This window comes from Heliconius melpomene, chromosome 21, assembly GCF_056956725.1.
Source record: "Heliconius melpomene rosina isolate 202511_hmr_F chromosome 21, ASM5695672v1, whole genome shotgun sequence".
NCBI classification, from domain to species: Eukaryota; Metazoa; Arthropoda; class Insecta; order Lepidoptera; family Nymphalidae; genus Heliconius; species Heliconius melpomene.
The window spans coordinates 14,572,051-14,624,636 of NC_140409.1; the positions used below are offsets into that span (position 1 = coordinate 14,572,051).

A 52,586-nucleotide genomic window follows, 5' to 3' on the forward strand; every position below is an offset into this window, starting at 1 on the left:
GTGTTTTATTCTTTAATTATATAGAAATATATTATTAGTAATTATATTGAAACGATGACATTATTTTGCACTCGTTGAGATCCGCCACTCAATATGCAATGCTCAGGTTCCCTCTGCCCACCCCGCTATGTGCGTTATACAGCGTGAATCAAAAAAAGATTACGATTGCTAAAATATGTTACGTCATAGATGTCCACAAAATAATTATATTGAAGTATAATTTATTTACTCTCGCATATTATCTTCATGTAATCTGAATATGCAAAAAAATTTTTAACACAGTTAAAAAAAAACAAAATAAATAAATGTCAATCCTTCACCATATGGTAACAAAAAAGCCAACGGCACGTTGTGTTCCCAGGCGGTCACCCATCCAAGTACTGACCGCGCCCGACGTTGTTTAACAACGGTGATCGGACGTTGGCGACCATTGAAAAATATTATTGCTAGCATTAGTGCATACTAATGTTTGCTACTATGATAATGGGAGAGTATACATATACTCTCCCAGTCTGCTCGACGGCCGCAAGCCGAGGTTCGATTCCCGCAGGGGGCGCCTTTAATATTCTTCGCACTTCACATTCATAGAAATAACTTAAAATATGTTAATTAATAATCTATATAGATTACATGAATTCTGTGTTATATACCAGGTTATATACATAATAAAACACACACATATGACAATAAATTTATTCAGAGATCTACCACATTCAATTAACATTAATCAAAACATTATCTTAATAGTCCTATAATATAAGGCACATACAGATTTTGAAATACTTCAACTTCATATATTCATTAAACTTATTGATAAAAAATAATGTTTTATTCCATCTGAAACAAAAATAATTTCGATTAAAATTCATTTTATAATAATATAAATAATGAGATGTAGTGCGGGGGAGTGTGATAAGATCTGATAATATTTACATTTCAGATTTTGTTACCTTCAGAACTCATGGACTCTGAAGCATTGGGTATTGATGAGCGGAGCATAAAGCAATTGGTGAAGGAGCGTTTTTTTGATCGCCTGAAAAAAGTGCTTGGCAGCATCTGGTGGCAACAAGGTTTGGCTAGGCTTTTAACGTTTGAGTTATGGCGCTGTTAGCCTAGGTACTTTTGGCATTGTAAGATGGACACAGACTGACTCAGACTCTGTAAATCGCCAAATACGTAAATTGTTGACGATATACCGAGTCCACCATCCGCGTTCGTCTGTAATGAGACTGTATATCCCGCGTAAGTGTGGAGGTCGGGGCTTTTTGAATGTCAAAAACCTCTATAACCACGAGGCATGTAGTCTTATAGAATATTTTCTCAAGATTGACGTGGATATGCACAAGGATGTGGTAACAGTTGACAAAGGATTCCATAGAGCCCTAGTGACCCAGGACGTGGATACAATTTCATCATTATCTTGGTTACAGTTCGGAGATCTTTTCGGGGAAACTGAAGGTTTTGTTTGTGCAATTATGGACGAAGTTATCAAGACACGGAACTACCTGAGACATATTATGAAAGATGGCACTATCGACATCTGTCATCTACCTGGGAAGTCCCTCAGACATATTGTCTCTGTTTGTTCTCATCTTACTAATGGTGAGTATTTGCATAGACACAATCAAGTAGCTAAGATAATACACCAGCAACTTGCTCTTCGATATGGCCTTGTAGAATTGGAGGTGCCTTACTACAGGTACAATCCCATGTCTGTTCTTGAAAATAGCTGTGCTTTGCTCTACTGGGATCGGTCTATTATTACTGACGGGTATATTGTTGCCAGGCCGAAAAAGAAAAACTATCTAAATATTTGGATGTAGCCCATGAGATTAACGCCATGTGGGTTGTCAGTGCGACTGTCATTGTGCCGATAGTGGTTTAGGTTGACGGTTTAATAGTGCAAAGCCTCGACCAACATCTTAAGATGCTATCGCTTAGCTGTTGGATCAAGAACCGGATGCAGAAGGCAGTTTTACTTGAGATGGCGCCTATTATGCGGAGGTTCCTCTCTCTGGAGTCCTAGCCACCGATGGCTTGGACCCTTGTCCCGCCCTCGGAAGAGTGGTTTTTATATTTTTAAATGTATTTTTTTATAATAATTTATATTTAAAAATGTAAAATTTTCTGTTATATAATAAAAGTATACATCATAAATAATGTAAAAACATGTCACTGTTGTTTATACCTTCATTAGGTTATTTTTAACGACACCATTTGCAGCAACTTATGGAAAAAACCAACTTTTCTTTTTCTTTATTACATATGTAGAATAACGGGGATCTTTACAAATTAAAAATTAATTAAGTAATACTAAAATATAACCTAAAAAACTTCCAATAACTAATTAAATAAGATATCTAAGACGAAAGAAAACTGCTTACTAAAATGATAGTTCTGCAAACTAACAAAAATGAACTTTCAAATAAATACTGTAATTCTACATAATTTAAAAGTGTAATGTTGGGTTGGCAACTAAGTAATTGGGGATATTTTTTTTTGAAAATCAAAGACAATTTTTTCATGGAACTAAATAACTTTATTCTGTAATGTATTGCCTATTTTTATTAATGATCTTTTGCATCTTTCAGGCAGCATCATAATTCCATGTTCATAACTTCTGGTTTTTACTAACAAATAACTGAATCAGGTACGATTTCACATCATCATTGTTGTAATTTTTACCATTCAAGGTGTTTTGTAAAGATCGAAACAAAAAGTAATGAGATGGTGCCAGGTCAAGACTATATTGTGGATGTGTTGCCGAGTGGCCAAAGATGTATGTGGTCATGATGGAATACAATACGATCTTTTCCGCTTGATATTGTTGTAAACAACCCATTTTTTATCGCCAGTTATCAATTGTCTTAAAAATGAATGATTTTCATTACGTTTCTTTAGCAAATCGCAGCTGTTAATCGTTGCGTTAAATGTGTTTCTGTCGGTTCACGTGGAAGCCATGTATGGAGTGTTTGAATATTGCCAAGTTGTTTTAAGTGATTTTCAATGCATGTATGTGATACATGAAACAATCTCACGTGTCCTACGGTTTTCCCTTTATAATACGGCATCGAAAAAATATATAATTATACAAAATAAAAATATGTAGTTTTAAATGTAAGAGCATAGTTCGCAGTTTGAAAGTTTTACAATATCTTTAATTTATTGATATATATATATATCAATAGAATGAAGGTAATATTACCTTCATCATCATCATCATCAGCCTGTCCTCGTCCACTGCTGGACATAGGCCTCTACAATGGCACGCCACTGAGCTCGATCTTCAGGTCCTCGCATCCAGCCGTTGCCCGCGCATGGGGTGGCGAATATCGTCACCCCATCTAGCTGGAGGACGTCCTACATTACGCTCTGAAGGATCGAATTCAAAATGAAGTTGTCCGACAGAAAACCAATGCTATCGACAGCCCAAAGGATTAGCAGGCTGAAGTATTACCTTATAAAACTGTAATAAAATCCGTATGGATTGTATTACAGTTTTATATATTCTTTGTTATTACTAAATGGAATATTAATAACATTCATTACAAACGATTCATAAATTAAACAAAAAATTTAATCAAAAAAGAATATGTGTAATGATGAATTTTATAAACTATCCCTACAGTATAATGAAATAACAAATATTAAAACAATCGAGACCACTTTATATTTCGCAACATCCATTCCATATTGAAATATGTTGTTAGCACAATAAAGTTATAAGTTTACATGGGCATGCATACCACGACCATACATACATACATACATGCATACATACATATGTAATAACAATGGTAAAGCCTAATCTTCTATTTAATAAACTTTGTGAAAATCTTGAACTTTTATTGAGAGCAATTTTCCTTTGTAGTTCTTCTAGTTCCTGCGATGTTTGAAAACTGGACATTTTCATATTATTTAGACTTATTTTAGTAATATTCGAGGATATGTAAAATAGAAGGCTTACCATCTGTCGAAATATGAGGATCGTGGCGTTGTATTTTGAGAATGATCTGTACTGGAAGGCTGGAATGTAAAGAAAAAAAATGTTAGTAAGATTAATATTACAAAGGGAAAGCCGAAAGGAAAAGAACGGCTTCATTGCAAACTTTTTTTTATCTTCACACTGTCGCTTACGGCTTAAATTTTCGAAACATTGCTCGTCGAGTTGGCGGACCTCCACACCACGCTTTGTCTACCAGAGCAGAGTAATAAAGTATTGTAAATATAATCAAGGGTCTGTATCGAACCCCCGGTACACAGACAGACAGACACTCTCACACGCCACGAAACGAGACATCCTAAAATTATAATATACTAATACTACAATGTTATAAATATAAGTTTGTGAGGATGGCTTGATGTTTATTCCACATTGACGTAAAAACAACTAAACAGATTTAGATGATACTTTAACACAACTTACACATCAAGATAACAAGTAAGCTACAATTAACGTTTCTAATTTCACATAATTTAGCATACATCATAAATAAAACTCACAGTATCAGAGGGCACATGTCTATTCATGCACACCTCCAGCTGACACCTGCAGGAACCCCCACATCTCTTCTCTGACTTTACGCAGCCGCACTTTTTAGTGGAACAATTGCCTCTACAGGTGCAATATTGTGAGGTGTTTACGGCTGATCTGTCTGATGTGAATTTCCTTTTGAGACGGGATCTTTGCGCCTGGAACAATTGTTTCATTATATTTTGTATTGCTGTTGAACATTAGAATTTAATAAATTGTAACATCCTTATGAAAAATTGTCTCTGTGTGTACATAAAAATAAATGTAGAAGAATATTTGATTTAATCCAAATTAACCACCCCAATTAATATGTAATAAAAACTCACAATTGTTACAAGAATATTAATTGAAATGTTTTTATCTGTATAATTTGTCTTTGACATAACCAAGACAGGCAGATACTATCCCTTTGCGCCTTGAAGAGCTCACCTGAATACGTTTAAACAACGGCGTAGCGCACCAGTCGGGGTCTTTCTGCAGGTCCTCGAACTCATCGTCCTCATCAGTAGGAGATATTATGTACTCCACTCTTTTTAAATCATCAATAGTGGAAACCTTATTGGATCGTTTTTTAGCTTTTTTCCCTGCATTTCGAAGTTCTTCGAGCTCGTCTGCTAACTTTTTCTGTAATATAAATATGCAAATTATACGAGTGTGACAATTAAAATTAAATATACAATTTTTATTGTATCCCATATGGAAAAATAAAACTAACTTTGCGATTGTTTCATTTAAGTTCATATACTTGCTATAGTTTTATTAAATTCTAATCTATATACAGGGTGGAATTGTCAGCACCACTTTAAATGAAACCGCAGTTTTAACTACTCTATACAAGCCTAATATAATTCGGAAAAAAAATAATTCCCAAAAATAAAAAAGTTATTTTTTCAAACAAAATAAATAGTAAAATTATCGTTTTAAAATAAAACGCCATTTGTAAAGTATAACATAAGCACGCACACACTTACCTGTCAAATCGGAAACGTCGCACACGTATGTGTGCGTCACACGAAATACAGGTATGGATAAAAATCGTGAAATGAAAAAAAAACTCCTACATCAAAACTGTTGAGGTACCTTGATTAATTTCTTAGGTGTGGGTTTAAAATATATTACCCTATATGCAGTTTCAATAAAAGAAGCGCTGCCTCTTCCACCCCTCCGCGTTGTAGCGCTAGCAGGGCGCTTAGCTGTTCACGTAAGTTTAGTTTTAATGAACAACAAAAAATAATAATGAAATGTAATTTTTGATGTTATAAATGCAAGAGGTTATCAAAAGATTGCCCTTACATTGTGTCTAATAATGAATAGAAAACAAGGAATAAAGTGACTTTTAAGAGAAACCTCTTTTCTATACTATTTTTATTCAATAGTGCAGCAGATGTGTATGTATTTTAGGATGTGTCTTAGGATTGGATTGATAATTCCACATTTAATAATCTAACTATAAGCAGCTAGCTAGAAAAAAATAATAAGTATAAAAAGAACATCTGTCTAATCGAAAAAATCATACCTCCTGTTCCTTTTGCAACTTAACAGACGCTAACTGCTGTTCAAGCTCAGTGTTGCTGTTCTCAAATTCCACCATTAGTCTGTCATACGATTCCTTCACCTCTTCATATCTTGCCTGGAAGACTTTTTCGCTTTGGTTTTGTAATTCTCGTTTGGCGTCTACTAGTAGCTCGAATAGACATTTGAGTGCAACTTTCGCTTCTTCCATGGATTGAATGTTGTCCCATTGGATGCAGGATTTGTTTTCTGGAATAATATGAGTTAAATTTAATATTTTTGTTTATATCTATTCTTCTTCACTTTCACTTCACGCTGTATCTCGAATTACTGAGTTGGTGTAGATGGAATCTAGTATTGACACTGCTCCACACTTGACGCCGAATGTCTGAGGCCTATTTGAGTGGCAGGACTCAACGCCGCGAGTAGGCAAACCTAGCGAGGAAATAAAAATAATAAATATTTCATTTCTCCGTGTGGGAATCGAACCCACAACTAAAGTCGCATGCATGTGCGTACTAATTTTCGTTTATTTGAATATAGCAAGCGGGTGCCAATATGGAATATGAAGAGCCAAGCCAAGAGAAGATACACTACTCATGAAGTCGACTGAGGTTGGGCGAGGCGAGGAGTGTGGACACACACTTTGATTTAACTCAGATGACACAACAACAACTAGTCGTTGTCAGTTTTTGTACCCGTGCCTTCGGGACTTCGTGAAATATGAATGAACTATCCGCGATGTTGCAAGAGGGTGTGACTTCGCATTGCAATTAATGTAGTAAGTAGTGTAATCACGAAGGCTTGGATGGGTTTTAAGAGGCGCGGATTCAAATCCCGCCACATCCGTTTTTTTTACATATTCTATAAAATAATATTATTCACCCTGATCAGCAGTTTATATTTTTTGTTGTAAATCAGATATTTGCGCTTTACGAAGCGCAAGGTCGTCTTCTAATTCAGCTATCTTTTTCCTATCTGTGCTGGTCTCATTGTCTGTACTGTCGCGCAGAGTTTCTATTTGTTCTGTTATCCAGGCTCTGTGAATATTAAAATAAATATCTTAAAGTATAAATACATTATTTTTTATGAAAAACTAATAATCTAACAGGGAAAAAATTTTTATAATGTTCCACAGAAGTTAAAACAGTTTGTTTCCCATTTTTAAAAAAAATTTCGACATATTGTTTGTTGAGTTGCGGAACTAAACGCCGTGCTGCGTCTACCAGAGCCGGGGAATTGTTCGAATATAATCATTCTCCTCACTTATCATTCTCTGCACTATTTATTTCGTTCTAAAAATTAATAGTATTTTAAGTGGGAACCGAACCGATCACTAGCGAAAATTTCTGGCATACCAAATGTGTCCAAACTTTCTAAATCTAATATTTTACAAATAGGTATGTATTAAAATTAGAAAACATATAGGTTTTACCTGTACTCCATCAATTCCTCCAGAGACTTCTCAGCTTCCACAATACTGAGATGCACCTCCAATTCCTGATCAATGTACTGTTGCACCATGTCCGTTTTCACGCTGTCTTTGGCGTTGCGCTTCATTGCGGTTTGCTTTTGTCTGTCTAAGGCTTCCTGAATATAAAAAGGAAATTGTTTTTATAAATATAATAATTTTGTAATGTATACAATATTTTAGAAACTAACAAAACCACATATAACATAAAATATGGAAAATGGCTTAAGTACACACATTCACAATTAAACTTTCTACTAATATTCTAATTCTAATTATATTATAAATCTGAATACTTGTAAGGATGTACCTATACCTATTCCACTACACACACACTACCATTAAAAATTAGGGTGTAACAATACATTTGAACTGGTAAACTCGCATTTGGATAGCAACTTAAAAAAAACCTACCTTAAGCCGTTTATTAACAGCCACAGCCTCCTCCATTTTCCGTTTCAGCACATTCTGTTGTTTAGCGTGCAGGGCCATCTCGGCCATCTCGGCCTTGGCGGTCGTACATTTGCGGTCCTCGTTGCGAAGCTTTAGTAAAGCGCGTTCGTTATCCGCCTTCCATTTGCGGAACTTCTCGCTCTCCTCGCGCATTTGACGGATTATTTTCACCTTTTTAGTAATAGCAATATTTATGTTTCGTAAACAAAAATGTTTTTTAAAAAAATAAGGCACAGTGGCACAAGCGTCTGAATGTAAACGTGATGGTTGTGGGTTCGATTCCTACTCGGGGAATTAAATATTTGTAACAAGACAAAGCGTTGCGTTAATTTCAGCCACTCAACAAGTCATGTCTCGAAAATTCAGCTAAAAAACGTTTTGTAGAAATGGTATAAGCCCATTATTACACATTTAATATGATTTACAATAAAACAAAAAATTACACAGGACTTGTTTTCATTATTTTCATAATACTATAATCTTTTTACACTAAAATATTGTTCATACTAAAGGTAATACAGCGTCACGCTGTATACCGTACATAGTAGGGTAGGCAGCGGGAACCTGGTGTTAAAACACCCCGTTCCCTAACAGTATATATAATTTTTCAAAAAATCTTACTTTAGTAGCCTTCATGGCCTGTAATTCAGCATTGAGGGCGGTGACCTTAGTTACGTTCATCTCCTTCATTTTAATAATATTGGCGTGTTGCTGACATTTCTTGTTCAGGTCAGTTATCTCAGACTCCAAAGCCGATACTTTAGTACGACGTTCTTCATGTAAGGGACATTTAGTCTATACAAGTAATCAAAATTATTTTATTAATAGAATTTCAATATATTTTATACATACAAAACTACATAAAGCTTAATCATGATTTCACAACTGACAATAACAAAATATTATATTTTTCATACAGAATTTCAATATTTATAAAATACTTTAAGAACTATACCCAGACAGTATGAATGTTTTTGTTGTAAAAATATACATAAATAAACTTAAAAGATATCTTTATGATTAGAATTAAAAAAAAAACAAACAAAGGTTTACTATATATTGAACCTGTTTGTGTAATGATTTCTATTAGCTTCGATTTCCACATCAGGCTCTCTAAGGGCACATACTTTTCTTATGTTAAAATTTTTATGTGTGTTCTAAAAAAGTATTTTCCTTTTCCAAGTGATATTATACTAATTATATTTGAAGACCTGATTACCTTGGTTTGCTTCAACTTTTGTAAAAGCTCATCCCTTTCTCTTTCCAGTTTAAACATTTTTTCTTCATTTTCTTTCAAATTATTGTGGCTGTCCAACATTTTCTTGTTGTTTGCTAACATGACTTGAACTACGGAAGCCTTGATGGCTATCGTGCGGTTTAGCTCCTGCAGTTCTTGATTCCAAGCCACCTGTAATTAACAATCACAATTAATATAATTTTTTTACTATAATGTTAGTTTTAAATGTATATAAATGATCTTTTGATGATCATAAGCACTAAATAAAATGTATTATTTTTAGCTTTTCAGTAAGAGGGTAGTCATTGAATACCTGGGAACCTAGTGTTAAGACACTATGTTGCCAGAAAGACTCCATTCGATACCTTCCGCTGAATTCTGAGGACATTGCATGTTGAGTGACGGAATTCAACAAATTTGCCTCATTGCTAGAACAAGGATTGACTATATAAAATATTTTATCATATCCTTGAATGGGAATTGAACCCACAACCTGTCGCGTTCACAGTCGCACGTTTGTACCTCTGCACCTCGATATGCATCAACAACAAATAATATAATTTATATTTTTTAATGTCATTAAGTGTAAAATAAAATAATAATAAAAAGACTTCAATTTTAGTCACAAATACCTACATAACATTTAAATTTAATACAAATCTTCCATAATAAAAATACTTGAAACAAACAAGTTATATAAGAACTCAAAATTACCTGTCCCATTACCCTCTTCTCTTCCTCCAATACTGCCTGATCTTCATTCAATAGTACTTCTTCATCTTCCCCTACCGAGTCTTCTTTCACAAAGCACAATTTTATTTCGTGATCTATTAACTCTTGGTTGGTCTTTAAGTTAACAGATTGTAAATCTTCCAATCTAAGAATCATAATAACGGTAAAAGTTTAAGTTTATATTCTGATATGTATAACATATTTCTTTTTAAAACTTCTTACTTTTTCCTACATTGGATGATAGTCAGAGGGAACCTAGAGTTAAGACAGTTTTTTACTCAATTTTTGCCCAATTTTGAGATTGCGTGTTAAGTTGCGAGACTTACCGTCGAGACACGAAATAACGAATAATTATTTAAATATAATCACTTTATCAGGTTGCTGTCCTACTGAGCCACAATGGACTTGTGGCGTTTATAATATAAAATACTGTATTAACACAGGTTTTAGTTTTTAATAAAATTACTTCTAAGTTAGTAAATTATGTTAACATGAAACTAGTAATGTGAAAGTACGCAAATAATTGTAAAATGTACAATGAGGTATTTAAATAATAAAATTACAAAAAAACAATTCAAAACTAAATTTACCTGTGAGATTTAGAATAAAAGCAATAAAAAAAAAACAAATTTACCTAGATGACACGTCCTTCAAGTAATCAACCACTGAGTTTCTGTTTGCATTATAATCTTGAGAACCTTCAGTCATGTTAAGATTTTCTATAGTTTGATTACAATGTTCGGTTAGCTCATTCAGGTTCCTTTCAATTTTATCCTTAGCAGCTTCAGCTATTAACGCTTTTTCACATAAATTGCTATTTTCTATTAACATATTGTTCAAATGTTCTGTAACTTGTTTATGTTTTTTCAAAAGTTCTGAGTATTTGGTTTTTTCTCTATATAATTCTTCTTGTATCTGTTCATTATTTTGTTCACTCACTGTTGGTATTTTGCCTATTAGTTGCAATCGAAGTTCATTTACTAGGTTGTTTAATCTGTAGAAAAACAATGTTTTATATATTATACTAGTGGACAGTATATTCTATAGTTATCGTTTTCTAAAACTGGTTTTGGTTGATATTTATAATACGGTACTTTTTCAGTTATAAAGTTATATTGTATTCCTAGTTTTTTATGTATAATGGCCGCTACTTGGGCGTGATGATGTTTATAGTCGCTCTGAGCTATAGACTTACAGGCGCCGGTTATATGCTGTATTGTATCTGAACTACTGTGGCAATGTCTGCAGATATCTAAAATGTTTGGTCTTCGGATTATATATTTCAAATAATTCTTTGTCTCTATTACTAGAATAAAACCTTCTGTCTCAGGGAAGAGATCACCTCACCTTCAGCCAAGCGTTCGACGCAATTAAGTCGACGTGTGGTTGTTGTAAGTCATGGTGATGTCTTCCGTGCAGAGATTTCTGGTTCCATTCTGCTATTTTATCACTGTTTAGAGTTATATTTTCATTGATTTGTTCATTTCTATCTTGAAGGTTAAGAGGTGTCAAGTGTTTGTCAGCTGTTACTATGAATTTGGGCAAAAGTGATTTCTCTGATTGTACATTTATTATTATATTGAAAATATAAAATAATATGAACCAATTATGATTTTACAATACAAATGTAAATATCCTATACACTACACTACTTCTACTACTTGCAATATAGATAACACGGCAGCAATCTCTATATCAATATTTGTAAAATGCAAAAATAAAAAAATTGAATACTTTACCTAACAATCTCAGCAGCTTTAGCATCTTTGTTAACTATGGGCTTGTTACGTATACGCCTAGCCCGATCCGCGTATCGCAGTGTGGAGACAGTTTCATCCAGATTGTAGTCCGCTGGACTCAAGCATGCCACCATGAGAGTTAACGAATTACCTCCTAAACTGTCTGTGAAGCGATAATTACGCTTATAAGTTTATTTTGTTGAACACCTTAATCTGAGGAAGGTACTGTAGAGATATGATAAATGTTCTAGTTTTTTTAATTGAGGGAAGCTAAGATATAATTAGAAAATTTCCACAACTCAGCTAAAATATTTTCGTACCTTGTAGCAATCTAGTGAGCTTGCTGTGTCTATAACTAATAAAGCTTCTATTGGTTCCATCTCCGAGTGCTGATATCACATTGCCCAACGCCAACAAGCCTTGGTTGATCTTGACGCCTTCTTTTAAACGCTCCCCACTCGCTTTCGTCTTTTTAATTCGCTCAGAGCCAGCTAAGTCCACTAAGTGGAACTTAGATGTCGTTGCTATATTCCTGAAATAACAAGATTTTTTATTGTTTTTTTAGCTTTACGCTATATCCCGCACACAATCGGGTGGGCAAAGGGAACTTAATGTTAAGACATTTCGCTCCCATTAAGACACTTCCGTTCTCCACTTTCCACCGAAATCTGGAGGAAATGCGTGTTGGGTCGCGGAAATCAACGCTGTGCTTTGCTGCGTTACCAGAGCGAAGAAATGAAAATATTAAAATATTTCGTTGCATCGATTGGGAATCGAACAACATGCTGAATACGAAACATGCTATACTAAAGAACATGCTATATACGAAATAATCTTTATATCAATAGACAAAGTTTTAATGAGGTAAAACAAAAAAAAACTATTATAAATATCCAAACAAAGCATAATAAAATCCATCAAATATAATTCTTTCAAATTCTTAAATTATTCTGATTCTATATAAAAGAAAATGTGTCTTCAAAAGAACAATCATCAATCATTTACATTTCACTACTTGCAACTTACTTGTCACTCCGGCTCTCTTTAGAGAGGACAATAGTGAAAACCGCATGACTTCTACTAGAAGCCTGGTTCATGGCGGTGGAGCCTGTCACGCGACCTGAAGAACCACTTTCTAATGCCATCATGGTCTCCATTTTTGATGTTACTGGCATCTCAGTGATACCTGAAAGTTGATAATTCATACTAAAGATAAACACAAAGGGGTAGGAAAGCTTACGAAAACAGTTAAGGCGTTTCTGAGATTAGCCTTTAACAACACACAGACAAACAGACAAATTTTAAAACCATTAGAGAACATGCCAAAATAATAGTGATCATTGATCACATATTAATACATAATAAGATATAGATAAAAAATCCTAATGCCAAGAAAAACAAGAAATTACCGAAATCGCCACTTAAATTTCGTAATTATCACAACATATATTTTGTATTATTATGTAACATCTACTTATATTGGTCCTACACAAAAAAATATTATTATACCTATATAAGTATTGGTAAATAATGTATTGTTTATTAAATTAAAAAATTAAATCAGCTTCACGCTGTGTCCCGCACATAGCAGGGAAGGCAGAAAGAACCTAGTGTTAAGACACTCCGTTCTCTACTTTCTACCGAATTCTGGAGGCATTGCGTCTTGAGGGGGAGAACTCAACGCCGCGTTTGCCTCGACATCAGAGCGGAGAAATGGAAACCTAAATAAATATTTCACTTCCTCGAGTGGGGATCGAACCCACAACCGTCGCGTTACTGTCACACCCTTGTGCCGCTGCTCTACGACGGCCGGATTGTTAGAAATCAGAAGTGAAATATATTCTCGAGGTATGCTCCTGCTGTCGACGACGTGAAGTATATTTTACAGCACTGATCGACGTTTTCCCGAGAAAGACTTGCGCGACCAGAATTAACAGCGTCCACTGTACTATCATCTGCAGAGTAATTAATGCAAAAATCCTTTAACATGTTATTGATATGCAGAAGAAACACTGTACACACAACACACACAACACGCGGAGTGGAGCAAATACCGTCGACAGCCACCTTGATGCCGCGCCCAGTGAGAAAGCTGGCGATCCACTAGCACAAATTCTCGGGAATCCCATAGGATGGAAGGCCTTCACCATGTCCAAACTAACTGCAAGTAGCTGCAGCCCAGCAATGGGCTAGGTAAATCAGAAGATCACCGGTTGAGTGACCATGTTGGAAGCCATATTGACGGTCATTAATCAATCGGTGACCAAGAGCTGGCTATTGATGACACTCTCCATGACTTTTGAGAGTACAAGTATATAATACATTATAATATTATTTTAAGTATAAAGCAAGCCTAACTGCATTTTGAGTTAACTGACAAAGTGACAAAATTGCACAAAACGTATATACACTAGGTTACAGAAGTCAGCAATTAAGCAAAAATAAATTAAGAAAAAAAATAAAGAATTGAATTGAATTCTTGATATAAGGTGTAGTGTTCGAGCGTGCCAGTTGAGCACAATTCATTTCGCCAATGTCACGTTGTATAGAAAACACACGAAGGAAATTGACCGGTAATAAAAAAGATAAATATACACAATAATAGAATGCATGTAAAAAAAAGAGATCCAGTGTAAGTACAGCCTTCACCTAAAACAAAACAAACACATATTTACAATATATACACAACAAATTAGATTAGTAATAAATAATATTTTACATGGGTGTTAATTTAAAGTTTTATTTTGTTATGTTTAATATATTTACATAAAAATTTACATAAAGGACTAAACACAAACATTAACAAACACTAAAAATTTAAAGGACCAGGGACTTTATAAGAAAGGATATCATATAAAGGACGATAACTCGTCCTTTTCTCTTTGTCCTAAGTTAACACTTAGGACAAGAGAAAAGGATGTGGGAAGAGGAGCCGTCGTCTAGGCCACATTCATACAATGAGTGGTCTCTGACCCTGATTTTAGCTAGATGCACAGGAGTAGAAGCATGCCCAAGACCCAAGCGACAGATTGTTGTAATAATCCTCTGTTCAATAAGTCTTTGAGAATAAAACCAAGGTCGCCTAGGAATCTCAGGTTGAATAAAGGCGTAATACTTACCTATATGGGACTTTGACTCACTCCAGAAATTATTCCAGGACTTATGTAGATGAATATCCGCAAGGGACGTCAGATCTTGGGCGGAATTGGAGAAATGGTCTAATGTGCCACACTGGATAGCTGATTTAGCGCAGGTGTCTGCAGATTCATTCGCACTGATTCCAGAATGTCCTGGAATCCACTCCAAAGTAACATCCAAACCCTTAAGATGACATGAGTATAATTCTTTACGAATCCTTAAAACAATTGAAGATCTCAATCTACTATGAAACGGCTTCCCTTTAAGGCCATTAAGCAGCTTAGTGAGTCAGTAAAAACAACCGACTGTTTAAAATAGTGGGAATGTGTAAACAGGACTGTTTCTAACAAAGCAACAGCCTCGCCTGTGAACACAGATGATACGGGAATAATTTTGAATTTTGGTATCCACAAGCTGCACCAACACAGCTCTCCTTCGAGAGCTTCGATGCATCAGTGAAGATAAGGAGGTGATTTGACCAATCGAGTTGAACTATTTCCTTAAATTTTGTGTTGGTGCCAGGATCTCCTTTGGTTAGGCCAAGATTTGTGACAATAGAAGGAGAATGAACTAGGGCGTTATACGGCTTAAGGAATAGTGGATTAGAAGGAAAACAAGACAAAGGATTAGGGAGACAGGTAAGTCTAAGGAAGCTATCAAGCAAATATGGCAATGGTTTGCCTTGACGGATGAGATCAGCTAACTTAGATAGCTTAGACCGTAAATGATGGGAAGACAGCTGCAACATTTTACTCACAAATCAGTCAGAAAGGAATTGTCGGAATGTAGGAAGTGGAGGATCTACACACTCCAGGTAGGAGGTAGGTTGGTAGGAGTGGACTTCATCGAGTAGAAGACATTTATATTGTATTTGATTTAATTTTTCATTAGCTAATTTATTAAAGGGGTCTAACACAAATAATTCATAGTCAATATGACTAGAATTATAGCATTGTACAGTAGTTTTTGAGTATAAGCGTGTGTGCCCACCACACACCAAACACAGCTCTCAAAGCATTAAGGCCTTTTTCACATTTCCTGCTGAGATATTCAGCACGAGCAACTCCATTCAGTCATTTATTAAGTATTATGCCTAAAAATTTGACATTTTCTGTTAGATGAATGGTTATCATACAAAATTTTAAAATTTGGAAGTACTCTTTTTTTTGTAAACACTACCACTTGACATGTAGCTACCGATAATGCCAGGCCATGATCAGAAAGCCGCAGGTTAATATAGTGCAAGGCAGTATTTAAACAATAAGTTATGTCAAAAATTAAAGAATAACCACTTACCAGGCAAAATTACACCTTTGTTGACATCTTCTCTAATTTCAATAATGCTATGATTTCTTGCTTTACCAGATAGCAAATCATAATATTGCTCCTGATACAGTTCCATAAATGAAACACTAACTTTAAATATAAATTTATCTTCATGCAGTTCAATAAAGTCAAATATGTCGGCTACAGCTTGTGGTATTACACCTTTAATTTTCATAACAATTTTATTAAGCAGAATTTTATTATCTTGAAAATTAGGCACAGTGCCTTTTAAGGCAAGGAAAAATACTTACCTAATTTATTGGAGTCCCTATCAGATCCTGAGTAATTTGTTCCCATTGTGTATGTTTTTCCAGAACCAGTCTGGCCATATGCTAATATTGTCACATTATATCCTGTTAAATTAAATTGCTTTAGAGTATATTTATAAATAAATTATACTTTATATATAGTAATGGAGTTAGTTATAACTTAGAAAAGAGCAACTGTTGAGTTTCTTGCTGGCTTTTCTCAGCAGAACCATATGTTAATTCAACAATTCAAAAGTGCTTATAACAGTCTATTTGAATAAGGAATATTTTGAATTTGAAATATATTAAGTGTTAAATAGTCATATTAAATGTAGATTTTATTATGTTGCCTTTACATTATGATTTATGATTTAAAAAATATTAAATTGAGGCCAGTTGTGGTGTTGTGACACAAAGTGTGACTGTGAATGTGACTAGTTGTGGGTTCAATCCCCACTCAAGAAAATTAAGTATTTATTTAAATTTATATTTCCATTACTTCACTCTGGTTTCGAGCCAAAGCACACAACACTAGGTTCTTCTGCCTAATCTGTGTGTGGAATACATCGTGAAACACAAAATAATAAAATTTTCTAAATTCTACTCAATTTCTTGTTTCCAAAATAACATAAATACTAAAATAAAAAAATGTATACCTTGGAAAAGTTTCCCAATTAATTCTTTTACTGCAGTATCATAAAACTCCTGTTGAGTAATATGATGGGGAAACACATAGTTATAAGTAAATGCTAAATCTTTTATTTGCACTTGGGGTCCTCCGGACACAACATTTATACATTCTTCACAGCCTCTTTCAGTTTCAGTTGCCAATAAAGGCCTTATTCTTAGGGCGACTTGCACCGTGTCAATAGTATTTTTATTGGTTTCCCCTTCCAGCATTTTGGAAAATTTTGTCAATTTTTTGTTAAATTTAAGCCTTAATGTTAATCCTAAGCCTTAACGTCCAAGTTATGACCGTTATTACGAGTAATGACAACTTTTGTTTTTTTAAGTGGCCCTTTTTCTTAACAGCCAGTGACTAAAAAATAAATTTGCTGTATAAATCAAGATAATACAATAAATATTTTTTCAATAAACAGCTAAATATGTAATTAAGAGAAAGAAGTGATAGAAGAACATGTTAGTATAAGAAATATCATGTAACGGTTAATTAACCTACATTTATATTAGAACAACAAAATATCAATAGCAATGTTATTACAGAATATTAAGAAAAACCTAATTTTAATATCAGTTTTCACGAAGAAAGCTCACTTTTTAAATTCCGTCATTAAAACTAATTTTGACAATTATTAAAAAGAACGGTTGGTTATATTCCATCCAGTGCAGTATTCAAAATTAATGATACCATTAAAGAATACATCATACTTCATAGAGTTACTTCATAGAGTTGGTTGCCATTTATTGTCAAAAAATAGTGTATTACACAAATATACAAATATGGCATGTAACAAAAATAAAGTAATGTAATTTTTTTTTAGATAAATTAAAAACAATCAACTTTTAGCCTTTTAAGTTATTTACTTTATGTGGTGCTTGTACACTTATATAATATGTATGATTGAAAACATTATCTATATTTATATATAAGGACTTGTCCTCACTGAGGTAAGACGCACGCACAGCCGTAATCGCTGGTGGTAGAAACTTGAAATTTAGACAGATGTTTACTTTCGTGATCTGGACTATAATAAAACAATGTCTCTTTTCAATGACAGCTAATAAACAGTCATTTATTTATTTTGCTTTTTATTTTAGATATCATTACAACACCCCCACTATATCTAATAATACAAATACACTAAAACATTAAACAATGTGTACAATCTTTCTAGAAATTTATTATGTTTAATGGAACATAAACTTTTAGTAAATAGATCTGCAGGCATTTCAGCAGTTGGCAAATACTTGACATTCACAATATTGTTTGCTACACATTCTCTACAAAAATGATATTTAATGTCAATGTGTTTGGTTCTCTTGTGGAAAATTGGATTCACAGTTAACTTTAGAGCACTTTGATTATCATTAAAAAAATCAATACTGTACAATTTATGTGTTATTTCATATTAGAGATTACGCAAATACACTGTTTCTTTACACGCTTCAGTAATCGCCATATATTCGGCTTCACTATTGGATAAGGCGACAGTTTTCTGTTTCTTTGCCTCCCATGATATAACACAGCCAGATAAAGAAAAACAAACTCCAGTGTATGACCTCCTATCTATAATGTTTCCACCCCAATCAGCGTCAACAAACCCTTCTATTACTGAGTTTCCATCAGCATAATACTTTAAACCATAGTCTCTAGTATATTTTAAATATCTCAATAACCACTTTACATATGCAAAATGTTCATAAGAATAACAATTATTAAATTGGCTTAAATATCCAACTGCATATGCAATATCTGGCCTAGTTAAAACTACAAGATACATAAGACATCCAATTATTTGTTGATATGGAAAACTACTTACACAATGTTCATTCTTGGATACATTTAACTGAGTTTCCATTGGAGTCTGAACAGGTTTTCATTGTGTCATGTTAAATTTATGCAACAACTGATCAATATAATCTCTCTGACTTAATGCTATTGTTTTCTTACATTTATCAACAGTAACATTTACACCAAGACACTTTTGTATTTCACCCAAGTTTTTAAGCTTGAAATGACTAGCAAGAACCTGCTTTAAATGCTTAGTCTCATTAGTATTATTAGAAAAAATAAAAAAATCATCGACAAACAATGCTACAATAGTTTTCAACTGATCTTGCATTTTGGTATACATACATGGTTCTATTTTAGATCTAAAATAGCCTATGCTTAACAAACATTCATCTATCTTCCTGTACCACGCTCTTTACTTTAATTAAAGCTCTCTACTTTAATTTAAGTACTTGACCCTTTTCTGTTCTTTCAGTAAAACCTTTAGGTAAATGCATATAAATAGTTTTCTCAAGAGAACCATTCAGGAAAGCAGTTGTTACATCAAGATGTGTTGTATCCAAACCTAGTTGTACTGTCAATGCAAAAAGTAGCCTAAGAGTAGTATGTCTAACTACAGGAGAGAAAATTTCAGTAAAATCTACACCTTCTACTTGTGTAAAGCCTTTAGCAACTAGACGCGCACGATATCTGACTTTATTTTCACTGTCATACTTTTTTCGAAGCACCCACTTGCACTGCACAACCCTACCATCTTTCGGAGCATCACTTAACTCCCATGCATCACTGTCTTTAAAACACTGTAACTCTTCTTTTACAGCCAACTTCCACTGCTCCTTTTCTGGTCCATTTAAATCCATCCTCAAAAGATAAACCTGCCACATCATCCCGTAATTCACTGTCTACACACAGGTTTGATATCCCATTTCTTTCTGGAACCTTCTTTATCTGTTGGGGCCGATCTTGCAGTCTTATTTTTATATCATTGTTTAGTGAGCTGTCTGCGTCTTCATAGTCGCTTGGCATGTATGTATTATCATCATCTTGAAAACTCTCTGATGAACTTACAGAGCTGTTTTCTCTTGGTATTGGTTCACTTTCTTGTAGTTGTGTATCATCAGTGCTATCCCCCACTGAATCAATATTCTGACTATGCACCTCAATGAGATGTTCAGATTTTGATTCCTTCTCAATGATGATCACATCTCTACTAGTTGTCACACTCCTAGTTTCTGGATTGTAGACTCTATATCCTTTTACATTTTCTGGAAATCCCATCAGGATACATTGATCTGCTTTTTTGTCCCATTTCTTGCACTTTTCTTTTGCCACATGGACCATCACAGTACTTCCAAATATTCTGATATGACTAATATTTGGTTTGGAGCCAGTCCATAATTCATATGGGGTTTTATTATTCAATGCCATTGCTACAATTTGATTTTGCAGGTACACTGCAGTATAGTGGCCTCACCCCAGAATTCTTTTCCTAAATTTGCATCAAAAAGTAAACATCTTGCCTTTTCCACAATTGTATGATTAAATCTTTCACACAATCCATTCTGCTGTGGTGTGTATGGATTGCTCTTTTGATGAATTACACCAGCAACTATTCAAGTAATCTTCAAATTCTTTGCTGCAATACTCTAGACCATTATCACTTCTTAATACTTTGATTGTTTTCTTTGTTTGATTTTCTTCCTGAGATTTAAAAATTTTGAAAAATTTTAAAGTCTCATTCTTGTGTTTCAGAAAATAAACAAATGTCATACAACTGTAATCATAAACAAACAGTAAGAAGTATCTTGAGCCTCCTATAGATAAATTTTCCATAGACCCACAAATGTCCGTATGCACAATATCTAGTAGATTACTGCTTCGATGGCCTGTACTTTTAAATGGTAACCACCATTGTTTCCCTTCACAACATGTTGTGCATGAAGATTTGCTTATGTCAACTTTTTCATCAAGTTTCATACCCTGCACCGCATTCTTCATCTGATTCAAATAATCTTTGTTTACATGTCCTAATCTGCGATGCCATGTTATTCCTGACACCACCGATGCTGCCAAACATTCTTGTTTTAACAGATTGACTTTGTGCACTCCGTTCATCAACACTGCTGTAGCAACCAACACATTCTTCTGATTATATACCGAACAACCATCTTCCGTGAAAGATACACTGTTGCCTTTCGTAATCAGTTGGCTTACAGATAACAAATTCGTGGTGAGACTTGGTATATTCGTATTCACGGTTGTCCGTTACTGTCGTTATTTTTACATCGCCAGTACACGATACTGACACCTATTCACTATTTGCAATTGTTGTTGCAAATATTCTTTGCATTGTTCATACTGTGCATTTATAACCCAACTTTCATTTGCTGTAAGATGCACACTCGCGCCCATCTTTGTAGAAATTTCCACTCAGAAACACTGCGCTAAAAGCATTCGACTGTATTCTTTCCTTATTTATTCTTTTATTTGACGAGTTATTTTCATTATTTGTACATTGGTTTTTATAATGGCCGAACTGTTTACATCGATAGCACTTTATCTGTTTGACGTTTGACTTCGGTAAAGTAGTGTTGCCAACGTCACTTTTTCTGGCCATAGACAAATTCGAATTTTATTTTCCTCTGTACTTAGAATGAATTGCAAAAGCACCACTAACTTCACTCTCATCATAACTTGCCAAATCCATATCCAGTAGCGTTGCCAAACTATCGATTGTTTCGCAATCGATAGTTGTAATCGATACTATCGATTGTATGCTAATTCGCGATAGTATTGAATATGATTCTTAAAGCATAGCTACAAGATGAAATGAAAAGAACAAGAACCATTTTTGTTACATTTCTTTTCATATTTTGGTGAAAAGAAAGATACTATCGCAACTTAGCATGTGTACGAGCAAGCGCGTACATGTAACGCGTAGCTTGCATTTATTTTATATGACCTAAATTACTCAATACCAATATTTTAATTATAATAAGTCAGTTCATCGCTTTCGGTCATTAAGAGTACCGCGCGTGGCTCAATACATTTTTGCATTTAATTCATTATACTTTTAGATGCATTAATATTATATATTTATTATAGAAAACTGTTTTATTTATAAACACTCGTACCGCATCCCGTGCAGCATGCGATCGATAGTTCACAATAATCGATAGTTCGATACTATCGATACTATCGTTTCATAGAAATTCAATAGTATCGATACTATCGATACTATCGAAAATATCGATACTATCGTTTAAAATAACGATAGTCCTACTATCGGACAACTATCGATAGAATATCGATAACCTATCGATAGTCGACTATCGATCGGCAACACTAATATCCAGCAATTTCGTTTTGATGGAATCTGCTGTTATAGGTATTCCGGAGTGCTCTATTGCCATAATCATAGGGGAGAAACGATCAGGCAATCCCGCCAACAGCAATGATCCTGCCCACTGGTCATTTATTTCAAATCCTGTTCCACCAAAATTTGGATGTTTTTCCAGCGACTATCTCTATCAGTGTTTAGGTGTGAAGTACCGTCTCGCTCTATTGATGACCCCCAGTTTCTTCGAGGCCAACTTGGCTTTGCTTTCCAGATGATCGCGATACTGGCAGTCACTCGAAACATTAAGGCCCAATATGCTGATACTGGGCGTGGCTGTAAGGGGAGTGTTCTGAAAGACTGGCGATACGATTAATGGGTTTGTTTTTGTGGTTAACGCGCAAACTTGTGTCTTCAGGGGGTTAAATTGAACCAAATTCTTTTCAGCCCATGAGGAGACATTCTCGAGGGATGCCACAACAGAAGACACGTGTTTATTTCGGCACTGTTCAGCGTTTTCCCGAGAAAGACTTGCGCGGCCGGGGTAAACAGCGTCCACCGTGCATATCATATATCATCTGCATAGCAATGAATGCTAGAATCCTTCAGCATGTCATTAATATGCAAGCATTCTTAACATATAACGTAATTACTGCCAGTAATAAGTGTAATATTAACTAATAGTACAACACCAATATCTATAACTATTGGTTATTATTCATATATCATAATTTACCAATAATTTGTGGTGGGGGATAAACAAAGTAAGAGAAAGAAGAATGAGAAATTGACAAAAATGATTTTATTTAATAAATACCTATATCTAAACTGAAATACAAAGGTGTTTACTCAGATCTCGGCGTACCGACTGCGTCTAATAATAGCGGAATGTTTATGCGCCATCGCCACTACACCGATACCTACCTGTCAGTTGTTACAAGAATGTTGCCATCAAAGATTAACGTAGTGAAGAGAACAACCGTTTTGTAAAATAAATAGTTGCTAATTTTAAAAAACATGACTATATAAGACTATTCCCTGCCCCTGTACAATGCGCATAAAGAGCATATTTTAAGAAGAGCAATGGATGAGTGGAATGGAAGTATCACAGCTGCAGGCAAAGACACGAGCAACCTCAGGTATGCAGACACTGCAGACACACTGCACTGTTCGCGGCATCAGAGATAGAAATGGCAAAATAGTGCAGAAAGAAAGCGACTTGGTTGGCTCACGATCAAAAGAACAAAGACATGCAGTTAGAGATGATGATGATAGAGACGACTAGCTCCTATTATGCTAATATAAGGCATGAAGAACTTTTTATATCTTGGGTTTTTGGTCACTGACCAAATGGCTAACAGTGCAGTGATCAAAGTTACTAGAATAAGACAAATAGAATTTTCTCTAATGTCATTAAAACGAGACTAGAAGAGACTTTGGTGTTCTCCATATTATTGTCGGTAGTCCTGGATTAATTTGTCTGAAATCTTAAATATTAGTGTCTGAACACTTGGTTGCCATTGCCTACCCTGCTTTATTCGATAAACAGATTGAAATTATAAAAATATTTAGCGATTTGAAACATATATCATGCCAAGTCGATTCTCCGTTAGATGATCTATGCAAGGCCAGTGTGCTCGAGCTTACGCACTCATTACGAAACTTCGCGCATCGGATGTAGAGCGAACTAAATATAATACTTGTCTTGCTGACTGTCTTTCTGCTGCTATTATTATATGGAACTCAGTGTGGACACCACCTTCCGTGAAGTATACTTAAAGGAATGTCTTAACATTAGATCTATTCTGTCAGCGTTAAGCTAAATAAACATATTTAAACTTAAATTGACCATAAAAAAAATTAAAATAACTTTATTCAAAATAAGAACTTGATGAACACAACTTCATTGCGGAATAAAAAAATCTCATGATTTCTTGTTACAGATGGAATTTTGAGGATTACTTTTTTAGTTCTCAGTCATAACTTAATTCCCCTACACCCTTTTTATCATAGAACCTCTAGGAATACAGCTTCACGCCATCCTTACATGGTAGAAATTTCTAACGCACGAAAGTCAAAGAAACGTTTTGAGGCTACATTCTTTATCCGCACTGCGAGAGATTGGAACTCATCGCCGGCATCTGTATTTCTGCGTGCACCACCGTAGACCGCATCAACGCTCATTAGGCTTGATAAAACACACAGACAGTTTATATAAAGATATATGTATGTGCAATGGCGGCCTCATGGCAATATCATAATGTGTGTGTGTGTGTGTGTGTGTGAATTCAAAATAACCGTGATTTTTCAAGATTTTAGTATGTTACATATAAACAATTTTGATATTATTATCTGTCTGATTTTGTGTTTGTCCGAGCAAAACACTACTGTACTGTACTGTGTAGTAAGTAGCTGTACCACTTTTTATGGAATTTTCATTGACGACTGACTGAAGTAACATATAGGCTACTGTATATCACGAAGTTAGCGGGGTATAGGGATTTTTCCGGAAAACACTAGCTACAGTAGGTTAATAATGTTATAATAAGAAATATGTATAATAATCGTGAAAATCAAAGAACCTACTATATAATAGACTTCTTACCTAACTCTTCTTTTAAATTGGTCTTAAAGTTTTAATTTTATTGGTTGTATTATACTAAAAAAGTTTTCACAATATATTTCGGTCATACACAAATCGCGACCTAAATGTGTACGAAAAAAAAGTGAAATATTTGTTCAAAATCACACTCATTTAATTCTTATAGATTAACCTAATACAGGAAAAATATGAGACCAGATCATTCGTTTTCGAGAAAGATATTCGATGCATAATTTTTTTGATGACCACAGAACGGACACAGTTCTACAGAAAAGTATAAAGTATTAGTGCTACATGTATTTGATTGGTTTCCTACTTCTAATAATAATCGTATTGGTTAATAACGTCCTTGATTACGATATGACATCAATATTGTCACGAAAAAATTAAAAAAATCTAGTAAATGTCAGATTCATACAGCAGATTCCTTCAGTCTTAAAAATGTAAGGTAATAAATAGAAGAAAAATATAATTTCTTACAATTACTGAGTAGCAAGTATATTAATCCATGTTTTCTTATCATTATTTGTTTGTTCATAATAGTTTCAGTTACTGCATAACTCAACGGAACTAAACTCAAAATCCTTATTTAAACAATGAATAAATTTATAAACAATGTTAACGTAACGATAATGATACTGTAACAAATACTAGCCTCTTAAAACAATAAGAAAGAGTCCTAATCAAACTAAACAATATCTATTCAATAATGAATGCCCAACAATTATATCGAAAAAAATTGATAAAATTAAGCTTTCTTCGTCATTTTCAAAAAACTCTTTGTTTCTTAATCAGATCTTTAAGTAAGGGATCATGTCTCAAATTTGTAAAAATTCAACAGATAGATGATGTCTTAAGTTGTAGCGACTGATAAACAACGAGTAGTAAGAAAGACCCAAGTGTGTAAATAAAGTTTTTAATCCACCAAAATGGATTAGTTGAGCTTTTGATCCATATTTACAACAGTAATTTTCAGAGAATAATAATAATAAACTCACAGGGCAGCTTGTGGCGAGCTGTTGGGGAGTGGCGACCCCACGGACCCGAGTCCTCCGGAGGGGAGTTGTAATCTATCCCCCGCCTCTGGCTTTCCTTTATTGGCCGGCAGAGTGCAGCGCAAGAGCTATATGCTCGAAAGGGTGGAAGTGCTCAAACGTAATGAGTAATAACAGGGAATCCCGCTCACGAGTTCCTCGTGATGGTGTGCTCTGCTGCTGCTTCTCTCTACACCCTTAGCCGACCACCTCAATGTTGCGCCCGAGGAGGTAGGAGGCGTCACCAACCATTCAATTTGAGACTATTGTAAAGGCGGACGTCCAGTAGTCTCATCCAATAGCCAGTCCATCCAAATTCCATTCCATAGTCCTAGTTTAGATTTCCATATTTTCCATAGTTCCTACGCATTAACCGTCGACTATCTCTGGGCAATTACCTGTGGTTGCCCAGCGATGGATCCCGGCTGATGCGCCTCAGTAAAACATTTGTATATTCTCTTAAGGGCCTCTACGTTTTGGACCTGTGTCCCCACGCAAGCCTTCCAAAGGACCGGGTTCTTTTGAACCCGTGAATCTTAAAAGAAAAAAAATATAATAACAATAATATTTATTAAATTAATAATTTCATACATAACAATAGCAACTTTAATTGGTAATAACTGCAGAAGTATTAACTTTGTTGTTATTAGTTAATAATAGCATCTTGTTTAGCTCTACTTGTCTCACGTCTTCGTTTTTTCTTCTCTTCATTACTTTAGTGCACCCCATATCTATTTGAATAGGGCAATGTGGCTTGAATAATGTAAAAAAGCTAGCTAAGCTAAGATTTCGTTGTTTAAGGTAATAACTTAAACCACTTGACACTTGTAAAATGCTATATGTTTAGTATAATCTGAAACATTAGCTACATTTAATTTTTCAAGATATATACGATACATTGATTTTATTTTGGTCATTATAAAATAGCAAAAAAGCTATTAGTTTAGTTTTACAAGCGCAAGCATAAACAAATAAACAAAAAAATGATTTTGACATTACAACATATATTTTTATTATTAATAGTATTTTATGTGGACATACATCTTTCCTGTGCACACCTAGAGTAACAGAAAATATGTCAACAGAAAAGATTTTCCAATCGAAAATCAGCAATGGTCTTTAGTTTTCAAGGATAGAGAAATGGCAAGTGAGATTTCAAAAATACTCCTTTAAAGCCATTATGCCTATATAATTACAAATATAAGTAGCACATACTTACCAAAATACACTTAAACATAGGAAAGACTCACTGATCTTTTACAAAATGAACAAAATACACGATTCTTTTAATTGGAATATAAAAATACACATCCGTCTTGCGTAATGTGTGTAAGCAAATTATAGCTGTCTAATATTATTAGACTCTTAAATTAAAAGATATTACATTTATGGTAACTTTAGTAGACATTTTTTTAAATGCAGATTTTTTGGATCACAGAAAAGAGTCAGATATGTGTAACACCTTGTTTATTAGAAATTATAGTAAAAAGGCTGAAGAACATTTTGGAAATTATCAATAAAATATCAATTCAAGTATATTCTACGCTCAAAATATGTGTGATTTCGATGACACGGGCGTAATAACTTAAATTACAAATTTTTGAAACTATGAACTACGAATCTGAAGAACAGAACAGTAGGCAGTACGAACAGTGCACAGAAGGGGACAAATGAAGAAATTTAAGGTTTTTTCTCTACATTTTTTTTAAAAATTTTATGTGTAGACTATCCACTTATCATAAGAAGGTTGGCATAGTCAAATTTCGAATGGAAAATCGTTCTATTTTCTTTTATTTATTATTGCTATTGTAATATAACACTCATATGAGTATGACCCATTTTGGCACCTGTAAACAAAAAAGAAATGGAATTTAAAAGATAGTGTTAATACACTTTGTGCCCCAATTTTCTTCGCATTGCATATTGGATGATGTACCTTAACGCCGCGCTTTGTCTTGTTCACAGAGCGAGGAGACGAAAATGTTTCATAATGAGTAATGATTAAAGATTTTCACAATTTAAACAAGTTATATTTAGAAATCGTACATTTTAATGTAAGCACGATAAAAGGTGTGGGAGTCACCGGCCATCACCGGAGTGATGCGGCAGTGACTCACAGCGACTGTTTGCTTCAATTTCGAAAAACATCTCGAAAACTCGAGAGATTTACTAAAACTTTACTTATTAATATCGATTTTTATTAGCTTATTTTATTTAAAACGTAATTTATATTTTGACTAGAGACTAGAAATAACCTACAATCATTAGCTTTAATGATGTTTTAGTTTGCGTCGATATCCAATATTTTGTTGTCCACACACACACACACGCATCACACACCATTCCTGAATGAAATTATGAAGAAATAAGATTGTGAGTTCGATTCCTACTTGAGTGTCGTAACACAAGGTGTGTTTCACTTACACTGCGCTTTGTCTAGTTATAACACGACAAGGAAATGAAACTACTAAAGATCAATCCCCGAGATCGATATGATCGACTTATAATATTTACATTTATTTCTTCGTTACAAAATGAGTGCTTCAAGATAAAATGTAACCTTGTCAGTTATATTTACATTCTGATAGACTAACAATCGCGCTGTAGTTATTGCTACTAGTAACAGTATTAAAAAAATGCTAATGCAATTTTCAATAACGTTTTGTTTAAAGATGAATTCATAATTGCATCTTGAAAATAATAAGTTATCTCTGTTTTTTTTTCTTGTTTCAAAGTTAATTTTCTTTAATAAAGTCGACATATATAAAATTTAATGGGTACCCATGTTTACAAAACTAGAAATTGAACTAGTAATTTATATTAAACACTAGCGGCCCGCCTGCGGCTCCGCCTGCGTAAACTACGTTATTATTAATTTCTGTCTCCATGAGTACCTACGTCCTATAAGTGACGTCCATGCAAAATTTGAGACTCCTAGCATTTGTAGTAACGAAGTTTCATACAAACATTCAACCCCAAAAACATCCCCTCAGAAGTCGAATATTACAAATTCCCGTCTTAGTGAGCACCTACGTCCTATAAATAACTCCTATGCAAAATTTCAGATTCCTAGCACTTGTAGTTTCTGAGATTTCGTGATGAGTGAGTGACCTTTCGATTTTATATATATAAGATTGAAGTTAAATTAGCTTCGGCAGAACTGAACGCCGCGTTGTGTGTTGTGTTGTGCCCCACGATTGGCCTCAAAGTTAAGTTTTAAGACATGAATTCTAAAATTGATACATAGAATAATACACAAGTAGGTAACGTATGAGATCGTGAATACAAAACCGTAGTCGCATTCCAGCGCAGAAATAGTCGTCCGTAGGCGGCGCACCTTTACCTACCCGGACTGAATTCACATACACTACGCTTGGCCTGCGGTTTTGCTTGAATATTTTCGTTATTATATGGAGCATTTAAAATTATATAAATAAAATCGTCATGCAATTTAGGTAGTATCCAGTATAAAGGGTGGAAGCCCCGGCGCTCCTTTTTTGGGAACAGCACATAGGGTACAATATTTGAAAGCCATACACACTACTACAATAATACTATTAAAGGTTAAACAACTTTGAGTTTTATCGCCAATACTTACGACTCGATTTCGGAATGAGGCGTGTGCGGCGGCGTCCCCGCGTTATGTGTGCATGCCTTATCCTTAACAAATGGCGTTAATTACATAAGACTGCTGTATGAAAAGCGCCTACGTCGAACTTCCGTTAGTTTATATTTAATACAATAAATTGTCTTTTCAACAATTGCGTAATGTTCTTTTAATTTTTATAAATAATATTTTTTGTGAGAATGACCATTCCATATTCCCCCACATCGAAGTGGAATCGTCATTCGTAGGGTTAATTTGTATTAAGTTTTAATAAAATTAAAGTTAATTTTTAAATCATTTCGGTTTTTTTTCAATCCTCCGTCTGTCGCTAACGTAATTCGTTTAATTATACAACCATAATTTTATTATTTGTTTTGTTTGAAACAAAGCCTATAAAATGTATTAGGCTTTTATAGAGTAGTTACAGTGCTGACAAAACCACTCTGAATAGCAATGTATGCAAAGACTGATGAACCTAGACTTATTTCCGCCTGAAATCGTGACATTGTGTATTGATTGACTCAACTCAACGCAGCTTTTAGCAGGACATGGAATATTTTACATTATTTATTTATATCTAAAGAGTTACTTCCAAACCCATAATCGTAGCAACTTTACTTTACTAGAATTCACTGAAACTTTCTACAAGGGTTCTCATATCATCAATAATAATAAGCATAAGCAATAAGCAAAAAGGTAGGGTAGGGGATTGTAACGCGGCAGTTGTGGGTTCGATCCCGATTAAAGGCTATGAATTATTATTATTATATGAATACTACAGTATTAATACGAATTTAAAATTTCTCCACTTTGGCACCACACGCGGTGCACGGCGCACACAATACGGCGGGGAAGTGGGGGGTGGAATGTCTCAACACCATGTTCCTGCTGCCTACCTTCCTGTAACCGTGATGCAGCGTTAAGCTGATATAATTTTAAATCGAACTTCAAATGGTCGTGATGATATTGAATTCGCTGAAACTTTACTTTTCAATGTAAACATTATTTTTAAAATGATGTTATTATTGCAAAACGAAAGTGATGCAGATTAGTAAATTCATAATTATATATTTCAACACAAAACCAGGCGAAAAACATGTGCCGATCTGGATGTATCCCATTGACCTGCATCTACCCTGAGGGAACCAGGGAATCTAGTGCTTAGTCATTCAGTTCCCCTTAAGGCACTTCTGTTTCTCACTTTCCGCCGATTTCTGGAGGCATTGTGTGTTGAGTGGCAGCATTGCCGCACTTTGCCTCGACATTAGAGCGAAGAAATAAAAATATGAAATATTTCATTTCATCGAGTGGGAAGGCAGTGGAGTGAAAGTCACTACGATACGGTGTTAAGCTGTTGTGGATCCCATCCCCACTCAGAGCAATGAAAGGGTCGGTCGCTTTACACGGAGTGTCTTGATTGACACTTCTCTCTGCTTACTTTTCTGTGTGTGATGGCATCAGCCCAGACATGCCCTGGACACCTTAGTTCCAGAATTATATATTGTGAAATGTATTTTATATTTAGACGTTATATACCTGCTTGATTGCTACGTGATAGCTGTTTCTGCTTTACTAGTAGAAATGAACTAATACTTTTTTAGTGAGGCCGTCGAGGTGCAATATGTACGACGGTTGTGGGTACGGTTGTGAAAACTGAACACTGGCTTCTGCGTTTATTTAATTAGTTCTATAATAGGACAGTTAAATGATTCTATCTTCGAATCCCATATAGGTACATTGAGAAGAGAGACGCTCATAGGAGGATATTAATTTCAGCTACTCCTACGCGTTCTTGACAAAAATAGTCTCGGACAGGCACACACACATGGAGAAATATTTATTTTTATATACAAAATTACAAACTATTATTACGATCTAGCCATTTAATTGGCCAGTAAGTGATTTAAATTTAACCTAGTTCTTAAAAAACTACACTAAGAATTTATCCATCGACACTTTTCGTCGAGAAGACGTCAGAAATACACTTTTATTTAATTACTAGCGGCCCCCCGCGGCTTCGCCCGCGTGAACTACATGATTATTTATTTAATAAACAGAATTGACTGACAAATGTGTTGATGTCAATGAATAATTTAATTTACTCGTTCAAACAGCTTTATATATTAAATTATTTTTTAATTTTTAATTATTTTGGGTAAGGATTTATAAAATTATTAAAAAAATAAGTGTAATGATTGCAAATTACAAAACATACCTAAATCGAATTGAATAATCCAATATCGACATCGAATCTAAAATAATTAATCGATTAAATGAATCGAATTTCGAAACGAAAATATTTAATTGAGAATCTCTTCCTTGGTTAAAAATATAGATTTATCACAAACAAATACAGAATTATTATAAGTATAAGTATAGATAAGAATTGCTTTATATTTGCAGGCAAACTTATACCTTGAGTTCATTCAAATGCCGATAACTTTTTTTAATGAACCGATTTTGATGAAACAAAGATGATAGATGTTAAGTTGAGTTAAAACAAAGCAATGGTGAAAGTTTCAAGTAAATCGGTTCAGTACTTTCGGAGATTAGCGTGATCATACATACAGACAGACAGACAAGAAATTAAAAAAATATATTTTTGCTGTCTATAATTCTAAGTGTCCCTCTATCCATTTTAGTCAAAAATACGAAATGTACAGACAAAATATTTTTACTATTTTATTATATATAGAGATTATACACTACAATCCAGTTCCTTAGCAACACGGATGTCTGTGTCCCGACTTCACATGAAGTCTGTGTTCTTCAAAAGTCTGTGTTCGGAAGCTTCAGTAATTTGTTCTAAAATCACTGTATAATGGCTACATTACTTGGACTACCCACCCCTTAACAGACAATGAAATGATCGCTTAAAGCTGCCATGATCTTCTTTTGAGGCACAGAACCCTAATATAGCTTAAAAATGAAGCAATTTTCGCGACTTTAAAATTTTCAGAGATCTTTGATCGCATGCAGGTGTGTTTATCATGAAACTATGACATAAACAATTTGTCTGGAATTTTCCCCATTGCAATTGCCAAATGTTTGAGTAGTGGCACATGTACTTATACATAGGTACATGTGTAGGCGTGTCGAAGTCTGTAAATAATATCTATTATTAGACACAATCCTATCCTCTTTCTGTTATGCTACGCGGATGATCCTTTTCTGTAAAGGTTTATTTCATTTTTTCATACTTAACTTTAGAGCATTCTGGAGTGGCCACGACCCACCAGCTCATGCCTACCAATGAAGCTCCATTAAGAAATAAAGAAGAATTTCAGTCAAAGCATTTTATTATATAGGTATATGAGCGTATTAACACGCTAAGATTATGATATTGGCACCTGCGCGTGCGCGTCCAGTCTGTCCGGAATACACTGTGCATAACTCTGCACCAGTTATAGTTTCTCAATATAGTTCCAGGTACTTACATTTATCATACAGCCCAGCACAGCGGATAACTAAAATAAGATAAAGAGGACATCTTTGTTCAAACAATATAATTATAATGTATCACCATCGGGACGCAGTTGACAACGTGAAACGTTAGTTTTACTAGAACGAAGAAATAAAAATAATTCATATCCGAGGTGGAATATATCAAAGGATAGATTTCATATTTTCTATTTAATTTTTACTTACAGTAATTATGATTACATTCTTAACCCTTATCTTCGCAAAAAAATTTTTTTTAAGAAAAGCAAAAAATATGCATACTGGTAGCTTCTTTGGGCTATAAAAAACATTTAAAAAATAAATTAAAAAATCATAATATGAAAATTTCGGAAAAACACGATGTATACTATACTATACGTTGCTACACGTACAGGGATTATACCATTTCTAAGAATGTATATTATACTATACATTGCGATGCTTAGGGAGGGTGGAAATGTTACTGGTAGCTTTTAAAATATACTGAAAATTTATTGTAAATAACATGATTTTAAATAAAAACAACTATATTGATGGAAGTAAAAATATTTAATTAAAAAAATCATTCTCAAACAATTTTTTGTTACAAAATAATAATTCAGAGATCCTATTGCTTGCGGTGGTACTCCAAAAAACACCTTCATTTCTTCACACAACAGAGGTGAACCTTACATTTTATGCACATGGTACGTGCCTGGCCAGCAGTACAGCTTTGCAGTACTTGCACATTTGACATCCGGTTATTTGCGGCCAATGGTAATATTTGTCATAGCCAATATCATTGCATGATCGTTAAGATACTGGTTTTGTATTTTTGCTTAGCGGGAAATCGTGTTAATTTTTCACTGAAATGTTTCGACTTAATAGTCGTATATAAAGCTAAAAGTATTTTACTTCCAACACCCATAGTCTCTTCTTCTTCTTCAGTAATAATGCCCGTAAAAGTGTCATCTCTTATGTAGAACAAGAAGTCATACATGATGTCACACACCGGCTCTGATTTAGTTCTTGAAACTCCATTTACAAGGCTTATTTGGTTTATATTGACGTCGATTTTCTTCTTTCTTCATTCTTTCTTGTAATTAATGAATGAATGAAATGTAACAGGCGATTCGGTGGTATCGGCATAAATATCAGCTGCATGCGTTCCTATCTTATAATCAGAAATTTGTAGGAGGTTTAACCTTTCGAGATTTGAATTTATCGATGCTCTGGATCCAATCATTCCAGCTTCATTACTGTTACTAGCTCCGTCACTTGTGTCAGAGTCTGCATTCTCTTCAGGCACTAAGGAGAAAATGCGTCTAGCTCTATCACCCATAGAGTCTAAAACCGAAGCAAAAGAAACATGCAAAACACCAACACCAAATATAAGCCAAACCGTATTGTGTTATAAATAGGTAAATAATGAATGTAATATTATTTGTCCCTTTAATTAGTTAGGTAGTCATGCAGTAATAATAATAATAGTATTTTTTATCGGAATCGAACCCACAACTTTGTGTGTAAGCTTTCTAGAACCACTATATGAAGGCGGCAGTATAACTGTCTTTTACATTATAATAAAATTGGTTTAGTATATAAGAAAGACATACTTGAAATTTACATTTTATAGTAAAGTTCCAAAAAATAATGATCCTGTGAAGTTGGCAATGTATATTATTCTATACACCACCAACGAAAGGTAAACGACTGCAACTGGGGCAATGTATAGTATAATATACGTTATTAAAAAACACGAAAAAAACATACTAATTCATATAGCGACATCAGCATATATATAAAAATGTGTAAGAACATACATTTAGGCATGTGTATTTTATAATAAACATACATATTTAGGAGTACAAACATAAAAAAAAAATAAAACTTACCTTAGATAAATCTGAGCAGTGCGTCTCGACGGTTATTATTGACAATTTTTTTAAAACTATAATAGATAAACTAATATTTTTATTTTTGAAGTATAAATAAATGTCTAGTAATGTCATATGTTCAATAAAATTAAGTTAAAATTTATTTTATAGCTATCATATATTTTTATAAAGTTGTATGTATAGTATACTATGCAAAATGAAGATAAGGGTTAAGCTAGTACACTTACATTTTTCAGTAGAAAAATGTAAAGGATATACCTTTTCAAATTTTCGTAAATGCAACGATATTAATTCTTGCTTAATTTAGATGACAGTTTCTTTGGGGATCGTCAATGAATCACGGAACGGAACGTAACGTAAACGGAATGTAAACGGAACGGAACGTAACGTAAACGGAACGGAACGTAACGTAAACGGAACGGAACGTAACGTAAACGGAATGTCAACGGAACGTAAACGGAATTCACTATGAGGCTTTCAGAGATCACACGATAGGAGCCTCCACGTGGCGCACCCTGGAAGCAGCTAGGTCCGGTAACGCAGGGCCTAGGCTGACTGATCCTGTCCCCACAATGAATTGGAATGTTCCAAAAGCCAGTAACTGCCCTTCTCAGGGCCAAACAAGTGACCACGCCGATTGTGACGAATCTAACCTTAACCCTTACCGAGCAGCTCTCACGGTAATATCTATTAACATCGAAGGTTTTTCTTCCCTAAAATCCGAATTACTCGCGAATCTCTGTAAAAATACCGCTTGCGACATTTTGTGCGTCCAGGAGACACATAGAGATGCAAACCAATCAAGACCCTATATCTCAGGCATGACACTTATAGCCGAGATCCCACATGAAAAATATGGAAGCGCAATGTTTGCTAACCCAGCTGCGATTGTCGATGCTATATCCGTAGCCACCCAAAATGATATAGAAATTATCACCGCTGATTTCCGAAACTGTAGTGTCACATCAATCTATAAACCCCCAAACATTCCCTTTGGCCCAATCGACATAAAAATTACTGATCACCCAGCTCACATTATTATTGGAGATTTTAATAGCCATAGCTCGTCCTGGGGCTATTCCTCTACTAACAAAGATGGTGAGGCGGTTGAGGCCTGGGCTGAAGCTAAAAACTTCACCCTACTACATGACTCTAAACTTCCAGCATCATTTAATAGTCGAATTTGGCATCGGGGATATAATCCAGATCTTATATTTACAAGTCAAAACATCAGTTCCTTATGTAAAAAGAGAGTTCATGAGCCCATCCCACACACGCAACACAGACCTATTTCCTGCCAAATTCAAGCAGCGATAACTCCTGTTGTGGTTCCCTTTAGAAGACGGTTTAATTTCAGGAAAGCCAAGTGGCGGGCCTTTTCTGAGTACGTGGAGTCTAAGCTGATAGATGTAGAACCAACCCCGCAGAACTACGATTTATTTGTGGATATCATCTGGGAATCAGCTCGTAAGCACATACCCCGCGGCTGTCGGTGCTTGTACATCCCAGGCCTTGAGGATCAGTCTGCTAAGCTGCTTTCTACCTATGAATCGCTCTACTCCAAAGACCCTTTTTCTGAGGACACCATTCTGGCTGGAGAGGAACTTATGCGGACACTTGTTGAAAGCCGAAAAAACAGCTGGATTCAGCTTATATCTTCCGTTGACATGACCCATAACAGCAAGAAGGCATGGAACACCATTAAAAAGCTAACTGGCGACCCCCCAAATGCTACAAACTCTGGTCAAGTAACTGCCAATCAAGTTGCCCATCAGCTTCTTTTAAATGGAAAGCCACCCCACCGCCTGCCCAGGGAACTAAAGCCACTTATCTCACCGACTGACAATACCGATGCCATCAGCAAACCCTTTGTACTAGCCGAAATAGTAGCAAGCATTAAATCTTTAAAAAATGGAAAAGCGGCTGGCTTGGACGACCTTACTACGGAACAAATTAAACACTTGGGTCCCGTAGCTATCTCATGGCTATTAGCAATGTTTAACTCATGCCTGAATCTCTGCACAATCCCAAAGGTCTGGAGGCGGGCCAAAATCATAGCTCTGTTAAAACCAGGTAAAAGCCCAGATGATCCGAAAAGTTTCCGCCCCATATCGCTATTAAGCCATACATTCAAACTTTTTGAGAGGATGCTTTTAAACCGCCTGACGCCTTTACTTGAGGAACACCTAATCCCAGAGCAAGCTGGTTTTCGTCCTGGCAAGTCCTGCACTAGGCAAACTTTGAATCTTGTACAGGCTATTGAGGACGGATTTGAAAACAGGAGAATAACTGGCGTTGTCTTTGTTGATTTAACAGCTGCATACGATACCGTCAACATTCGTAGACTCCTAGTTAAAGTTCACAACATAACTAACGATCAAGGCTTCGTCCGCATACTAAGAGATATCTTAAACAACAGAAGATTTCAGGTTCACCTTAATCGTAACAAAAGTAGGTGGCGCAGTCAGAAAAACGGCCTCCCACAGGGGAGTGTCTTAGCCCCGGCCTTATTTTCCATTTATACCAACGATCAACCAAAAACTCCAAACACCCGTCAATTCCTCTATGCCGATGACCTTGCTTTGGCTGCTCAGGCGCCATGTTTTGAGGAGGTGGAAAGTTTGCTGAAGACAGCCCTAAGCGCACTCGACTCTTACTATGACGATAACGCCCTTAAACCCAGTCCCTTAAACCCCGTCTAAAACTCAGTCGTGTGCGTTCCACCTGAGGAATCGTGAAGCAAACAGGCCTCTTCAAATATCTTGGCGAGGTGCTCATATTCAACACTGTCCACAACCACGATACCTGGGAGTTATACTGGACAGGTCTTTAACATTTAAAGCTCACTGCCTGTATACCAAACAAAAAGTATGTGCAAGAAATAATCTGCTCCGTCGGCTAACGAGAACACATTGGGGGGCATCTCCGCACGTACTTCGTACAACAGGCCTTGCTCTATCTTTCTCTGCGGGTGAATATGCGTGTCCAGTTTGGCACGGTTCCGCTCATGCAAAGGAGGTGGACATAGCATTAAATGAGACTTGTCGAATAATTACTGGTTGCCTTAAGCCCACACCATTAAACAAGGTCTACCCTCTGGCCGGAATAGCGCCTCCTAAGGTTCGACGTGAGGTGGCATGTTCTGTCGAAAAAATGCGTCAGGAAAAAGACCCTCGGCACCCACTCTTTGGCTACACCGCACCTCGTGCCCGCTTGAAAAGTCGCCACAGTTTTATTCAAGCTACCAAAGCTCTAGATTGCATTCCGAGTCGCGCTAGGATACGGTTATGGCAGACAATCTACTCGCCACCTTCAGGCTTTGTTCCCCCCAAAGAGTGCCTACCCGCAGGTTACAACTTGCAGTGGCCAACATGGAAGTCACTTAATCGTTTACGGAGCCAGGTTGGCCGATGCAAAGAGCTTCTCGTGAGATGGGGGTACGAACTGAGGGATGGGTCACCCTGTGACTGTGGCGCCGATCCACAAACGATGGCACACTTACTCTCCTGCCCGAAATGTCCATTCACCTGCTCACATGACGATCTGATGGAAGCAACAGATGCCGCAGTCGACGTGGCTAAATACTGGCAAAATGTGATATGAATTCTCCATTCATTGACACGAAGAAGAAGAAGAGATCACAATTTGTATTTTCAACTGAAAAAGTTTAAAAACACTTTTTCCGTGAACTTACTAACTTTAAACAAATACATTTGTATAATATTATAAATTTCATTAAAATATGTTGACGAGTATGATGTATTAACACTTACACTTATTATTCCAAACCACAAAAACAATTTAACCAAGTAGTCCCAAAATATCCAAACAAAAATCTTACCACCAAGTCGGTCGATAAAGTTTATTTTAATCCTTACTCCCGTAAGCCGTAAGTCGTAAAGGAGTCACCGCCGCGCTCGCTGCCAACTGGCCAACTTATTTATGTGCAGTAAAAACTCCAGTGCACTAATGTTGCTGAATCACAGGCTATAATCATTGTAACGTGCGGACGTAGTGACCCAGTGACGCAGTGGCTTCCTCCGCGTTGCCAAACGGATATAAGTTCCTTAGTCTTATCTTCTTAAGATTCCAAGTTTCTTAGTCTTTATTTAAAAGGACAAGCAATTAATTTTACAAAACCATTTAAATAAAAGAAGCGCACAGCAGCGATAGTTTGGGTTCAGGGTTCGATATCAGGCGAATGATCATTTTTCATTTCTTTGCTCTGGTAACAATGAAGAGATGCGACGTCACTCAGCTTGCAAAGTTTCAAAAATTGGACAGAAAATGGAAAACGGAGTTTCTTAACACTACGTTCCATCTGCCCATTCTGTCATATTTGGGATACAGCAGTCTGTTATTCATCTGCACGCTGTATTTCGCACCAAGCAGGGTAGACAGAGGGAATCTAGTGTTATAACACTCCGTTTCCTGTTTTCCGCTGAATTCTGGAGGCATTGTGTATTGGATGGCGAGACTTAACAAATATTAAAAAAAAAAAATCCTTGAGTGAGGAATGAACCTACAACCAGTCGCGTGTACAGTCACACACTTGTGCCCCTACGCCTCATCAACCTCCTCGCCTCATCAAGGATGTTGTTAGTACAAGTTAGTACAGTAAAAATATGAAATGAATCCGTACAAGTGGCCGATGTAATTCTGGCTCCGAATATAATTCTGGCCACCATGAGTCATGTACACGGAAAGCTCTCGGCCCACTTCACCCGCACGTTTATACTTCAACTAACACTTCCCCACCTGCGCGTGCCTCACCTTGTAGAGACCATCTAAGGCTGGAGTTTGAATTGTTATAATATTTCTAAAAAGTAGTAGTTATTGTAGCGTATGACTGTAAACGCGACATGTGCCGTTTAGGCGAACATGGTTTCATTTACTTCGGATATAGCGCTTTAAATTTAAACTTCACGCTTTATTCACCTAGCAACGTAGATAGAGAACCCAGTCCTGAAAACTCCGCCTCACAAAAACATACAGATTCTACAGTATGGTACTAAACGCTGTACATTGTCCCGAGTGAGCGTGGGGCCCGCAACATACAACCCCTTAAAGCCATCATTTCTTAACTGGCTACTTTTGCGGAAAAGGAAATCAACTCGTATTCAACAACAATATTTTATTATTAGCATTCACTGTCGTATGTGAATGGATTTTACAAAATCTATTTTTTAATGAAAGTGCGTTCTTGTTATTGCTCCTATTACCACCACGTCAGGATCCAATGATGGGATCCCCTAAAAATCGAGGGAAACCCTCAAATCCTACAGGCACCTACAGTCTGCGAGGTCTAAGCTGAGCTTTGTGTTTTTGACAACCGGCTTCATGTATATTATAACCCAACATATATGGCTTGATACTTGGGAGACTTACACGATATTCAAGGAACGAATTAGAATATACGCCCGTATATTCTAATTCGTTCCTTGAATTGATACAAAATATTAATTTCAATTCTCTTGTAAATTATTACAGGTGCAAATTGAACGGGACTGTACCACTCGCTACGACTAATAATATTCACGCCTATATGTATGTATGCATCCGTGACGCCATTATATACATATATTTTAAATGTCATGTTAATGACTAAAATGTGATGTATACTGAAATGCTAAAGTTAGTAGTGAATAAGTTTAAAGTAGTCTATCTGGATCACGTATAAGGATCCTATCTGGATCTTCAAGAAAAAATAGACTACTTTAATCTGTGATCTACATTTGCTTGGCATGTCATGGCATAGCGCCTGTACATGTGACGGTTGCGGGTGCTATTACAACAGGTCATTTTAATTATGTAATATGAAAAGAATTATTTTTTGTTTGATTTAATCGCGATGCTCCGGGTTTCTCTGTCTAGCCTACTATGTGTAGGATACTGGTGAATCTTTAAAAAAACGCGATATTAATGCAAGATATTACTAAAATGCTAAATTTCACCATAATCCGTTAAGCTAGTTATCTAATTTGTTATTAATCGTCCTTGTATTCAATTAAACATATTATATAAATACTTTTGTTTTGACTATTTCTTTGCGCCCTTGAAAAATTAAAGGTAGACTTTAACATACGATATGTAGAGATAAATGAGAAAGAAGCCTTTGTTGAAAAAAATATTCCATCTCTCTGTTTCAAAAGCCTCAATTTCAAATAACCATCCAAGTATCAACAACTAAACTAACTAAATCATACTTAAGTCCACGCATTGCTTAAAAACCATGCAATGATTTCTATTCTTATAAGCATCAAATCAGCGGTCACTATTAAATCAATCAGCTATATTTAGATTTATTTGATGTTTGTAAACATGCACCCGTTGCTGAGTGCTTGGGGTTAAATTAAAGAATAGAGGAAGTTCATTGTGAAGTTCAGTGAAGATCGGCCGTCCAACTAACTGTCAGACCGTCGTAACAAAGGAGCAGCTAAGCTGCAGTGCGGTCCTCCTCTGGTGCGCCTCACAATGCATCTCGCTACCAGCACGGCGCCTGCCGGGTGCTACACGCGAAGGGTTTCGCCAAATTTTTGGGCAAAACAAAGAAAACAGAACCGCGACAGCGGCGTCAAGGCGGGCGTGTCTATAAAAGGCCGAGAGGGGGGTGCGCGGGGGTGGTAACACGATCCGCGAGCTCCAGCCGGCCGGCCGCCCTGGAGCCGCGGGCGAGGGCGAGGGCGGCCTCCCCCCTCCTCCTGCCTAACCCCTGCCCTGGTAGGCGGGTGGGGGGAGCGGGGAGAAGGGAGGTCGGCAGCGCGGCTCGTGCGCCCGCGACTCCCGCTCCCGCTCTCACTAGTCGAACGGTGCCCGACCGGTAACGTAGCGCCGACTGCCGACCGAGAGACGAACCAGCGAAAATGTCCGCCGTGGCGAAGACCTCCAAATACACGTACCGCAGCAGCGGCGGTGGCACCACCGACGTCAACATCGAGTACAGCGCCGACCTGAGTGCTCTCTCCAGACTGGAGGTACCGGCCGCGCTAACCGCGATCAGTGCAGTGTTTGTGAAGTGTTTTCGGACATGATAGAATATGTTGTATTTTTCAGGATAAGATCCGTCTCATCCAAGATGATCTGGAATCCGAAAGGGAGCTACGTCAGAGGGTAAGCTTTCGATCGCGCGAAATGTGATATGTGCCGACCGACGACCGACGCAGCCATAGCGGGCGCGCCGGCGCAGGTGTGGGCGGGACGGGGCGGCGCGGGACGGCGCGGGGCGGCCGCGAGCACTCCTCTATTAATACCGCCGCCCACCGTCACCGCCACATTTGCATTTGATATTTAATTACTATCTCTTCAGCTTTTATTCGTATACGTCTGTATTTTAATGTGTCGTAATAGTTAGAACATCTTTTATATATTCATATATAATATATAAAATTAGATTGTGTGATTTTCATCGTAATAAATCTAATTAAAATAAATTACAGTTCGCGTTTTTATCAAACACATCGATAACATTTTTATCGACCATAAAAAAATTAATTCAGGAAATAACACTGTGATAATAATATAAGATAACGATTATTAGTTTAACGAAGCACTAGCACAACGTGATCGAGGCCGGGTTCTCGTCACCGAGATTCGCATGATCTATTTTAGTCGCCTGGAGTCGCCCGCCCTCCGCGGCGCCTTTTAGCAGACGAGCGAAAGATATATTTAGGCGCGTATTGCATATTCTACGAAACTTCAACTTTTGAAACTGGGCCAAACGATGCCCGTTCCTTTCAGAATGCCACAATATTGAAATACAATAATAGACTGCGGTAAAATGGGACGTGAGACGTTGCTCCTACACGTTATTGAATACAGCGCTATAAAGTTGCAAAGTCTTTCTTAAGTCATTTATAGACACATTAAAATTGATTTTATTTGAAACATTTTTTTTATACTTAACGTTTATTATTACGTCACCTATATACTATATACTAAATCTTAACAACAATTTCATTGGACTAAATCTATTAATAAAAGAAAACTTAATGGGACTTGATGGTAATGTATAAATTATATTTCAGATCGAAAGGGAGAAGGCAGACTTGAGCGTGCAAGTGATCCAGCTCTCAGAGAGGCTAGAAGAGGCTGAAGGCGGAGCTGAAAGCCAGGTAAATTTCTCATGCATATATCATGTATTTACACATTTTTAAAGTAGCATTGCTAGTTAAAACTCAATTTATTCAAGAAATTCTTGATAAGGATGGACCACACAAAGGGACTTAAGCAAGAAAATAAAATAACACAGACGCAACAAGGAATCTTTAAGAGATTAAAGGATTCATCTGAACTATAGTATCACCAACACAACACAACTGATTACCAGAAAAAAAATGTATTATATTACCTTGCTCTGCGAAATTGTAGATACAATTTATCATTTATGCGAATTCTGTATGCCTGCCTGCCTGCCTGCGATGCACCATATATATTTACTTAATGTCAAATAAAATGTGTTTCTTTCAGGTTTTTAACATAGTTTGCTTATATAACAAAACTATTCACATTTGTAAAGATTTAGTAAAAATAAAGAAACATTAATTTAAACATAAAGTCATACTACAATTAGCTCAATATACTATAAGTTAGCGCAATTATTAGCTGTAATCATAGTCAAATATGTTCCCAATTCAAGTTTTTTGGGGGCACAATTTGAATGATTTTAAATTTTTTCAGTTCGAGATCAACAGAAAACGTGATACCGAGCTGACCAAACTCCGCAAGCTTCTTGAAGATGTACACCTGGAATCTGAGGAGACCGCCCACCTGCTTAAGAAGAAGCACCAGGAGATTGTGGTCGACTTCCAGGAACAAATCGACAAACTCACTCATAGCAGAACCAGGTAAGACATACGAATTAACATTGTGTACATTATTAACTAATCGGTTAGTATTATATATTAGAAATAAGTGCTACGCGCAAAATTGCGAAAAATGCTGAGCGTCAATCATTTTATTATTGCCATTTTACTCCAATATAATATCCCATATACACTTGTTCCTAACTTGTTATGAATAGACAAATCATTTCTTTGTCTCCAGAGTCGAGAAGGAGAAATCCAAATTCCAAGCTGAAGTTTACGAGCTCTTGGCCCAAGTGGAAAACTTGAGCAAGGAAAAGATCACAATCTCTAAGGTTTGCGAAAAGTTGGAAATCAACATTAGTGAACTCCATGTTAAAATTGAAGAGCTGAACCGCACAATCGTCGACATAACGTCGCACAAGCAGCGCCTGTCTCAGGAAAATGTTGAGCTCATCAAGGAAGTTCAAGACCTTAAGGTAAATTTCTATTCCGCAATAAAATATTAGATCATCTTAAAAACATTAATTTATATGAACTATTTACAATATAATGACTAAACTTCATCACATTTCAGGTGAACATTGAAAACGTTGTGTACCTTAGGAGCCAGCTGGCCAGCCAGCTCGAGGATGCACGTCGCAAGCTCGAGGATGATGAGAGAAGGCGCTCTCTCCTTGAGGCCAACCTTCACCAAGTAAAATATTTTCAAATAAATAATTGAAACACAATAGGTATATTTGAATAACTTATCATTAACTTTTCATCATTTAACAAAAAATCTTTATTAAGGTGGAAATTGACTTGGAATCCGTACGTGTCCAATTGGAAGAAGAATCTGAAGCTCGTTTAGACCTTGAGCGCCAATTGGTTAAGTCCAACGGTGAAGTTCAGCACTGGAGGTCCAAGTTCGAGGCTGAGGCCGCAGCTAGGGCTGAAGAAATCGAAGAGATCCGTCGCAAGTACTCTGTGCGCATCCAAGAGCAGGAAGAACAAATCGAAACTCTTATTGTCAAGATCAACAACGTCGAAAAGCAAAAATCCCGTCTGCAAAGCGAGGTGTGTAAAAATTAAATTCATCAAATATAATTAAGTTTTATAAATTAAAATGTATGTGACCCTGTCTTTCGGCTCTTTTTAACCATGTATTTTCACCTTAGGTCGAAGTACTCATCATTGACTTGGAGAAGGCTAACGGAACAGCTCGCGAGCTCCAGAAGAGGACTGAACAACTTGAGCGTGTCAACATTGAGATCAAATCGCGCTTGGAAGAGACTGTGCAACTGTACGAACAAAGTCAGAGGGACCTTCGCATCAAGCAGACTGAAATCCAACGTATCAGCCACGAGCTTGACAAGACCCGCGAACAAAAGGACGCTCTCGGCCGCGAAAACAAGAAATTGGGAGGTAGGCATCGGAATAAATGTATGTATGTATCAATGCAAGCGCGACTGAATGACTCTATTATTTATTATTTATAGATGAGTTGCACGATGCGCGCGCCACTGTCACGGAGCTAACCCGCCGTCTCCACGAGCTCGAGATCGAGCTACGCCGTCTTGAGAACGAGCGAGAGGAACTCACTGCTGCCTACAAAGAAGCTGAAGCTGTAAGTTTTATTTTTCGGTTTTGGTTAAGGACATAAAATAATTTCGACTTATCCTTTAATTTTGAATAATTTTGGTTAAGGATAACAGAGAAATTATCCTTTTAAATTATCGTTTATCCTAATATTTTTTTCATATTTATCTCAATTTTGTGCAGTCGGCGATGTCTAAGTTGAGCTTTGAGAGTTGAGCATTTGCGTGAGTGTTCTTTTGCTGTAGCAGTCAAATATGAAATTTAATTTTGTTATATAATTAGGTACTTTACTTTTTTAAAATGTGTACTTATCTATATTTCTAAATGAATACTATAAAGCTAAAGAGTTCGTTTGGTTGAACACGTTAATCTCAGGAACTACTAGTTTGAATTGAAGCAACTTTTCGTATGGATAGTTCATTTATCAACGGAGGCTATGCCTGCGGTCGAAGTTACTAGTTATTGGCTCTTAAAATGTGTCATACACATAATAGATCCCTTTATTAACGCAGATGAAGCCACAAGTATAAGGTTGTTAAATATAAATAAAACGTTAATTTATTTTAAAATTTAAAAAATATATTATTGATTTTTTGCTGACAACAACAAATGCTATTTTCTATGCATCTCATTATTAATGGTTTTTGGCAAAGAACTTATGTGGTACATTATGACGATTTCTAATTAATTAACATTTAACTCCCACCGACTCGGAAGTCATCTGCCAATATGTTTTGCCAACATTATAATGGAACGTGAATGAATAATACAATACACATGCATACTACCTCTAATAACATAGTATTAAAGCTTTAATCAGTAAGCACTAACTAGATACCTAAATACAGAAAAACTATTCTTGTTCCGTTACTAAGTATATGACTGGGAGCACTAGGCTCTCCTAGTTCTTCTCTTCTCCTAGGTTTTCTTGTAATTCAAAGAAATGAGAAGATACCAAATTCCACATTAGGTACTTGTTAATCTCCACACAAACAAAGTTATTACTAGTGAAACATAAAATCTGGTTTATGTGGGAATTTTGAGTATAGAAACGAAGTGTATTATCACTAGATTGCTACATGTGGGATAAGTACGACGTGAAAAAAACGACACCATTCGTAGAGTACAAATACATCGAACTAACAGATTTTAGAAATTCAAAAGTAATGTTCTACCAATACATGCAACATTCTGATGTGAGCATAGATAGTATAAACAGAGCACAGTAATCATATACGAGTATTCGCTAGCCTATACTTATGGCAACTTTAAACTAAGTCCAGTACTTAGTAGTTTCGTCTGTGCATTTTCTGTCAGTCATATATTGGACCTATTGATTTATACAATATTTTATAAATAATATTCCCACAAATATTTAATTTTAAATATCTTCAAAATTTATTTAAATTGCCTTTCATTAACTCCCGCGGCTTCGCCCGCTTGAACTACATGATTATCAGTTCAGCTTTTAATTTATGGCGCGTTGAGCGTGTACATGATTATTCATTTAATAAACAGAATTGACTGACAGTGACAGTCAAATGTGTTGATGTCAATGAAAAACGCCATATTTCAAGAATTCAATTCGATGTCAATGAATAATTTAATTTACTCGTTCAGAAACAGCATTAAAGTATGTTAAATTATTGATATGGACAAGGACTTATAATATTCTTTGTAAAATAACTGTAATGATTGCATATTACAAAACATACCGAAATCTAATCGAATAAACCAATATCGGAATCGAATTCAAAATAATTAATCGAATAAATTAATTGAATATCGAATCGAAAATATTTAATTAAGAACCTCGTCCTCCTCCTCCTTGTTTTAAAAGCTGGTTAAAAATACAGAGTGGATTACAGAGAGCCAAACACAGATTTATTATACTTATAAGTATAAATATAGAATGCTATATATTTGCAGGCAAACTGGTGCTTTGAGTTCATTCAAATGCCGACAACTTTTTTTTAATGAAACAAAGTTAAGATTTATATATAGAGATGTTAAGTTTAAACAAAGCTTTGGTGAAAAATTTAAGTAAATTGGTCCAGTAATTTCAAAGATTAGCGTGACCATACATACAAACCGATCAGACAGACAAGAAATTAAAAAAAAATATTTTTGCTTTCTATTATTGTTTTTAAGTGTCCCTCTATCCATTTCAATCAAAAATACTAAATATACAGACAAGATATTTTTACTGTTTTATTATATAATATAGAGGTTAATATGGTTAATAAGAGGATATATTTACGAGTATGTTTTACCAAAGTTCAATAACCTCAAAAAGATTGACAAAATAATTGTAATTAATACTAATTTGTTAAAAGTATAAATTGTTAAATATCTTCCTTTAGGGCCGTAAAGCCGAGGAGCAACGCTCCCAGAGGCTTACCGCCGAATTCGGCCAGTTCCGTCACGAGGCTGAACGCCGCCTCCAGGAGAAGGAAGAGGAAATCGAAGCCATCCGGTGAGTCAAAGTTCAAAACTGAATGCAAACATATGGCAAAATTACAATCACTTGTTATCGTTTGTTATTTATATATATAGATAAACTCACTCCATACGTTTTCCTATACATTCTAATATTACAAATACTGTTTAAAACCGGCCAAACTGTTACGTCCGCTCTTTATTTATCTTAAGCTATTGGCAAGCATATTGGTTATAAATATCTCAGTCCCTGATTGGTGCATCTACTCAAATTGGCATCGATGTTCTTTGCATTTCGAATTGCAAAGACGTCAGTGTAGTTTTCCCCCACGCAATATACGTTTATAAACAGATAAAGTAAAGCTTGATTAATAAATTTCACGACACAAAAGCAAATTGCAGTTTGAAGCTTCAACATGCCCCCAATTAAAGTTCCCGAACGAAATAAATGGACAAAACCTCCTACAGCTATTTACGAAAACAACTATGGCTACGGAATTAATTATTATCAACCGATGATTGACTATATTACTGCCAAAGAACAAGGATCGAAAGTGAAACCTCCGCATCTACCTTGGAGCAATGAGAGGGGACTTGAAAAATACAGATTCGACAAACCAGTGAAGACTTACTCTGAACATGATGTGTTAAAGTTATCCCAAGAAGTATCTGATAGAGCTAAGCGAGACCTAAATACTTTTAAAGTCGGGAAAAGGACCCCATTTACAGTAGTCGCAACAGCAGCAGCAACAAATTTGTCGAAGCATATAGGAGTGAAAAGTGTATCAGTGAAAACACGCAAGAAAAAAGTTGAAAAAGAGAATATCAAAATCGAACGACACTGCAAAAAAGACGAGTTAATGAATTCTTTGGATTTATATAATTCACAATTAAATATAGGGGCTGATTTAAAAAGTAAAGCTAAAGTCTACCGAGGTAAATCAGCTAAAGCTATCGCTCAAACATTGTTAGAAGAAACAAAGAATAATAAGAATGGTGAAGGAAAAATCAACAAAGTAGATGTTAATATCGGAAAATTCAATTCTGGGGGCATAGTGCAATTAGGCAAATTATCAAAAAATGTGCTATCACAAAGTTACGAAAATAAATTAGATGAAATAGCAGCAATTGCCATGAAAACCCCTAAAGTGTGTGTTGTGCAGATCGAAGCAGAAATACCTACAATAAATACTGAATATGTGCAAAAAATAAAGGAATTAAAACAAACGATCAATCAATTTGAACAATTAAATACGAGCTTACTCTATGACCAGAGGTATAGTTGAGTTTTTAGTTACTAGTTTCAATAATGTAATAGTTTTTAGTTTAATAATGCGTTACGTCGATATACTATGTTAGATTATTATATACTATTCTTATGATATACTTTTTAACTGTCTTGTCCACAGCAAGCAAACCAGCATCGAGATCGAGCAGTTGAACGCTCGCGTCGTAGAAGCTGAGACCAAGCTGAAGACCGAAGTAACTCGCATCAAGAAGAAGCTCCAGATCCAGATCACTGAACTTGAACTGTCTCTTGACGTTGCTAACAAGACCAACATTGATTTGCAGAAGACCATCAAGAAGCAATCTCTACAGGTTTGATAAAAAAATTAATATAATTAAACAAAATATTACTTAGACTTTAAAATTTAATTAAATTGTTATTACTTTATTTCTATAATGAATACTATTAAAAAATAATATATCATTTCATTTATTTAATTCAACAGCTCACTGAGATTCAAGCTCACTATGATGAGGTCCAGAGGCAGTTGCAAGTCACTCTCGACCAGTACGGCGTCGCTCAACGCAGGATCCAATCCCTCACCGGCGAGGTCGAAGAGATCCGTGGAAACTACGAACAGGTAATTTCTTGACCTTTAAAAATATAACACCACTTTCAAATATTACGTGGACTTTGTTATAATGAAGCAAACAAATTTTAAATATGTTTTGGATTCGTTGACTAAATGAAAAGTCGTCAATAAATATTAACCAATTCCTCATATACATTTTTTTATTACAGGCCCTCCGTGCCAAGCGCTCCGTTGAACAGTCATTTGAAGAAGCTCAGACCCGCATTAACGAGTTGACTGTCATCAACGTCAACTTGTCTAGCAGCAAGGCCAAGATCGAGCAGGAACTTGCCGCAGTCGCTGCTGATTACGACGAGATTACCAAGGAGCTGCGCGTTGCTGACGAGAGATACCAGCGCGTCCAGGTGACTTACGAAAATTATGGAAATATTATACGAAAATTAAGGAAATAAATATGCAATAAAATATAAAACAAGACAAGATAGATACTTTAGTAATAATTGTGGTAAAACTTTTTATATTGTGTTTCAGACCGAGCTGAAACACACCGTTGAAATCTTGCACGAGGAACAAGAAAGGATTGTCAAGATTGAAACTGTGAAGAAGTCTCTGGAAATTGAAGTCAAGGTAAATTTAATAGATGCCTTATTTGCAATATATGACGTGTGCTATGTTAGCTTTGTAACGCAAAAAAAACTTACTTTGTAATAAACTTTACAGAACTTATCTGTCCGTTTGGAGGAAGTTGAAGCTAATGCTATTGTTGGTGGTAAGCGCATTATCAGCAAATTGGAAGCTCGCATCAAGGACATGGAACTGGAGATGGATGAGGAGAAGAGGAGACACGCCGAAACCATCAAGATCCTCCGCAAGAAGGAGCGCCAGGTCAAGGAGATCATGATCCAATGTGAGGAAGACCAGAAGAATATCTCCCTCCTCCAAGACTCTTTGGAGAAGGTCACTCAGAAGGTATCCATCTACAAGAGGCAGTTGTCAGAACAGGTTAGTTTAATTTTCCCGTACATCCCTTTTATCCTTTTTTAAAGAAATATACCTATATGATTACATAATATAATTTCTTATCTACAGGAGGGAGTATCCCAGCAGAGTGTGACGAGAGTACGACGATTCCAGCGTGAACTCGAAGCTGCAGAGGACCGCGCCGACGTCGCCGAGAGCAATCTGTCTCTCATCCGCGCCAAGCACCGCACTTTCGTAACCACCTCCACTGTGCCCGGCTCCCAGGTGTACTTGGTCCAGGAGTCCCGCGCCCTCAGCTCGGAGTGAATCCTCACACCACCCCGCACCAGCATTTCTCACAACCATCACGCATAAGGGGCAATTCCGGTCGGGTATAAACCTAGTCGTTCGTTAAGTGATGTTTAAGTTCCGTTCCGTTCTAGCGGGACGATCGCTCGCTGCGCGGCTTGCCCTAACTGTGTCTCAGTAGCCGCCCTCTGACCGACCGTCCCCTAACATTTTGTATGCTAAATCAAATAAATAAAGGAACCAAAAACACATCTATGCTTTTTTTATTTTAATTATTTAAGTTTACTCTTTCGTTTCGTTTATACCGTAATTAAGGTACAGTAGTTTAAAATAAAGAATTATTTTATAATTATTTATTATTATAATATGTGAAAAAAGCTATGTACGTTTGTAACGTAACTTTAATTAAAGATAAATGCTATTTATGTTACAGACTTAAATAAAACAAAAAACTCAATAAAAATTCAAAAACAAAGTGGAATTTTATTTTTTAAAATAACAATGCATATGTAAATAAATAATATTCATTTGGTGGTTTTAAAAAAAAACACAACACTTTTATTTATAACTTGGCTCTACAATAATCCAAATTATAGTATTTGAACTCGAATTTCCAATAATAGTCATATTATATTATCTTTGTAAATTAATACTATAACTAAAAGGACTCCACAAAATATTTGTGATACTCATGAAATAATAACGAGAAAAATTTAGGTAATAAAAAAAAATGTCAGGATGTAAGACCGCTATCCCCCAAAATACAAATTAAAACAAATGCAACACAATATTAAACTAAACGCTAATGACAGACGGGAAAGTAGTAGTGACACTACCTAGCTACATTTGACTGATATTGGTAATTATAGTATAAGTAAGATATATTATTAGACTTAGCTCAGGTCTGATGATGGAAACCGGACCTGAATAGTAAAATCCTACTAAATACGTATTCTTTCGTTTTTAGGGTTACTTTGTTTGTCTCTCTGTTGTTCTTGTCTTTATCACAGGAACTCTTGGATATATCGAGTTGAAATTCAAACCGTATTCTTAGATTTACGGTTTATGATTTTTTTGAAAAAATCTAATTTTTACATTTACTTATAACAAAGATATGGCCGTTTATTTCACAAAAACTCGTATTTCGATACTGTAAAGGGAGTCAAAATCCATAGAGTACCTACTTCCGGTTGATCGAGAATTATGAAATATGGCAGCTAGCATCTACAAGTAGTACTAGTTCAGGAAAAAATTTGAAACTATACATTTATGGTTAAATCTTAAAATGGGGCAAAATTTGATATTAAAGCTGCTAGTTCAAGTGAAAAGGCTCTGGCTAATCTAAGCTTAAATTTCAGAAAAGCTTGAATTCTATACGGCCCCCGCGGTGGGTAAGCGCGACTCGCGCTTCACCGGTTTTTTAAGGTTCGGTACCTCAAAAGATAAAACACCATTAACGAAAAAAATTTCGTTCATACATAATGCAAACTTTTCTTTGTATTTTGTTTATTTTGTATTTCTCGTTGAGCTACTATCCTGAAATTGATACGGTAACCTAGGTGGGCGACTACGATTCGCTCTTAACAGGTTTTTCGCATTTATATTAGATCCAATTAACATAATATATTAAGGCATTTTCATGAAGATATTTATAGGGAACATGTGGGCTAGAATACTGCGAGCACTAACAATTGTCATAGAAGTTACAATCTCGGCCAGACAGGAACGTCTGTATTCAATTTAATAATAAATAATTAGGTTCGATTTGCCAAAATTATTATTAGAATAATATAGAAATTAGTTTCTTTTCTAAATTTTTGTTGATAGCTTCACGCTGTATCTTGTACACAGCAGGGTAGACAGAGGGAACCTGGGAACCTAGTATCAAAACATTTCCATTTCCCACTTTTCGAAT

General features: G+C 35.8%; 3 protein-coding genes across 3 annotated transcripts; 2 read left to right on the forward strand and 1 right to left on the reverse strand.

Moving 5' to 3' along the window:
* Window positions 1–681: 681 nt before the first annotated feature.
* LOC146527392 (chromosome-associated kinesin KIF4A-like) lies at window positions 682–18,026 on the reverse strand. Its single transcript, XM_085205875.1, is given in 19 exon segments — window positions 682–837; window positions 3,968–4,026; window positions 4,504–4,692; window positions 4,964–5,158; window positions 6,051–6,295; window positions 6,932–7,086; window positions 7,482–7,636; window positions 7,932–8,141; window positions 8,592–8,765; window positions 9,190–9,378; window positions 9,922–10,084; window positions 10,574–10,933; window positions 11,679–11,841; window positions 11,999–12,210; window positions 12,705–12,864; window positions 16,113–16,304; window positions 16,394–16,495; window positions 17,047–17,429; window positions 17,666–18,026. Coding segments are annotated over 18 exon segments (3,168 nt in total). The 5' UTR covers window positions 17,291–17,429; window positions 17,666–18,026; the 3' UTR covers window positions 682–836.
* A 23,516-nt stretch (window positions 18,027–41,542) lies between these two features.
* On the forward strand, window positions 41,543–50,922 carry Prm (Paramyosin). The gene is made up of 16 exons (XM_085205837.1): window positions 41,543–41,735; window positions 41,815–41,871; window positions 42,786–42,872; window positions 43,438–43,604; window positions 43,804–44,041; window positions 44,140–44,259; window positions 44,355–44,621; window positions 44,723–44,969; window positions 45,044–45,171; window positions 47,507–47,619; window positions 48,992–49,181; window positions 49,316–49,450; window positions 49,612–49,806; window positions 49,934–50,029; window positions 50,123–50,404; window positions 50,492–50,922. The coding sequence occupies exons 1-16, from the start codon at window positions 41,625–41,627 to the stop codon at window positions 50,687–50,689; spliced, it is 2,631 nt and encodes an 876-aa protein (XP_085061963.1). The 5' UTR covers window positions 41,543–41,624; the 3' UTR covers window positions 50,690–50,922.
* LOC146527394 (paramyosin, short form-like) lies at window positions 47,861–49,093 on the forward strand. The gene has a single exon (XM_085205838.1). It carries the CDS (start codon window positions 47,999–48,001, stop codon window positions 48,866–48,868), a length of 870 nt encoding a protein of 289 aa, XP_085061964.1. The 5' UTR covers window positions 47,861–47,998; the 3' UTR covers window positions 48,869–49,093.
* Window positions 50,923–52,586: the final 1,664 nt, after the last annotated feature.

Bases quoted from the DNA above. Each gene is read 5' to 3' on its own strand.
- Prm (XM_085205837.1), top strand. From the start codon at position 41,625: ATGTCCGCCGTGGCGAAGACCTCCAAATACACGTACCGCAGCAGCGGC. The intron at 44,042-44,139 runs GTAAATTTCTAT...ATCACATTTCAG, and splicing joins AGGAAGTTCAAGACCTTAAG to GTGAACATTGAAAACGTTGT. The intron at 49,451-49,611 runs GTAATTTCTTGA...TTTTTATTACAG, and splicing joins TCCGTGGAAACTACGAACAG to GCCCTCCGTGCCAAGCGCTC.
- LOC146527394 (XM_085205838.1), top strand. From the start codon at position 47,999: ATGCCCCCAATTAAAGTTCCCGAACGAAATAAATGGACAAAACCTCCT.